This window comes from Oreochromis aureus, linkage group 17 (assembly GCF_013358895.1).
Source record: "Oreochromis aureus strain Israel breed Guangdong linkage group 17, ZZ_aureus, whole genome shotgun sequence".
NCBI lineage: Eukaryota > Metazoa > Chordata > Actinopteri > Cichliformes > Cichlidae > Oreochromis > Oreochromis aureus.
This window is the reverse complement of record NC_052958.1, coordinates 39,800,040-39,872,128: the sequence shown is the minus strand read 5'-3', so window position 1 is coordinate 39,872,128 and position 72,089 is coordinate 39,800,040. Positions and strand designations below refer to the sequence as shown.

Genomic DNA, 72,089 nt, shown 5'->3' with positions numbered 1-72,089 from the left:
CAGACTTAAGCAAACTATATAAGCTTTCTCCCTTTGCTTCTGTTTTTAAACAAAAACTTGGTCACTTCAACAAGCATTTGTTATTCTGTAACTGCTTTTTATGTAATAAGACTAATTTAGAGCTGCATGTGTTATCTCAATATTTTACATGCCACCCCATTTAGTCACAACCAAACTCCTATTCAGTTCCTCTTGTCTGTCACTTGTTACAGGGCCAGCTCAAATTCAGTTAAAAGTTAAAGGAATTTCAGGCCCTAGGCCTCAAACCAATACTGTCCTGTGTGTTGATGAACTCTATATGTCTGTAAGCTGTGTAATCCTTCAATAACTCAGGTCATTCTCACAGTAGATTGGCTAATCATAACGTTAACCAAAAGTTTGTGACCCTCAAAAAACGACTCTCTGAGCCACAACTCCGTCAAAGGCACAGAATGCAATGTGTATGAAAAAATCATTTCTACATATATAATCTCCAATATTATTCATTTGAGTCAGCGAGACTTTTAACATCCTCATAAAAGCTCTCCTCTACCCTAGAAATAAATCTATTTACTCTCTGTTTCTAAAGCCTACATTCTAACAACATTCTAACATTATGTCACTGTGACAACTTATCCTGAAAATCAAAAAGAAATCCCACATTTTCTACTCATCAAATGTTCACTATTTTCCCCAAGCATATCCTTTATTCCCACAATTTCCCTCTAAATTTCATATACCACTTCTTATTAACACCAGCAATTTATCTTCTAAACCTAATTCAGTTCATTTTAATCCTCTCTTTAAAGAATTTAAAGAATTTTCCCATCTCTAAATTATCAAACAAAACCCCAATCGTCATAAAATCATACTAAAACCCATTTTAAATTAAATCTTAAACCCCTCTCTTTTTTGACACATCTCATGTGGCAAAAAACTCAAAATGCTTCACCCACGCTTAGGAAATTAAAAGGAAAAAAGGTTAGTCATTTCATATCATTTCTCAGAACACTTCAGCAATTCTCCTCTCCGGTGTTTTGCTCCAGCCCTGAAAACCTGTGTTTAAGGAACAAAATCAATTTAATCATCATGTCAAATCTTCTCAAACTCGTTGCTCCATCGAACTCTGGATCCTTGGAACTTCCTGGAAACAAAACCTGTACTTAGCTCCCTTTATGATCCGGTCTGTGTCATGACAAAAATAAACTTAAACAGAACAGTTATTAATCATGAGTTACCTCAGTTAATGGTAACTTGAATCTCATCAAAATGTTTCCTTTAGCATTTTATAATGTAATAATATGGTCTAACCCAAATCAACAAAACAGAAATTCACCAAAGGAACATCAGCATCCCCAGATTTAAGTCTCCCACTTGTCCTGCTTATGGCAAAAGCAAAACAAAGCATCCCCTTTCTTTTCCTCACATGGTAACTTTGTCCACCTTTATTCATCCCCATCTTAGTCCAGTCACTCACATTCACTCATGCATTCACACATATTTTTGCTGATACTGCAGCCTTCATGCTAAATAATGAAATGCTCCACATCAGCAAAATGAGCTCAATCATTTGTTTTATTTCGTTCTCCTTTTTAGGAAAATAGTTCGCTATACTTTTGACTGGATTGAATCGATACAATCCGTTTTTAGACAGAGACTCGCCGCCAATCAGGTCTCCTCCTCAGCCAATTATAATTCTGTAAAGCCCACCTGATTTTCAGATTTGGTAATTTTGTCAGCGCCGCCGGTTCACTCTCTTCCAGGCCTGTGTTAAGGTTCAAAAGTTGGAGAAAAGGAGTACGGAGGGCTCACAAGCAACAACAACTCTGGTCCCGAAGATGTGGTCAAAGCAAAGATTTATTGATTACACGCTGTGGAGTCCAAGTTGGGCAAAGTCAGCAATCGAACTGAACTCACGATGATTAAACAAAGGTTTTATATGGGTACAATAACAAAGCCCCTCTTTGCAAAAATAGACAAGGTACAGCTTACGCCACCTAAACCACAAAATGTTCCGTGAACTTTAACATGGTTTAAAGAACATTACGTCTCTTGTCTCGACATCAGTTGCACTTCCTCTGAGTACTTCGGCACAATTCTGCATTTGCAGCAAAAAATACATCTCCACTTCTGCCCTACCAAAATAGATCTGTTATGGTGTGTATGTGTGTGTGTGAGTGTGTGTATGTGTGGGCGCCTGCTGTGTAGGCTATGTATGTGTCATGACCCGCTGCACCTTTGCCTCACACTGCTCGCCTTAGCCAGACATAGGCCTGTGCACATACACAGCTGAACTCTGTGTGATTTCTAGGCTAAATGTCTCACTCAAACCATGAAGGAAACTTACTCAAACTGAACTGAAACTTAAAACTTACTCAACAGATATAAGGTATAAATGATAAAACTTAAATCTTAACTTTAAAGAATATAAGTAATAAAAGATAAAAAATCACCCAAGCGTATGTAAGCAGGTGTGTTGCCATTCCTTTCAGAGCTCCTGTCCTCCTCACCGTGTATTGGCTGATCCTTAACGCCTGCCAAGAGTTTCTGACCTTCACTTGACCAGGAGCCACAGCTCTTTAATAAACTCAAATGCAATCATGTGTAAAAGATTAAAATCATTTTCATAACAAAAAGTTCTCTTCTCAGATGTACCAATATGTTTGCTCGTCTCTACTACAGTTCAATCATTGAAAATCACACTGATCAGCATGCTCTGTGGAAATTACAGATTACATCATGGCAAAAGCATTTGTCAGACCCCTCACTCCCTTTTGACCTCTGACTGACCAGAGGTCACCATACTTTCAGGTGCTTCACCCGTCCCACACAGCGACTCCCATGTCCATCAAAGGCATCATGGGTATGTGGGCTTTGCCCTGGATCCACTGCCTTCGTGATCACCTTTTCTAACAGAGCTCGGGCACAAGGAATGAGACAACAGCCACAGGTCACCAAAATACCCACCAACACAGCTAATGAAGCATAATGGGAAGTACAAACCCTTTCCACTGTCCCAAGACCGAGGTCATCCAGCCTCCAGCGGATTCTCAACCCCGAATGTTCGTGCATGGTCTTAGAGAGCTGCCAACCCCTCTAGTGCTCGAGTGACTGACCCGCCTGGAGCCGTGTTATTAGGAATAAAAGTACAGCACTGATCACCGAACATCGCACATACACCGCCTCGTTTCTGCTAACAGCATGTCTAAAGCCATTCTATTCTGCACCCCATCAACGAGGTCGGACCCACTTGCTCCACTAGCCCTTCCATCCCATCTCGAGTAAGGTTAGAGAGTCTCAGCAGATTATAGTGAACATAATTAATTCTATCCACATTCTTGTTAGGGGTCACAGGAAAGAGAGCAGCGATTATTGAATATTTTCAAACCCGGCGGTTATTTGATCCGCAAGCTTATACTCATTTGGAACTCCCTGGGCACCCCTATTGAGTCTATCCAGGTCGGCGAGTCCATCCTAGGATCATAAGCATGTGTTCCTCAGCCCTCTTTTTCCAAGAACGTGTCTCTTGCGCCTAGTTGTCAGTGTGCGTGTGTCGCGCTTTGGGAATGCCTTCACCCGTTTCCTATTAACATAAGTGGCGCACCTAGCCTCACCATTGCGCACGCCCCCACGCTTCCCAGAGGAACACGAGCCAAAAGAGTTTTATGTCCGCAATAATAATAAAGCCCACTTCTAGCCCAGGTCCCAATCAAAGTGTTTGCATGACTTACATTGTTTGTGGTTCTCCTGTTTTGGTAACCGAACACCAACTTGGGTCAATTTCTCCCACCTCATATTTCACGTGATCTGTGGAGAACTTAAAACACGATAATTATCTTTTTTCGCATAAATGGTCCCGCCTTTGTATGTTTATCGGTTGGGGAAATAAACTGACAACACCGCAGTTTCCAGTGCTCACCACTCCTCTGGTCAGTTGCAGACACAGTCATAGCCCCACTGATCCTCTGGATGTAGTGGTGCTGGTTCTGTGAACAAACGTGGTTCAGCCGACGCACAAGCCACACAATTTGACACCTGCTGTTCCTCGGCATTTAATGCCATCCAGTCCAGCCACAGGTTACTGTCACTGAACCCGTGGCGCTGCTCTATCAAATCCTTTGGTTTTAACCTCAGATAATCCACCGTGAGGACTCGCCTGGCTTTTTGGTTCCTGCTCCTCTGGTGCTGCGGTAGACTACACGCTTTCTACTGGCTTGGGTTTTGGGTTGACAAGATTTATCCTAATTACCCCTGTCGGGTCTGTTCCCACCATATCTATCCCGATTACCAGGTAAAACACACCTCCCGGACTTTCTGACCTAGGGAGAGCATTCCAAGGACCCAGGGAAAGAGTAATGGGGTTCTGAGAAGTGGAAAATCCTCTGTATTGCTATCCCTTTTAACCCTTCAGGCACCTCTGCGGCTGCCACCCCACTCCGTCCATCCTACCACATTCCCCAACCAGGAATACACCACTGCCCCCGCAGTATAAGACCCCAGGACAGCGTGACTTCCCGACTGGAGTGAGGGCTCCTCCCTGTGTGCATATGGCAGGGTGACTACAAATCCACACATCATATCCCTCCAGCTGCTATTTACCCCTTCGCAATCTATCACTCACATAAGTCAAACATATACGCACTTCAGGACCCTTTAACGTAGTCCAACTCTAGCCCCTTATATCTGCTGAGACACCCATCCTTTATACCCGAGATTTCACGCTGTGTTCTCACCCTTGGCCCCTGCTTTCGCGAACCATCCTCTTGTGGTGCTGGAGTGGCTGGCCTCCGGTCCGGACAGTTCGCTTGGGTTTTTCTGCAAAGTATAAACGAGCAAACATACGGCCATAATTAATATCATCACAGACATCAAACTCACAATAACAAGTAATATTTTAATTTGTGCCCTCTTCATGAGGGTCTAATTCACGGCGTGGCATTTTTCAACGGTATTTAATGATTAAAAATAAAAGAATACAAAGCGTGGTTTTTCTGTGTCTCTTTGCTGCTTGCTTTTTCTCTTTCTCAGCTTTTTCCGCCACCAGTTTGTGGTTGCTCCTTTCTGTAGGCGCGCGACCTCCTCCTCTGCGGTTCTTCTTGCTTCGCCTTCGGGTAGACTATCGATCGCCCGCTGCACGGGAGAGGATTTATTTTGCCTCTTAGATTCGTTGTCCCCGCGTGTCCGTGGCGCCGGGTCCTCGCCCACTAGGCTCGCCTGCTGCCGCACACACCGCGTCCAATGGAACCAGGTGTCGCTTTTCCTTTCAGCTGGACCGCTGTAGCCGCCCCGCCCTGTCACCTCGTGATGGACCTGTCCACCTGGGTTCCTTCCACTTATGCTTGATGACCTTAGCCACACCGCCTTGGGCCAGGGACCTCTCCTTTCTCTCTGGGGTTCTCACACGCCACCTGTTTTGTGAAACTGGACACAAGGGCTTTCAACTCGTTAAAATATTCAGCATGAGACCTGTTCCTTTTCTGGGGCTGCTCGCCGAGACCACTGTCCAAGGGGCTGGAAACTGTCTCCGGTCAGCAGCTCGAACGGGTAAAGCCTGTTGACTGATTCACAGAACATCGTATGGTCATCAAAGCAATGGGGAGTGCAGCTACCCAACTTAACCCTGTTTGTGCGCATATCTTAGCCATCTTATTTTTTAAGTTCAGATTCATTCTTTCTACTTTTCCCTGAGACTGGGATGATACACTGTCCCAAATTTATGCTGCACTCCCAACATTCTCTCTACTTCTTGCAGATCCTGGTTTTAAAGTGTGTGCCATTATCTGATCTAATCCTTCGGGAAACCCGTGTCGCTGGAATGTAATGGTTAATCAAACACTTTATTACACTCTTTATGCCTTCCTTCCGGGTTGGCAAGCTCGGGCCAGCCGGTCAAGGCATCAACACACACCAACAAATACCTCACACCACCGGGACCTGTCTCAATCATGTCAGTGAAATCAATAACAATCTCCTCTCTGGTCTTTCAGGGATCAAAACTTACCCGGCTCTGGTTTCACTGCTGGTTTGGGATTGTGTGCTCCACAGATTAGACATGTTCTGGCCTTCTCCTGTACCATGTTCCTTAATTCGGTGCCACCATCGACACAAGTTTTTCTCCATCTGTTTTATACCCACGTGGCCCAGTCCATGAGCTTCACTTACCTTCTGCTTTGCCATTTTAGTCGTTCAAAACTGACGCCCGTCCGGCTCCTCCACAGGTTTTCCTCCTGCCAGGCTCCTCTAGCCTGCCACACCCCTTTCCTCTGGGGATGCTTCCTTCTGAGCCTGTCTGACCTCCTCCAAGGTGTTGGTGCTCCCTCTTCTTCTGCCGCTACCTGCACCATTTGTCTCTGTCCTTTGTAGCTCTGCGGCCTTTTTTGCAGCTTCATCCGCTGTCCGGGTTTCCTCTTGCCACCGGATTGTCTCCCTGTGAATGTCCTTTGCATTTTACAATACTCACCTCATCTGGATCCTCAGGGCTTTCTCCAGTTCCTCCATTTCCTTCTTGTGGCAAATCGGTGCGTTGGTTGCAGTTCTGTATCCAGCTCTTCCACTGAGCCAGCTCCACCTGTGCGGCTCCAAACGCATATGCTGAGTCAGTGTAAATGTTCACTTTCAGGTTCTTGGCCAATCGCAGCGCCGGATCAGGGCTATCACTTCAGCTCTCTGGGCTGACTGCTGTCCCTCAATCCTTCCTGCCTCTATTACCTGATACTCCTGTCCTACTCTGCGAACCACAGCATACCCTGCTTTAAGTCCTTCTTCATCTCTATGGCAGCATCCATCTGTGAACCACCTCTGCTCCTGCTATGGGTTCCGCTTTTAGATCCTTTCTCACTTTCTCTTCAACCTGGGCTTTCTTCACTAATCATGTGGTTCCCTGACCCCATTAAATCTGCCATATTAATGCCTTCATGTGTGAATGTCAGGTTAGGTGCATCTAAAACTTTGCTCAACCTCTGTTGTTTCAGTGGGTCATTAGAACGCCTGTGAGTTCACATAAGCCACTACACTGTGCGTGGTGAGCACTTTCAGTGGATGTTCCTTACTATGTGTGCTGTTTTCGATGATTTTTATGCACCCCTGCCGCGTGTCGTGGTGCATGTTGGATGTCTTGCTTCTATTGGGCCCAGTTTTATGCTAACATACATGAGCACATCTCTATTCCCTTTTTCTGAAACAATACACCATTTACAATGTCATTTGTTTCAGAAACATCCAGGTAGAATGGTTCATCGTAATTTGGCGTGGCCAAATCAGTGGCCCTCGACAAATCCTGCTTCAATGAAATGAACGCGGACTCTGTGGTCGGTGTCCAAGACAACTCAGCCCCTCAGGTTTCGAAAGGCCGACTTTCTTAATCAGGTCCCTTAAAGGGGCGGTTTTACCCATGTAGTTTGGAATGAACTGTCTGCTGTAACCTGTCAACCCTAGAAAAGAAAGCAATTCTTTTCACCGTATGTGGTTTGGGATGTGTGAGAATTTGGTCTCTGTGTGTGCTCATTAACCCCACAGATTTGTGTGCAATCACCCGCCCAGAAAAGTTACCTCCGGTCGGACCAGCTGCAGTTTTTCTTTACTGACCTTGAAGCCGCATTCTGCCAGTCGATTCAACACTGCGAGCGAGGCTGCCGCACACGCCGCCACGGAAGGAGCTGCAATTAGAGGTCATCAACATACTGGATTAATGTGCAGCCCTCAGGCAATTGACATGGTGACAGGGCTTCTTTCAGCACCTGATTGAAAATGCCTGGGGACAGTGCAAAGCCCTGTGGCAACCGTGTGTATCTGAACTGTCTGCCTCTGTATGTAAATGAAAAATGTCTCTGAGTGACTCGTGCAGTGGAAGACAAAAGAAGGCATTAGCCAAATCAATACAAGTGAACCATTTCTGGTCCCATGTAATTGCAGTGAGAGCTGTGTATGGGTTAGGCACAGGAACAGTTTCAGTGCGTAGTATGGCATTAATAGCTCTCAAATCATGTGCCATTCTGTATTTCCCCGTGCCCTGTTTTTCAACTGGTAAAATAGGCGTATTCCAGTATGAGTGTGATGGTTCTAACACCCCTACCTGCAACAGCCCTTCAATGGTTTCTGCAATACCAAGGCCAGCCTCTGGTTTGTGCCTGTACTGTGGTTTATTGATGGGTGCATCCGACTTCAGCTCGAAAAGAACAGGTGAACAGGAAGCCAAACCCACATCAGTTGGCCCTCTGACCACAATGTGTCAGGCAGTTTGGGGAGTTCAGCCACCGCGTCCGGATGATCTGTTTCTCTGCCATGTGTTCTGAAATTTCTTTGTGTTCTAAAATCACAGCATCGTTAGACCAACAAACTATACGATAGATTTTACATTCAGGAGCATACCAAACATTTGGAATTTGGCGCATCTTGCCACCAAGAGTTGTCCAGCGCCCGCTTGACCATTGGCCCCAGTTCTCGTGCCTCATGACCAACATGGACCGCCAAAGTAATGTGAGGGGCTGAATCCTTCCCACATTGTACCAGGGCAATTGTTCATCCGTTAATTTGACAGCCGCAAGCGACACCTTCTGGTCCAATGTAAATATTGTGTGTTTTTACTGCTCCAAGTTTCTCCTCTAGATCACTCTCAAATTGTTCCCTATAGGTGTCGCCTTCTTCTTTCATCATAAAAAGGGTGACGTGGTAAGGATCTCTAGGCTCAGAGTAGACGGCCAAGCTCATTATCCAGGGTCTCCATTGCTGGTATATTCTCAGAATGCCTTCCTCCACCAGTCGTCCCCAGTATATTTCTGCTGTGGCCTGCTCAGGTCTCTGACCAGATATTGAGTCTTTGAAGGCGATCCCAGGCACGGGAATTCTTTTCCTCCTGGCAGAGAGACGGTCAGGCCGCCTGCCGAACACATAATAGTTGCTCCCAGTTTCACAAGCAGATCCCTGCCCATGAGATTTACAGGCACCTGTGGTGACACCACATATCGGTGTTTCAAAGTCTGTTTTCCCAGCTGCGCCAAAGCTGGATCAGTCAGTGGCAGAGTCATCGAATCCCGGAGAAACCCACAACACTGACTGTGCTATTTGAAAGCGCTGCACAGTCAGGTGTGTCTCTCAATGTGGAATAAGTTGCTCCAGTGTCCACCAGGAAGGGTAGTTCTGTACCTTCCACGGTCATCGACAGCATGGGTTCTGCCGCACCCACACTGTTCGGTCCCTCCGGGCGGCGCCAGTATTGCTCCCTCGCCCCAGCCCCAGTCAGCGACTGGATACTGGGCGACAGGCGCTGCACTGGGATTCGGAGCCTGGTGCGCCCCTGCACGCAGCTCCTCCTCTGATGTTTCCGCTGCCTGGCGTGAGTAGCCCCACTGGTAGTTATTAGCCCTCTGGGCAACTTCGAGCCCAGTGCCCCTCTGCTCCACAGATAAAGCAGCTGCCCCAGCTGGCATAGTTGTGTTGAGACCCCGCACTTGAGCTCTTAACCCACTCCTGCCGGATCCACCACGCCTTTTTGCGAACCACCGTCCCCCACCCCAGCGGGTCTACGCTGTTCTGGTGCATTGGCGGCCAGCGGTCATCAGGATAAAGATTCGGATCCAACCGCCAGTCAGGCACCGGATCAGCCCCGGCCTTGCCACCATGATTTTTTTTGCTCTGTTCTTTCATTTCCTTTTTCTTACTGTCAATTTTGTCGCTGGCTTCCCCAACTGTAACCTGACAAGTTGAGCCTGTGCTTCCTCGAGCTCTTTCTTTTGTTTATTCACCGAATCCTGTTCCTGCTGGAGGCGATGCACCACATGCCTCCCACTGCACAGAGTCTGCCACTGCAAAGTCTGGATTTTCTCTAAGTCTGTTGTGACCTGTTTTGGCAGTCCTGCTAGGACGGCGGAACGGAACCACGCCCCGACTTTCGCCCCTCCTTACCTGGATGAATGCCTGTCTCCATCAACCACTGCTCCTTAGCTTTAGCTAAGAACCCCTGGTGTGTCTTTAGGGTCCCAAATTATCTTAGGAATCGTGTCGGTGTTGCGTGTTGGATACTTTCACACTAACAGCATCAAACAGGGCACTTTGGACCTCAGCAAGAGCGAGGTCATTAGCATACGAGTGGTGCCAGCTACCCCCACATCAGCTAATCCTCCCCCAGGAGGCAGCGCCCAGCGACCCCGCTGAAATCACCGAGAGCAAGCTCTTCTGCTTCGGTCAGTGTGGTCAGTTTCTCAGCCAACTAGCCCTCCTCTGTAATGGGCGGAAGTTGTTTAACCAATGCTTCCAAATCTCTGATTTTATATGTTTCTATACACTGGTTCACCACATGAACCAGACATCAGAGGCATATTCAGTTGTCCCTCCTGTACTCCTCTATCAAAAATTACTCTTCTATTTTTCTTCACCTGTGTCTTCCCTTTGATGGCCCAAACATTGATCTTCTCCGACCTGAGGGGCCTGCTTCTGTTTTTCCGCCTTCATCTTTTTTTACTCATGTTTCTCAGCCTTATGCTTGGACCTGGGTCTGACTCAACTTCTCCTCTTCGGCTGCTTCCTCTTCATCGCCATCCTCCTCTTCATCACCCAGGAGACCCCATCCTCTATTATATCCTTTGACCAATCTTAACATTTTCCTCTTCGCCAGTTCCAATGCTTTGAACACCTTCAGCAATGCCTCCGGCCCTCATACATAGGACCATGCACTTCTCCTTCCCAGCTGCCCCGGTCGGGCATTTTTTCTGCTCCACCCGATCTCCTCATCTGGGCCTGTCCTTCCTTCTGCGGACCTGGCGATCCCTTGTGCTTGGGCCGGGCTCCCAGCTCCATCGTGGCCGCCCCTCCTCCTCGGGTGTGCATCCTCCTCCTGTCTGTCCTGTCTTAGCTGATCCAACAGGTGTTCCTCGGACGGCGCCAGCATATCACTCCCTAATTCCCCTTGGTGGCGAGGTTGGGCCTTCATCTGCAGCTGAGGCCTCCAGTCTCCCACCTTCACTAAAGGGCTGACGCCCCTGCTCTTACTTCTTCCTCTTGTCTCCTTATGTGTCCACCAGTGTATTCAACATTCACCACTCCTCCCAGGACTGTTCCTATTTGTCCCTTAGGCCCTCGCACCTGTCCTCCATCCAAAGTCATCACCGCATGGCGAGGGTGGGGTGGGGCACTTGGCATTAAATTAGCCCATGGGTATATTTTGGGTGTTGAGGGTCTAGCAGTTTCCTCTGTTTTTGTGGTCAAGTTCCTCATTTGCTCCTCCAACTTCTTATTTTCCTCTTTAGTTGTTTTACTGAAGCCATTATACTCACCATATCCCCTGCTCTGACCGTGTCATCCTCCTTCATCCAAGATTTTATGCATTCCACAAAACAACCACTTAGAGCACTTGTCGTGGCGCTTCTCTGAGGTCCTTCATTTCTGCCTTGGTCTTTCTATTCACTGAGTGACCCACAGACCTCTCTTCCAGTTGCTTCAGTTGTTCTTCACATCTTTTCCTTCAGCTTGAAACACCAAGCTCAGAGCTATTTCATCACCAATTTCTTTTGTTGAGATGTGATGAGCTTATTTTACCTCAAGCTCCATAACCTGACATTCTTTTTCAGCCGCTTTTAATGTTCCAGCATTAGCCAGTCGAACAGCTTTCTTCAGCTGTTCAAGCTGAGCCTTCAAGGGCTTATACCCTTTATTTCACCAGAGGTCGCCCTGTCACCCATTCTGCCACACACTCACTCACCTCCTCCTATGACGCTTTCTAGCTCCGCCTCCTCAGTTACTCTGTTGTACTTCACTCGGTTTCCACAACCCGCCTCGCCACTCTGACAGCCGCTTCCTCGCTCTTCTCCTGCTTGGTGACACACAGAGTTTAACCCAACTTATCATAAGCCATCCGTGACTTGACCACCCGCTCATCACAACACACTTCATCTGTTCTGACCCGGTTCCACCTTAACACGCCTCATCCAAGCATGTCAAACTCGGCACCCATCTCTGCCGCTTCCACCAGCGAGACAAGAAACTCCGCCGTTAGATGGCACCCACCCCGGTTATTTTCATTGTCCGCCAATTCCATTAATCCCGTAAACAATAGCAAACATTTATTTACATACTCATCCAAATCATCTAACTCAACTGTTGCGGATATGGACACTTCATACGGGCATTCTCCGCTTTCTCCATGGCAAACACAGTTAATTTCAAACACCCTTCCACGAGTGAAATATCCACTTTACAGAACGCTCCAACAGCATTTCGGGTTATTTTCCAGCTGATTGTTCCCTATATAAACCTCAAGTCCAGATTAACACCCTTCAATTTTAAACCTTATTATTTCAACCAATCAACCCGTTTTTATTTTATTTTATTTTTCGTTTCTTGCTTTTACTGGTAAATCAACACCAACTCCCCTCTATTGTATAGCTCTTCTATTCCTAATAAGTCCACTTTATTGCGTGCTCATTTCACTGCGATTTTTTTTTTTTTTTTTTTTTTTTTTTTTAACCTCAATCCTGTAATTTTATATCTATTAATCTGTCACGCTTATTAGTGGCTCATGATTGCTTAAGGCTTATGTCTGAACTTGACCACCGAGCCGGAGTATCATTCAATCCTAACAGGACGACCACTCCATTTTCTCTGGGTCAAGACAGCTCATTCGTCCTTAACAATTCTCTAGTGATATGTCAGCATGCTACAGCCCAACATTATTATATGGCCAGGTGCTTAACAAACTCAAATCATCCTATTAAACTTTGTGTACTTTATTTTATCTTCACAATTTAATCTCAAAAGGTCATCAAAATTTTTTTTTTTTTTTATAATCAGTCCTATCACTACAACATGGGCCGCAGTGAGTTATACTTAAATGCACCATGTGTTATTATGGACAGTAAAATTTGACCGGGTTTCTCAAAGGTACTTATTTGTTTATTTAAGCCTCAGGTAAAACACAAGAAAACTCAAACGTCAATATCACCCGCTATGTATTGCCTAAATTAAAACAGCTTTAACTTCAAATCATCCAGCTTTGCATCACAACAACATTCAAAACCCAGCTCATCAATAACATCATTGCAGCAATGAAACAAAACCCCATGTATATCCCCATACAAACAAAGCAACGTAATATTTACAGTCAGTTAACCATATGTATAAATCATGCTTATGACCTCAAAATACTTTTTTAAACCAAAACAGAGATCCTTGTGCGTTTACAGCGGCCAACTCATTTGCATATGTTCAGATTTTCACCGTCTGCTACCCGTCCAGTGGTACTCTATGTCAAAGGGACTAAAGGCATGTTGGCAGAACGATAAAACGCAGTGGCAGCTTCACCTGGATCTCTTTTCGTGTGTCTCAATGTATTTTTCCAAACACCGAATATCAGGAAACTACTTAAACAGAAAGTTAAATAACTGTAATTCTGACCGTGTTATATCATGGACACGGTAAAACCATAATGGTTCTGGCGGCATGCTTTCAGCCCAACAAATGCATCTCATATGAATAACACTCCCCGCACGTGAATATTCAATCTGACAAGATCCAGAAACAAACATCCTTTTTATCTTAAGAAAATCAAATCACAGTTCATATATTCTATCTCAAAACTCAGCAAAACAGTCATACACTCATGTCAAAAATTAAGACTTTACTCACAAAATGGTAATAAACAAAACCAGCATTTTAAATACACGCATTCAGCAATACATAACAATTTCTATAAACTCCCCAACACTCTAGGGATTTCGCAGCCACGCTCTTTATTAAACAACTGTTCAAACTCCTTCGTGCACTCACGTTAGCAGCCGTTTTCATTTACATAGACACAGGTTATCTGAAAATAACTCACAGAGCTGCAGCATTCTCTCCTCAGTCAAACTCATCACGCACTCACACACTTAAACGGTGACCCTTAAGCTCGGTCACTGATCACACATTCACCACATTTAATTCGACTCTATTTATCTTCTCATAATATGCAAAACCAACCTCTTAGTTACAGATATTTTAGCAAAATTTTTAAACAATAGTTACACATTCACTCCACTCGAAACCGAAAGCGATAGTCACTATGAGCGCCACTGCTCCTCATTTACATAGACACACACCATCTAAAAATAGAAGTCAGCAGGCTGATACAGAGACTCCCTTCAGTCAAGATTTCTTACCATTATATTATTATCTTACAGAGACGCCCTTACTTTTTACAACTGCACAGATTTTTAGGCCTCTTAGTTCCTATAAATTTCGATAAATTTACCCATAACGGTCCGATCGATAAAAGTCCCTGACTTTTTTTGCACCAATTTTAGCCAGTATTCCGCCCCTGACGGTGGCCCGATTGCTAATACCCCAACCAAATTTATCGTAGCTAAAAAAGCGCAAATAGGGATCTCGATCGATCCCCAGCAATTTCGGAGTTTCCCAACCTCTCCCCGCTGTCGACGGTACTATCCCTACTGTCCTAGTAGGCCTAAGGTCACGCCCCTGCCTTAGTGCAAGCTGCTACTAAGGAGAAAATGCGCTTTAACAGATGCCGCTGTCGTTCTAGAAAAATTTATAATGATTTAAAACAACAATCTACATCCAGAGCCGGATAAGATTGAGGCAGATCTCCGCTAGGACATAAGGGACTTGAACCCACTAACTGACCATCACACGAGATCAATGACCAACGGGCTTCACCCCACACAATAATCAAATTCCCTACCACACTAAAATTCTCTCAGTACTATCCTTTATTAGTCTTCATTATCCTTATTTCAACCGATATGCTCATGAGATTACAATCAGAATCAAATCAAAACAGACATTCATCAGTAACTTTCAGTGAGTAGACTTTCTAATTTTGTCGTGTTCAATCTGACACTTTTTGGAAATTCACTTCAACAGGTAGTGTCTTACCTTTTTTAGTTCGCCGCGAACGTCCCCTCACTTCCACCACTGATTTTGCCTGTCCGCCTGACCACCTCGGACCCTGTCCAGCGCCTCCCTGGCCTTCTCCTCTCCTCAACCACCGGAACGAGCCCCCAAAATGTTAAGGTTCAAAAGTTGGAGAAAAGGAGTACGGAGGGCTCACAAGCAACAACAACTCTGGTCCGGAAGATGTGGTCAAAGCAAAGATTTATTGATTACACGCTGTGGAGTCCTAAGTTGGGCAAAGTCAGCAATCGAACTGAACTCACGATGATTAAACAAAGGTTTTATATGGGTACAATAACAAAGCCCCTCTTTGCAAAAATAGACAAGGTACAGCTTACGCCACCTAAACCACAAATGTTCCGTGAACTTTAACATGGTTTAAAGAACATTACGCCTCTTGTCTCGACATCAGTTGCACTTCCTCTGAGTACTTCGCACACCCTGCATTTGCAGCAAAAATACATCTCCACTTCTGCCCTACCAAAATAGATCTGTTATGGTGTGTGTGTGTGTGTGTGTGTGTGTGTATGTGTGGGCGCCTGCTGTGTAGGCTATGTATGTGTCATGACCCCGTTGCACCTTTGCCTCACACTGCTCGTCTTAGCCAGACATAGGCTCTGTGCACATACACAGCTGAACTCTGTGTGATTTCTAGGCTAAATGTCTCACTCAAACCATGAAGGAAACTTACTCAAACTGAACTGAAACTTAAAACTTACTCAACAGATATAAGGTATAAATGATAAAACTTAAATCTTAACTTTAAAGAATATAAGTAATAAAAGATAAAAATCACCCAAGCGTATGTAAGCAGGTGTGTTGCCATTCCTTTCAGAGCTCCTGTCCTCCTCACCGTGTATTGGCTGATCCTTAACGCCTGCCAAGAGTTTCTGACCTTCACTTGACCAGGAGCCACAGCTCTTTAATAAACTCAAATGCAATCATGTGTAAAAGATTAAAATCATTTTCATAACAAAAGTTCTCTTCTCAGATGTACCAATATGTTTGCTCGTCTCTACTACAGTTCAATCATTGAAAATCACACTGATCAGCATGCTCTGTGGAAATTACAGATTACATCATGGCAAAAGCATTTGTCAGACCCTCACCTGCTTAGAACAAAATGAAAAAGAGAGCTGATTATTAGCTCATCAAAGTACAAAACAAAATCACCTGACAGGTTTTTTCCTAAGTGCACTGTTACAAAAACTATGGGCCCTTTTAGACATGTCCATGTTTATCAAAACTCCTCTATTAAAATGAAAACAACAGCCCCAAAAATCTTAAACCATCTTAAATTTCACCCATTCGACGCACTGAAAACCTCATCAAAAGATCAAAGACCGTTTGCACAATGTCTCCTTCCTCACTTTGCCATGTGTTCATTCAGCATAAGATCTAAACCGATTTCAACAACGTATCATCACTAAATTATAAATTTCCTGTCCAAATCTGCCCTCTGAACAGACCTGACCACCGTAATCAAATATCCTGATACTTTACCATTATATATTTCGCCAAATAATCTTCAACAGCCACCGCCTCTCTTGAACTGAAAGCCTCCGAGACACAGACACACAGGACGTGTCTTTGTCACTTTACCCCAGTTAATTTGCATAGTGGCTCACAGCTCAACAGCCAACTTGACAAGAGAAATACATGTTTGAACCTTATCACATTATTGAATTATTTTCATTTTCTTTCTATACTAATCACTTGCTTTGATCACTCAGTACGAGAGCACTCCTAAGTCACTCTTATAAAAACTGCTTTAATCACTTTTCTTTTGTTTTTTCCATCTATTATATTAAACATTCACACCATTCTCTCACTCATACAAGCAGCAAGCTGATCTTCATTGCATATGCTTATGTTCTTAGCCAGGTTTTCAATCAATGTCTCTATGCATTAAGCTTTGATTAGACAAGCTTCATGAGCCTGTCTTTGTAAGGTTAATGCATTTTCTGTTTGTGTGTGGTATTTTGCATCTATGGCTTCGCAGTCTCCCAGACACTTCCCAATTCTCCAGTTAAGCAGTCAGTTTTCTTTTCCCCGAATTACTAACCCACATTTTTGATTTCCCACCTTGAATAAAAGCACTCCTGGTCTTCAGCCAGGTGTTAGGGCTTGCTTTTCAGGTTCCTGGACGCATCATGCTGTGAACAATTCAACCAGAAACTTGCCTTAACTTATCCATTGATGTTAACCTCTAACTTTCTTCCGACTGCTGGATCTGGAGAGTTGGTCCGGGTCTGCTTTACTCCTGAAAATAACAAAACTAAGACATTTTCATTATTATCATCATTGCTTAAACGACCCACTTCTCTCTCTTCCCTGCCACAAATATCAGTTATGTCATGTTTGTGTCATGAATATGAATGTGTTGCCATCATCGTTGCATTTCATGTTAATTGAGTGTAAGCTGCTTTCTTCATTGCAGGGCAGGTGATCATCTTAATTAAGTGTAAGCTGCATCTTCATTGCATCCTATATTGTGCTAATCATTGCATTTTTATGTATTCATATTTAATTTATGCATCTTTTCACTGAGCTTTAAATTCAAACTATCTCACTTCTGCTCCATTTCAAAAATAATCTCACATGTAACAATTTGTATATGTGTGTTTTCTATTCGTGTTTACCTCTTTTAAACGTGATATGGTGGACATCACTAAACACTTATGAGTTCCCGCTTCAATTTTCATTCCAATTATATCCTATATTCTCGCAGTCCAACTCGTCCAGGTTCATCTCTCACTGGTCCTCTTTCATTCACAGTGTCCTGTTCGAGCTTCAAAGCTCCAGCAAACACAGTCTCAACTCAGCTGTTGTCTTCTTCTCTGTTTCTTTACAGTCTTTTCTTTTAAGTTAAGTCCCACCATGGCAAAATATCACATTCAGTGCCTTCAGTCTTATTTTCATTTGTTCTGTTTTCTTCTCCATTCATCCTTTCAGTCTTCTCTTCCAAGATTGCTCCAAGCATAGCAAATATGACACTCAATGTCCAGTGCTCTTCCACAATTCTTTATCCGACTGTTCAACTGCCCAGCCTGTATTTTCACAGTACATGTTGCATTAGTCTTACATGCTGCTGCTGGTCATCAGTCGTCATCAGTGTTAATGGATCAGTGGCACTGCCGCTTGCCTGCTGTATTAAAGTCCACGATGTTCTGTCGGTCTTCATCAGGCGATTGACTGGCCTTTAAGCTTCTTCTCAGGGTCAAGGACAAAGTGAGAGATCAAGTTGCACAATTTCGAGCCAAAGCCTGGCTTATTTTCTCCCAATTCTATTAATCTATTGTTCTACTAAGGTTCAATGTTGAGAGAAGTCCACCTGTATTGGCACACTAAAGCATATAATTAGTATCATATTCATTTCTTCTTCTTAACGGCTTCATTTGCTTCATGTGCCTAGAAGTAACTCATCTGTCTCTCTGTGTTCTTTCTTTACACACTCAGTTCCTTTTATGGGCATGCAAAGTTCCTGTCCCAGACACACACACATACTTCCTGTTTCTGCAGGCAACAGTCAGACTCTGTCTCCCTTTAAATTTCACAGTCTACAAACAATCAGTAATTCTACTAAATCTTGATCCAAAACAATACACTTTCATTTCATTCACACACATTAAACTAGAGCTCTTTCAAACATCAGGACAATTAACACCTTCACACACAGGACCATTCTTTAGGTCAGTTTTATAGCATCAGTCACCCAATAATCTCTTAACTGGGTTTACCAAGTGTATATACTTATGTGTTTTCAATCGAAAATAAACTCAACCTGTCATAACATCACTCATCTGTCTCTCACACCGCTTCTCCCCACACACACATAGCTAAAAAAATAAAACACACCACCATTTATTACTCAAGATATATACATCTATCAAAATTCAGTCACTTACTATACATCCACACTAGTATATTCGAACTGTATTTATACAATTCTAATGAGCAAAACCAGCATCTTACTTACAGGCATTTAGCAATATTGGCAAACAATAGTTATAAAGCTCAATACTCTCAAAACTGAAACCACCCTCTCTGCTGGCCACCGCCTCCTCATTTGCATTTACACTCACCGCCTAAAATAGAAGTCAGCAGGCAGTGCTTCTGACACAGAGACTCCCTTCAGCCGAGGATTTCTTATTATTATATTATTATATTACACAGACGCCCTTATTTTTACAACTGCACAGATTCTAGGCTCTTAAATCCTACGGAGTTTCGGATAAATTTATCCATAACGGTCCAACCGATAAAAGTCCCTGACTTTTTTGCACCAATTTTAGCCAGTATTCCGCCCCTGACGGTGGTCCGATTGCTAATACCCTAACCAAATTTATCGTAGCCAAAAAGCGCAAATAGGAGACTCTAACTCCTAGCAATTTCGGAGGTTCCCAAGTTCTCCCCGCTGTCGATGGTACTATCCCTACTCGCCGGTAGGTCAAGGGTCAGCGCCCTGCCCAGGCGCAAGCTGCTACCAAGGAGAAAAGTGCGCTCTTAAGGGTCCCAGACTCGCCCTAAAGTAATTTAGAGTAATTTGAAACAACAATCTACACCCAAAACAGGATTAAGATTGAGGCAGATCTCCGCTAGGGACATAGGGGACTCTAACCCACAAAATGACCATCACACGAGACCAGATGACCAACGGACTCTAACCCACACAATGACCAAATTCTATCATTCTAAGAGTTCACTTAGCAGTCCAACTGCTTTCTTTTCATTCCTTTATTCTCATTACTCAGTACTGTCACTTATACTTCATTATCATTACTTCAACCGTAAACTTCATGAAAACTTCACCAAAATTAAAAACAGACATTCACGAGTAATTACAGTGACCAGGCTTTTAATTTGACATGCCCAATGTGACACCTTTTGGAAATATATTTCAACAGGCAGTGTCTTACCTTTAAATGCCCCGGGAATGCCTGCTCACTTTCACCACTGATTACCGCCTGCCCGTCCAATTACCACGGACCCCGGATCTCTCCGCTCACCCCAACATTCCTCTCTCTCACCGAACGAGCCCCCAAATGTTAAGGGTTCAATGTTGAGAGAGGAATCCAAAATAACCACAGATCCGGTCCGTGTGCAATTTGACGGCATTTTAATGAACACATGTGTGAGTTCAACAACCCAATCAGTATTGAACTGCTTTTACCATATTCAAACAACGGTTTTATAGGGTTAAGCTAGTACAGCCCCTTTTCTGTTGCTAGGCAGATTTAATACAGCATACGCCAGCCTAAACCACAAATGTTCTGTCAACAACCTTAACATAGTTTTAAAGAACATAGTCTTCGGTCGGTGCCTCCCTCAGCTCTGCTCGCTGTCGCTATCTCCTGGGACATCTGTTGCACTTCCTCTAAGCACGCCGGCACACACCCTGCACTTGCAGCAAAAATACATCTTCACTTCTCTGCCCTACCAAAATAGATCTATTATGGTGTGCATGTGTGTGTGTGTCTGCAGTGTATGCTATGTATGTGTCATGACCTCTCCTGCACTCCGGCTCACCTCACACCCCTCGCCCCTAGCTAGACATAAGGCCTGTGCTCAGCACAGTTGAACTATGTGTGACTTCTAAATGTCACACTCAAATGATGATACTCAAAACATGAAGGAAACTTACTCAAACTGAACATAAATGAAACTTAAGACTTACTCAAAAGGATATAAGTGATAAATGATACAAACTTAACTCTTAGCTCTAAAGAATATAAGGATATAAGGATATAACTCCAGGCATATGTCATGTAAGCAGGTGTGTTGCAATTCCTTTCAGAGCTCCTGTCCTCCTCACCGTGTATTGGCAGATCATAACGCCCGCCAAGAGTTTCTGACCTTCACTTGACCAGGAGCCACAGCTCTTTAATAAGCTCAAATGCAATCATGTATAAAAGATTAAAACCATTTTCATAACACAGGTTTTCCTTCTCAGATCTGCCAATATGTTTGCTCCTCCTAATATAGTCTAACAGCAACCCCAAGCAAGCACTCTGACCCTCTCTAGAAATGCCAGCTCCCCCTAAGAACACTCCATGGGTAAAGTCAGGTTCTTCCTTGGTCCCTCTCTCGTGGAAATCTTCTCCTGTAAAGGATAGAAAACACTTTCTCCCTACTACGGCTCTAACTTACTCTGTTCCTCAAGTGCTCTCTTTATTCAAACCTGATTCAACCTAATATTACTCAAAACATGAACCTAATTATGTATTCGTATTCGTAACATTACTCAACCTTTGTAAAACTCTTAAAGCACTGCTTGCACGCCTCTGCAGGCTTCCTGTTGGTTCCTTATCTGATCACCAACATCCTATGCACAAAACTGTCGCTGCTGCTGCAGGTGCCTCTCATCTAAAGTCACCTATCACAAGAAAGTGTATCAAGAAAATCATTATAACGGCTAATTCTACTAAAGGATCAAAGAAAAAGAGATCATCTGGTTCTGAGATCAGAAAACTCGTGTCCACTGTCAGCTCCTTTATTGTGAAGGAATGGTTGTTTTATTGTTTGTATTGAAACACAGGAACAACAAGAACACACACACTTACATACACACACCGCTGGTTTCACGTCAATACAAAAACATCTAAAACCTCAGTACTAGGAGGATCAATAAAACGATCAGGGATCAATCAAAGCAGAAATCAAAACAGATCATTAACCGGTTCCTCTGATATGGATCTGTGGGACGTGGATCAGCTGCCTTGGCTCTGGAGCCTGGATGGAGTTTCTTCAGGGGGTCAAAGGTCAGCAGGGCGGAGATAAAAGATCTCCTCCTCGTCTGCATCACAACCGTAATCTGGATGACACAAATCAATCAATCAATGAAATCAATCAATCAAGGTTACTGTAATGATTTCCAGAATGAAAGTCTGAACCAACTTCCCACCAGCTGCAGAGCTAACACACTCCTCCTCTTCCTCCTCCACAGGAGATGGAGCAGTTGGGGAGCGGGGCTTGTTTCTGCTGCAGAGCCAGGGGCGGGTTGGACTCGGTCTCTGCTGGTGCTTGTGCTTCTGTAACCACTGAGACTGTGCTCTCTACCTGAAAGTTTAACATCAGGCAAACCGGTAAGGAGGGAGTAATACGTAAGAGAGGTGAGGAAGGACACAGGTAAAACAGGCAAGGACGATGCGCACCTGATGAGCTGTTTTCTTCTTCTTTTGTGTGGAGGAAATGAAGTGGCGGAACCTGAAAGAGCAGAAGAGAGAACGTCAGGATTACGTGGAGGACAGGTTAAGGGATAGTCGATACTGATGCCAGGTTATTGATCACAGATCAGCTCAGATACCTCTTGCCCATGATGCTGGTGTTGGCTGCAAGGTCTTGGTTACCGCCACTGGTCTTCTGGTGGCGGTTGAGTCGCTTTTTGTGCTGCGGTGGTATCGGGGTGTGGTCGGGGAGCTGCTCAGACTTCCTGTCCCTCGGTTCAGGTCTCTGAGGACGCCATAGTTGATCTTACTGGAGATCTTCTTCTTCTCCAACATTCTCTTGATCGCCTCACCTGCTGTCAATGTCTCGATCTGGTCCCGCTTCTAGACTTCTTCTTCTGACAAAACATACACCCCACGGGTCACAGATCAGGTGGGTGGAGCTTCAGGCGAGGCTCTAGATTGAATGCTGGTTTCACTCACCTTCTCCTTGTAGGTGCCCTCCTCCTTCTCTTTGTTTATCTGCTCCTGTTTCTCTGGAAACACAAACGCAAATCAATCAGAATCAGTAATCAGTAACACCCATCAATGATTGCTGATGAGCACCTTCCTGCTCCTTCAGGTATTCAGGGTTCTGCTTGATCCACAGCTCCATCTTCACCTGAACCTCCTTCTCATTTAGGATGTACTGCAACACACAGAATGGGCCAGTCCAAAAACAGCACGTATAGATGGGTCCTTTCACACTAAAAGTTGCTCAGGTGCCTTTGTACCTGTGGAAACATTAACTGACCTTATCGATTTTTTGATCGTCGATATCTTTCAGGTCCAGCTCCTCGCTCTGCGGGTAGTCACCTGAAAGCAAACGCAGAGCTTGATTCTCACGAACCATCTCTGACTCCCCTATGATGTAATGGTGATGTCACCATTCTGTTACAGTGGTTATCCTCACCGAGCACTCTCCCGCCACTCTCTGATGTGTCCGAGGTCTGGAAAGTCTGCTGGAGGCTCAGGCTAGCGGCGCTCGGCAGTTTTCCTGGAATGGAGGTCAGATAGGCAGCCTGACGGTGGGGTCCCATCGACTCTTCTCTGGCACCGCCTCCTGATCTCCGGGTCACGCCCGTCCCCCTCCTCCTCCTGGATCACCTGACACAGGAAGTCCTCGGTCAGGTGGTGGTGGCGACTTGAATTCCACGCCCGCCTTCTCGACCTCCTCAGGCTTGGATGGCAGGGACAAACGTCGCCGTTGTCCTCGGGTCTGAAAACAGACAAGATGGAGACAGCTATGACTGTGTGGGCGGGGAGATGGTGAGGTGACCCAGCATCAGAACTGACCGACTTCTTTGGTGTAAGTGGTGTAGATTCCTCTGAGTTTGGGCCGACTCTTCTCCAGCTCGGTTTCGATCTCGTCCTTGTAGCAGCTGATCTCTCCTGATGATGACAGGAAACGCATCGTGATTCAAAGATTCCAAGCCCTCCCCACACACACACCTGAGGCAGCCCACCCAGGTAAAAAAGGACAAACTGACCTTCAACCTCATCCAGTTTCTTAGCCAGCTCCTGCTCTAACTGCAAGAAACCAGGAAGCACAGACTGGTTAGCCAATCGGAGACCTAGCTGCTGCAGCCAATCAGAGACAAAGATGTACCTGCTGCATTTTGGCTTCTTGCTGTGCAGCGGTGAAGGATGGGGGGTCACACTCCTGCTCCAGATCTACTTTCATGAACTCATCGATGGTCAGCTGACTGGTGGGCATGTCCTCAAACTCAGTTAACCTGCAGGGAGGGAAAGGCGCTGAGATCTACTTCCTGTTTTGGTGGGAGTCAGGTGTACTCAGGTGTTTGTGTGGCTCACCTCTTCCTCAGTATGGCCTGGTAGATGATCTTCACCACGCCGATCACGTCCTTCACCGAACGCTGAAACATATGCATCCGAGCTGCTATCAGGAGTGCTGAGGAGGAGGAAGAGGAGGAGCGTTAATGTCTGCTTTGTGCACGTTGCCGCTGACGTTTGTTGCTATAGTGAAAACTTCCACGTTTCACCTGCTCCACAGAGTCCGGAGGGTCGGCGTCCCGTGTGCATCCAGTCCCTCTTCATCCTCTGTACGAGACGAAGAGCTGTCATGGAAACCTCATGAGTCTTCGCCCCGAACTCCAACATGTGAGCAAAGCGAGGAATATACAGGCAGGGGTCTGAGGAGAAGGAGGAGTGCTTCACTGTTAATGGTGTATCAGGACTCTATAAGTTAGCTGTGAGTTACACTGACCACACATCACATTGGAGACTGCAGACACTCTGTGGCAGTTTCCCTTCATGACTGCAAACCCTCACTGATCACCACGGTCACTGAAACTACACCGCACCTGAAGAGTGTTCATACTGTCCCAGTGTTCAGCGTCCACTGAGCCGCTTCTGCACTCAGAAGCTGCATTTCTGTGTGTGTCTGCTTGTTAACATGCATAGTATTTTTATTTCTTTATAATAGTGGCTTGGACACGGACATCACCATGGAAACAAACACACTCATCTGTATGTGTCTGTAGCAAACATAAATATACGGACACACACACACCGTATTCAGTGTCCATGGAAACACTTGCGGCTGTGCGTTTGCTATGTTCTTTTCCCGCGCTCTGACACCCTCTTGCGGTGTGGAGCCGTGATGAAGGCAGCGATATGGTATAAGATGGCGTCCGGAGGCAGGCTGCAGCGTTCTGCTCGTTTTAAACGTTAACAGCGGAAGGACGCGGGCACAGTGGACGTCACACAGGTAACCCGCACACCAAAGCTCCGTGACACGCACCACGGGTTCAACGCTGAGAAGCTGGGACGTGATTGGGACTCAGAGCTGCAATTATTGATGATCAAGTGTTACCAGGCAGTGACCCGATCTCCTGTTCACTCGCTATACTGAAGCAGATGTGGTGGCCATGACCTTCTCGGCCACACTGATGATGTTAATAATATCAGCGGTCTGCTGTCTCCAGACCTCTGCCAGTTAGATACTGTTCACTGACTGGATCCATGTTAGTGATCAGAGCTCAATGACCACAGTGCAGACAGGTGAAGCATTACAGACTGCAGCCGAGCTGTTCTCCTCCAGTCTCCCTCAAGGCGAGGAGGTGGAGGTTCTGGAGGCGAAGAAGAGCTTCATCCAGGTGAGCGACCTATGGCTAACTGCTGAGGACATCTATGGAGACAGCGGCAGATGCTGCCACCCCACCTGTACCTGGTGCAATTCCCTTCCATTACACTGCAGGAGTTTACAGATGGGGCAGCGCAGTCGGATCTGTTGTTCACCGCTACCAACAAACCCAGGCTGGAATTCCCCACTGTGAAGCGGGCAGGGCTACTGCCATAGAGGTGCCACTGCTTCCAATCCTCGGCCACCGCAGCAACCAGTGGCGCCACAGGGGCACTGTGACAGCATCCAGTTTGCCGTGGACCGCAGGATTTTTGTAGCTGGGCAGTGGCGGGAAGGCCGAGTAGGTTGTGAGGATTGAATTGAAGAGGCAGGAAATCGTTCTAGCCCAGAAGTTTCTGTCAGATGGGTCAAGCAGCACCTTGTTGTTCAAGCCCCCATGCAGGTAGAGCAGGACACCTTCTACATGGTCAGTGCCGTCTTAGATGGAAATGAGCTGAGTTACTTTGGCCAGGAGGGCATGACTGAAGTGCAGTGTGGGAAAATGACCTTCCAGTTTCAGTGCTCATCAGAAAGTACAGATGGCACCGGGGTGCAGATCCCAGAGGTCATCCTCTACTGTTGAACTGGAACCCGGAGCCAAGGACTCAAGCCAACAGGCAGGAAATCAGAACCTGGAGCTCAGATTCAATCAACGGACCTGGCGATGGGGAGTTGGCAGCTGACTGAACCATGCCGTGGGCGTGAGAGCTGATTGGCTGTTAGCTTTGTTCAAAGTGTTTAGAGCCTCCTGATTCTTTGAGAAAACAAATTAAGAAAGTTGTAGTTTCCTGCTGCTGCCACTAGATGTGGCTCTCACACCGAGGGTGAATTTCAGCTTTTTCTGTGTGTTGTGGACAATGAGTTGTACTTGTTGTGTTCAAGGTTACATCATTATGTGTAAAATGAAAATAAAAATGTGAATGTGACGAGAAATTACTTCAAGCCTGTATTCGGTAGAAAAGAATTGCAGAGAGAAAGTAAAAAGTTGAAACTGATAAATGTGATTGCTGTTGTTTTTTTCAGTTTCATTTTTTCTGGATGTCGGCACATGTTGCTGTTTATCACACTTTACATGACCTGTAAGACTGCATTCTTTGTTTTTCCAGTGTTAAGTGCTTTAAATAAATAAAACAAGTAAATGGCTCACCAATGGCAGGAGCATTGATGCAGAGCTCACAAGCCAGCAGCAGGAAGGTCTTTCTCAGGATGTAGACATCCACCTGGACACACAGCATAGAGGTCACACCTCAATGACTCCACTCAGAGTCCGCTGAAAGCAGCTGAGGCTCGGTCTTACCTGCAGCAGATCGCTGAGGTCCAGCAGCATGTCTGAGGCTCATCTAAGGAAAACCCACTGAAGGTTTGGAGGTGAAAAGTCAGAATGAAGCCTGTAACCTGTAACTGTGTTTTGACTGAGTTTGTGTTTGATTTCAAACCTCAGGTTTGTTTCATCGTTGGTGGTGTTTTTAATGACTTCACACTTCAGAACAGAAACTTATCAAACGTGAATGAAAACCCGTCAGTGTCAGATGTAACGCTGTTACCTGTTCCAGATGTTGCAGATTATCTTAAACAGCACAACATCTGCGGCACGTTCAGGTGATGGAGGCCTGAATGTGCCGCAGATGGATCAGCTCCTGTGACAAACCTGCATCCACCTGCAGCTGATGAAAGTCTGACGTCCGTCTCCTCTCAGGGTTTTAAAAGAGGAGATGAGCTGCACACCTGAGCTACAGGTGAGGAAACCAGGTCAGCGGTTCACCTGGCTGCATGTAAACAGACTCCAGGCTGTCGTGCTTTCAGATTTCTGGGTTGTCTCTGCGATTTGCACATGCTCAGTGGGTCAGAGTGGTCGCTAGGATACGTGGGGTGCCCTCAGTGCAACACACAAGGTAGAGGCAGGCGGCGATGACGTGCTCTGTCTTGTGGCCCCAGGTCAGGTGTTTGCTAACGACCAGCTTGAAGAAGTTGAAGGCGGTGTCGAGGTGGTGCTGGTTGAGCTGCAGCTGACTGCCCATTTGCTGGATCTGACGCTTACCTGCATACACAAAGGCTTGTTACGCCTGTGGCTCACCGGGACATCCCGCTTCCAAACAGCCACAGGACTCACCGTTCTGAAGCATCTGGGCTCGCAACTCTTTACCGCTGCTCTTGTGTGAAACAGAACCAAGGAGGACTTTGATCTTTGACCCTATCACTGTAGTTGCTGCAGAGCATTTTGGGTAAAGACGGGTTAGTGTTATTCTGCTAAAGAGTAAAAACAGAAAGATCCAAGCAGCAGTTCAGGTAAGGAGGGTGTCACACTCGGCTTCCTGCACCTATGTCAGAGTCCACAGGTGTCCTGCACGCTGAGCGCAACCCTGCTGAGCACCTCGCTTCAGCTTGGGTTCAGGATCTGGTTTTATTCAGCAGACTTTCAGCTGCTGAATCATTCAGTCTGGATTTTTTCCTAATCAGACCCACCTCCGCTGTGTTTCTCCTGTACTCCCATACAGATGTGCTCAGAGGTTTACAGACACTCATCACAGGCATGAAGTCCGAAGCTGCTCCAGGGTGGAATGATTGTACAACATGTTTACTGACTTAAAAATTCAGTTCAGTTCAGTGTTATTTATACAGCGCCAAATCACAACAACAGTCACCTCAGGCGCTTTTATATTGTAAGGCAGACCCTACAATAATACACACAGAGAAAACCCAACAATCACATGACCCCTATGAGCAAGCACTTTTACGCCAGTGGGAAGGAAAACTCCCTTTAACAGGAAGAAACCTCCGCAGAACCAGGCTCAGGGAGGGCGGGCCATCTGCTGCGACCGGTTGGGGTGAGAGAAGGAAGACAGGATAAAGACATGCTGTGGAAGAGAGACAGAGATTAATAACAAGGATGATTCAGTGCAGAGAGGTCTATTAACACATAGTGAGTGAAAAAGAAACACCCAGTGCATCATGGGTATCCCCCAGCAGCCTACACCTATTGCAGCATAAAACAAGTTTCTGTGTATTTTGGTTTAGTATCTTTATGTCTTTCTGCTAGGACCTGCTAGGACACACACACCATTAGTTAATGGTGTGTGTGTGTGTGCGCGGATGGCTGGGACATGGCCCTGCTCCCTGCTGGATGCTTAGTGCCCTCCCTGGGATGCTGGTGCTTGATGTTTTAGTGTGGTCGTTGGCCCATGCCCTTGGTGGCTCGTAGTGGCCTGTATGTATCTGTGTATTTTCTAATTTTTCTGTTCTACATGCTGTATGTTTGTCTTGTTTACTTTTTTTTTTTTTTATCTCTTACAGGTGCAGCAGTTGGCTTATACATTGTGCATTTCTGTTTCTTTCTGTTTGGTCTGTGGTTCCAGTGAAACATTTTAAGAGGAAGAACGAGCAGACTTCCACTCTTGTATGATGGACATCAGTTAAGGCCCACGAGGGGAACGCTCAGGCGGACACGTTTCTGATTCTGGATTCGGAACGAGAAGCTTCGAGACACGTTTCTTGTGATGTTTTCTTCTGAAACATGGCACTAATTAAAGTACCTGAACTGGTCAGAAGCCTGCTTCTGTGAAACTTGGATGGACTTCAGCAGACTCACATGGTCTTCCTTATAATCAGCCCTTCCTGTTTCACCCTAACCCGCCAGCCCCCTGTTGGCGTCTCACCATCAGCAGACACAAACTGTCCCACGGCGGACGACACGCCCCGCTTCCCTCCACAAACTGGACCTCGGACACGATGATGTTGTCCTCCAGAACCGAACCGCAGCCGGTGCACACGGTGCTGCCACAGGCCTGGTCCACGTCGATGTCGGACCCCCCGCAGGTCCTGCACACCCGGGAGCTCATGGTGGAGGTCAGAGGTCAGCAGTCCCTGAGGTGAAGAGACCGTTTAGATATCAAGCTTTCACATGACGATAAGTATGAAGGTCACTCTCACTTCCTGTTTCTGATGATGATGTATATGTGTTTAGGATAGCTCCACTGTGCAGTAACTGATGAAGACTCATACAACATTTTAGCCAATTATCTGTCTCCATCTCCTCTGTCACACCAACCCTCTGCAGCTGTGTTCAAAAACCTAGGCTGCATCCTCCTGAGGCCGCATTTGTAGGCCGATTATGTCACAGCGACGCAGCGAAGGCTGTCCCAATTCGTAGACTCCTCCAGATGCGGCCGACAAATGCGTCCTCCTTTTCCCCGAATTTGAAGGATGGGTCGGTGTATCCTTCGTGGCCCAACCTATCCCAGAATTCATAGCATGGCCCAGCCAGTTCCAGTTTCCAACAATGGCGGGCGCTGCTAAGTTTTAATATTACTCTTTCTGGGTCACAAAATAAACTTTTAACATATTTTCAGGCGAGAATGTAGCTGGTTTATCAAGATATCACATATTTGCAAAAGTGTTCGACATTTTCGGAGACGCCTGTTACCCACCAGCTCGATAGCTAGCCAGGGTTTCAGGGTCACTAGAGCCGGCGAGGACATTGAACTCCGCACATCATTTTCAGACCCCCGCGGTCTTTGGCTACTCAGGTTAAACATGATATATAAGTCACTTAGATAACCTAAAAATGTTATTGTTTGGCTTTTTTCAGTGTTTTATTTGTTCCTGAGTAAATCGGTTTGGCTGAGATTAAGTTATAGTTTTCACACATCTGTATAAACGTCAAACAGAAAACTGATTAAACAGAAGTGTGAGATGGTCGAGAGTTTACTCCAGTGTCCTGTTATATCTTAGATAGCAAGGAGCAGACGGCTGAGTTTATTAAACTCCACCAAGACAGCGGTGACGCAAATCAGAAGGCTAGACCGTCCACCCCTCACAGCCTTGCACTTCCGGGTCTTCTCGGCCTTCAAAGGACCCGCCCACGAGACCGCCAAGGCCAGGTCCTCCCAAGGATGCGGTCTAGGTTTTGGGACACAGTGTGCATGTCCTCCTTGACCATGTGCACGACCCTCCTCTGAGCTCTTCCTCTTTTCCTCCTGCCTTACAGCTCCAACTTCATCCTCCACCCTCCCTCCTCTGCACATGCTCAACCCACCTCAGCCTCTCTGACTCTGAGCTGTGCCTTTATGGACCCATTTCCATCCTGCTCACTGAACATGTCCATCACAGCAGGTCTCACCTTCCCTTTCAGTTTTGTTTGTACTCTTCTTCACCTCTCTGTGGATTGTTGACCCTCATGCACCTTCACTACCTCTGCTCCTCCATGTTCACCTTCCTACTTGTCTCCTCTCATTCACACTCGTGTATTCTGTCTTGCTTTTATTCTTTCATACCTCCACCTCTCCAGGTTCTCCTCCATCTGCTCCCAAAACTTGATTGGTTGCAGCTGATGTATGAAACAGTCTGATTGGCTCAGCTATTCAATACTCTGAGAGAAAAGAACAAATCTGATCACTTTTAGTTAAAATGACAAGTATTAAACCCTTTCCAACTTCACTATACCACCACACATCACATCCTGTTCTCTGTCTATCTGTTGGACATGCCCAGGAGTCTGTTTAGCTCCACCCCTTTGCTTTTGTGCCTCCTTGTGCCACACTGAGAACATGGAAGCTGTGGGTTAAGAAGACTCTGCTTAACTTTTAAAAGATTACCATAAATGTAAAGGATATTTCCTCACTTGAATTTATGGTTGTGTTCCACTAGATCCCTTTATTGTTAAATTTGAAGAAATCGAAATACTAAGATGGTAAGTTGATGTTATCCTGACGTTAAAATCAAAATGGCTGTTCTCTCTAGGTAATTTTTTTCATGGGTTTCATCGACAACCCAACCGAGATTCTGTTTGAAGGCACAGCAGTGCTCTCAGTGATTTGGCAGAGAGACACAAGTGCGACAAGTGTGACTGTGCACCCCCCGCCTCGTCTATAAACCTAGTGAACGTCCGGTCACTGTAGCCCCGGGAGTTTGCCTGCAGGGCAAACGGGTCAGCCAAGGATGCAGTCAATATGGGTCTTCACTACATCCTGCATCACCTCGACCAACCTGAGACACACGCCAAGATACTATTCATGGGCTTCAGTTTGGCCTTCAACATCGTCATCCCAGACATGCTCTGCTAGAAGCTCACCCAGCTCACTGTGCCCATCTCCACCTGTCAGTGGATCACCAGCTTCCTGATGCCCAGACCAGCACCGGCCTGCTCCGGGGGTGAGCTCTCTCCCTGCTGCTTCTCCCTCTACATTAATGACTGCACCTTGGGAAGTTCGCAGATGACACCACCGCCATTGTTCTGATCTAGAATGATTACGAGTCTGGGTAGAGACAGCAGGTGGGCCAGCTGGTCCACTGGTGCAGTCAGAACTACGTGGAGCTGAACCCACTCAAGACTGCGGATATTGTACTTCCTACCGTAACTCGGGAAGTACAACCATCATCCAGTCTGTCCTGTGCACACTGATCACTCTCTGGTCCTAGTTCTAGTTTTTTCCTGGTTACATCAGGTACGAACCATCTTTCGCTGTTCTATGACTACATTGTGATATTAAACCTCTGACTGAATCCTCTGTTTAAACACCTGTACCAAACTGGAAACCTGAGAGCGAGACCCAGGTCGGTATTCCAGATGCTGCATCTGCAGATTCATCTGTTTCTGCGAGTTTAAGAGCGAGTAAAATAATTTACCAACAGCAAGACAACAGCAACACAAGGCAAACATAGAAGCATGCAAAAATGATAATCAACTAGCTTAAATCAAGGCCAAAGTAAAAAGATGAGTCTTTAAGCAAGATTTAAAAGCCTGAATAGTATCAGAAGTACAAATGGCAATAGGGAGATTATTCCATAGTCTAGGTGCTGCGATAGCAAAGGTACGATCCCCTCTGGTTTTCAGCCTAGACCTAGGTTGCATTAAGAGCATCTGATTAGAGGATCTTAGTGCTTTTGGGGGGTTATACAAATGGAGAAGTTCTGTTAAATAGCTAGGCGCCATATTGTTTAAAATTTTATAAGTGAGTAGAAGAATTTTAAAATCAATACGAAATTTCACAGGAAGCCAGTGTAAGTTAGCTAAAACCGGAGTGATATGATCATGCATTCTGGCACCTGATAAAGACAATTAAACAATGTATGCAATGTATCTGTGACATTCAAGGTCAGAGGAAAAGATATTTGAATGTCATCGGCATAGCAATGGAAAGAAATATTATACTTTTTGAAAATAGATCCCAAGGGCAACAAGTACAGAGAGAATAACATAGGGCTCAAAACAGACCACTGAGGCACCCCACAGTGAAAGGGGGCAGAAGAGGAGGAATATTGCCTCATAGCAATGGAGAATGACCTCTCTGGGAGATAAGATTTAAACCAAGACAAAGCTGTGCCCTTAAGACCAACTACTTGATCTAATCTTGATAAAAAGATCTTATGAGCTACGGTGTCAAAAGCAGAGGTCAGACCCAGTAATACTAAAACCACAGAGCAACCTGAAACAGCAGTTAAAAGGAGATCATTAAAAACTCTTAGCAAAGCAGTCTCAGTACTATGTTGACGCTTAAAGCCAGACTGGAACTTTTCACTAATACCATTGGTATCTAAGAAGGTCTGAAGTTGTTTACAGACTACTTTTTCCAGGATTTTTGACATCAAGGAAAGTTTAGAAATCGGCCTATAATTGGAAAGAACACTGGAGTCAAGATTAGTCTTCTTAATAACAGGTTGTACAACAGCAGGCTTGAAGGCAGACGGTACACAGCCTGAAGACATTGATGCATTCAATATGAATAAAATACAAGGTCCAATAGTGTTCAGCGCTTCCTTGAAAATGCGGGCTGGAAGAATATCATGTGGGGAGTTGGAGATTGTTAAGTGATCAATTATTTCCTTTACATCCAAACACAGGCTCAAACTGCTGGAAAACAGCAGAGTATGGAGGCATGGGACACATGACTCAGGAGCCGTAGTTTTACACTCCAACTTTATTCACCTCCAAACATGAACTGAGCATATTCCGCCCAAACACAACAGAACCCTTCTTCCAAGCTTGGGTGTGAGTGGAGCCCTCTAGTGGGTCGCCACAGGAGCATTTAAAAGCTGGAGCTGGATGTGAGACTACCGGTGAAAACGGGGCCCTTAACGTTGTAACTTTATCAATAAAATGCCTTAAGAAATGTTCACAAAGGGACGAGGAGGCCTCCTTATATGTGGTAGCACAAGGATCAATTAGAGTTAAAAATGTTAAAAGGGCGCGAGGTTTGTGGCAATTGGTCAAAATAAGACCTGACAGAAAGGCAGATTTAGCAGCTTTCACGGTCTTCTGATATTTTGCTAAACAATTACGAAGAATTTCCAGGACATTTGAAGTTTGTCCTTTTTCCACTTCCTCTCAGCGCGACGGCATTCACGCCTGAGAGCATGGGTAGTTTCATTCAGCCAGGGCTGATATAACAACTTAGTACGCTTTGTCTTTGTAGGAGCCACAGTGTCCAAAATAGAAGAGCATGTGGAATTAAAAAGATTGGTAAGCTCATTAACCGATAAATCCAAAAGACGTCTGGAGTCGTAAAGGGCAGAGTTGGTAAAAAAAAGAGCAGAGAAATTAGCAGTAGTAACAGAATTAATCGAGCGCATCTGACGCTAGGAGCCGTCACCGTTCAGCTCCATATGTCTTAGCAACATGAAACATAACCGAAAAATGTCATATAAACAACGGTCCAAGTCCAGTCAAAGGGTTTTTCCCTTTAACTATATTTAAATATTTATAATCAGCATCGGATGCAGCATCTGGAACATGTAAACAAATCTAACCGGCTATCCATTAAAGATAGATAAAGATTAAAGAAGTCCAGACGCTTTCTTTCCAAGCTCCTTACTACGATGACCTGGATGACTGAGAATCTTAACAGACATCTAATCGGCTATCCTGAAACACCGGGACCGGATCCACTCACCGGGAAAACTTCAGAGTCTGGTCCCTTAGAAACTGTGTTCCGTCCCAGAACCCATCCGGTCTCCTTATCGGCTGCTAATAACGGTTATTGATCAGTTATTGATCACTGACTGCTTCCAGATCGCAGTTTTCGCGCTGGAGTGACGTCAACTCACTGGGCAGGGGCGATTTTAGCCCATTTTTAACCAGTAAGATTTCTTACTTGTTTTTGACAATATTTGCTGTTTGTGTGACACACTACTAAAAAATATAAAAGCATACAGTACTTGGTTGAGACGTAACATTTTAACAACAAAAGTATAGATATCCCCCCCTCCCAAAATGGTTTGTTCCAGCTCGGTTTCCGCTGCTCTGGCTCCGTTGCTGCCAGAGCGATGGTGGCTGAGACGCAGCGGAGCGGAGCTGTAAGTGCCTGGCTTAAAACAGGGCATGTTAGCTGCATTTACCTTCCGTTACTCTTTATATAGTTAGGTAGGAGTCAGACCATGTTTCTTTTAAGCTGAAAACCTTACACCAGGTAACCTGCAGTGTGGGAAACGTGTTTTCCTACGATGTTTGCTACCGTACAATCCCTCCTGCTCTGTAGTAAAATCAGCAACATTTGACCGTCCTGTTGCTCCCATTGAAATTTATACAGCCTATTTAAAATCTGAAACTGAACATTTTCCGTAGCCTGCTGTTTTTACCACTGTCCTGTTTGAAATGGATACTAACTAGCTAACTGACTGAATGCCCATTAACCTTATAACTCTTGTGTGTGTGTGTGTGTGTGTGTGTGTGTACAGAGAGACAGCCAGGTTCATAATGGAAGTTTTTTCAAAAAAAGGAGCCACATTCAGGTAAAAGTGTAAAATCAAATAATCCGTTAATCAAGAATAATGTTGGATCAGTGTTTCAATATTTATATCTTTTATTAGATGTTCTTGTGGTTTGGTTATTTGCCTTTTGGTTGAAAGTACACTGAGAGAGGACTTTTTGTTAGTGATCTTAATAGTATTTTTTCATATTAATGTAATTTTTTTTTATCTAATTGAATACAATCTATTTGTGTATGATTGTCAGTCCAAAGAGGGAGAGAGGAAAGAGGGGAACATGAGGAGAAAGTACAAGGTCAGGAAGAACCAGGTAAGAAAACGGACAGGGAATAGTGACAGGCACAACAGAAACTATTAACCTGACAAAGAGAAAAAACCTGATTTTACTCACACAATCTGGAAGTTTTGTCCTCGCTATATTAAAGCTGCTATACAGAATCTGCAAAACAAACTGGGTTGAAACATTTTTGACCCTCTTTAACAACATTCCAACATAACGTGATAATTTATTGGGGAGATTAAAATTAATGATATATTTTTATGTGGTTCAGCCACAACTCTACTAAAACCTCAGCCAGTAATAGGTAGGCCAACTTTTGGACCATCTAGTTGTCTGTGTGAATGCCGCAGTACATACATCACATTTGCGCACTATCAGAAAGTGCCAAACAGCCCTGGTGGAGTGAGGAGCTGTAAAGAAAAGCAGAGTGCTCTGTTTATATTCTAAAAATGTTTAAGCTAGCTTGTTTCAAAGATTCTGTACTGCAGCTTTAAATGTTTTCCAAAAGCACACACACACTTCTCCAAAAGTTGATTCTGTTCATCTGGATGTAGCGTTTTGTGGGAGAAACGTTTCATCACTCATCCAAGTGACTTTTTCAGTCTCAGCTGATTGCAGGTTTCCCCAATCTTATAAACAGTACATTTGCATAGTGACTGAAACCAGCCCACTGAAGGAACAATGGGCTGGGAGGTCAGTTCCTTAATCTTAATCACACATACACTTATCAGTTATTCTCAAACTTTTTACAGTGTGTACCACCTGATAAAAATGTCAAGCTCTCCCAAGTACCACTATGAAAGCATGAAACTCATAAATCTTACAACACAAAATTAGTATTAGTAAATTAGTAAAATTAGTATCTGCAGTAACGATTTTACCACAGGTAAAGTTGCCTCCATTTTTATATTTTTTTTTTATCAATATTTTGTAATAATTTGCACAGAGATGGTAAAATTATGATGACTGATAACGAAGAAGAAGACAACAGATGACGAGGACAGGGAGGAACATGGGTTTAAATGCACAAAGGAGACAGTCAGAAAGAACTCAGGACAACTGGAGACATTTAAGGATGCAGGGACTGACAGAGACAGGGAAGAAGTCTGATTGTGACGAGTAAAGTTTATCTTGCCTGGCTGGGCAACTCTGTGGGTGCTCAGCACCCCCAAAGCTCTGATCCTAGAATCGCCCCTGTATTTTTCTTTTCTTACATTTCTCCATACTTGGCCTACCCGGGGTTGAAAGTCTCGATACATGCACGGCATTTTGGCGGGTGCACCAGCTTCCACGTTATGCAACGGTTATTTTGAACAATGAAAATAATAAAATCTAATTTTATTTTAATATTTCAAGATCACAATAATCTTCCAATTTAGTTCTACAATTTAAAAAGTAGCCAAGAAAAAAAATACACTTCAAATAAATACTTATCATTTATTGTCCCAAGCCACGTGGAGCCGCAGAGTATAAGGATGAAAGAGCCACATGCGACCCCTGGTCTATACAGACAGTAATCCCCTCACATATGTGATGAGTACTGCAACGCTGAATGCAGTAGGCCACCGCTGGGTAGGTGAGCTGGCAGATTTCAGGTTTGATGTCAAATAAAGGCCGGGGAAGGTGAACACTGATGCAGACTCATTCTCTTGGTTTCCACCTGACATTGACACCTCCCTCACAAAGTGTACTGAAGAGCTGACGAGAGAGGCCATTCAGGCTACATGGGAGGGTTGTGAGTCTGCAAAGAGACAAGATGCTGCATATGTCGCTGCCCTGTGCCTAACATGCCCAGCCAGAGACACCTGTGAACATGTCACCATTGCAGCCTGTCACAGTGACCTGGTAAAATCCCAAAGGAAGGATGCAACTATCAGTTAACTTATCAAATTGAAAGAAACAAAATCAGTAATAACTAATGATGGCAGAAGGAGAGCCAGTGGCTCTGTGAGAAAGCTTATGCACGAGTGGGGAAAGCTTTATATGGAAAATCAGCTGCAACATCGTACAGCAGCTCAGAGAAAGCAGCTTGTGCTGCCAGCACAATATCATCTCCTAGTGCTTAAACATCTCCATGATGGGTCACGAGGGCAGAGAGGGTCATTCACTTGGCACGGGACCGTTTTACTGGCCTCTTATGAACAGGGACATTGAGGCATATGTGACCAGAAAACGCCCCTGCATTAAGCAAAAGAAACCAGTCAAACACATCAGAGCCCCAATGGGATGATGCCTCCACATCTGCACCACTCGAACTTGTGTCCATAGACTATATGCACCTGGAGGCCAGCAAGGGGGGCTACGACTACATTTTGGTAGTCATTGACCACTTCACCAGGTTTGCTCAGGCGTACCCTACAAAAAACAAGTCTGGCAGAACAGCTGCAGAAAAGATTTTTAATGACTTCATCCCCCAGTTTGGATTTCCAAGATGGCTACACCACGACCAAGGGCGGGAATTTGAAAATGACTTATTTACAACCCTACGACACCTGGCTGCAGCTGCTCACTCAAGGACAACACCATACCATCCAAATGGCAACCCAGCTGAGTGATTTCATTGGACATTTCTTCAAATGCTAAGGACACTGGAGGAGAAGGCAAAGAGCAGCTGGAAAGAGCATCTGCCTCAGATAGTACATGCATACAACTGCACCAGGCACGAGGCAACAGGCTTTTCACCCCACTGCCTCATGTTGGGTCGACACCCCCATCTCCTAGTAGACTTAATTTTTGGCCTGTTAGCCAGAGATCGGACTGAAACACCTCAGAGCAATGCTAAAAAGTGGGCTTTGTGGATGGAGGAGGCCACCAGACAGAAGCTGAGAACAGCCAGCACTCTAGTGCAAGGCGTAAGAAGAACTATGATCATCAGACACAGAACACAGTCACTCTCCAACCTGGTGAGACAGTGTCCTGGTCTGTAACATGAGTGAGAGGGGAGGACCTGGAAAACTGAGACCTTGCTGGGAGTCAAACAACAAGTGAGTGACAGTCCCATTTACAAAATGTGTTCAGAGACGTAATGTGTTTACTTCATAGAAATCTCCTACACCTCGTGAATGACCTACCTGTTGACCACTGGGGGACCACTTCCACGTAGAGGGAACCAAAAGAAAAGAAGTCATCATGTTGGGAGACGTGACTGGATGGAGACACCTGAAAGCAGTGACTGTGAAAACTCTGAAACAGCCAGAGTACAGTAGTGGCTTAGAGTATCACCACAAGCTCAGCATCTAACAGTGAATCTGGACCAACATATCACACAAGTAGTTTGGTGTTTAAGTGACTCAGAGGATCAAGGACAGGAGCAGTGAGAAAGGTTATCCTCTCATCACGGTGAATTGTGTGCGCCTTATACAACAGGACAGCAGGAGAGAGCTGGACCATTTTTTGTGCCCAGGTATTTTGTGCAGGTGAAGCAATGAAAAACTCACAACTGCATTTCTTAGTATGACAGAACAGGATGATGACACTGAGGCGCTTAAGAGAAGAAATCCAGACCCTTTCACTTTCAAGGAAATTGTGACGCATTAGTACAAAAAAATAATCATTAATAAATCAATATCAGTGACATAAACACACAGGAGATGCAGGATGAGTTATCCAGATTCATTTAATAATCAACCAATAAATTTAGATTGTCCAATTAATGTTGCTACTAATTCCCTGATTGATACATTTCTTTACATTTGCCCATTTGTTTGTTAAATTGATTCATAAATAATTAATTGATCAAATTAAACTCCAATTCCTGCTAGCTTTGGCAAAGCTGAGCATGTTCGGTTCTGTTGTGTATACAGTTGTGGCTCTAACACAGACTGAAGTGGCAAAGTGCGCAAAAGCAAACTTTGTACCACTGACAAAACATTAGGCCACAACTGTACTCATAACTCAGGCTGATAGTAGCAACAGTTTTAACCCAGCACAAGCTCTCTAAGAAGACGAGGAAAACTCCTCAAAACTTGAGAAGAAACCTCGGGAAAGGCAATTCAGAGAGATCCCCTTCCACGGATTGCTGGGGTGGGTGGGAAATGTATGGAAAATACAATGGCAACAAGACTAAAGACTGGTGGAAGTTCCACTGCGATCTCATGGTCCACTTGCTCTTGTGGGTGCTTCCAGAGGGCGGGCCCTGTAAAATGATAGAAATGATAAAACATGGACAGCTATGTGCCATAGCTTTTGAATGTGACCGAATACTTGTTTGTTAGAGCTCCTGCTCTGTAACCCTGTTTTACTTGGCATCAGTACGTCATTTGAGCCAGGGATGATTCTGAACTTCCTCTAGGGTGAGACGGTCTTCATGGCTCTGACAGTAACAACCCAACAGAAAACACTTGCAATCTGTTCAGAAATACAAAAGTGGGGTTCGAGTTTATCACGTTGGTGTTTATATAAGTGTGCATTAGCGATACAGATAAAGACAGATAACACAGAAAACAGAATTTTCAAGCCTTGTAATGCGACAGGTTAAAGAATTAACATTCAGCTTACCCTCTGAAATGTCAGTGCGCATCTCAGATGTGTTGTTGTCATCAGGATGATGTGACGCACCAGCCAATCCATCACCGCACTCCAGCTGCAAAACTGTGACGCAGTCTGCTGTGGTGGCATTAAAGTCCTGCCAGTTTGGAGCAGGTGATTTGGTCCCTAAAATCCAGAGAGAAATTATTCATGGTAAGGAATTCATGTGGGCACTAAGCGTGTGGGCACTAAGCTGTGGGCACTAAGCTGTGGGCACTAAGCTGGCATTAAGCTGTGGGCATTAAGCGTGTGGGCACTAAGCTGTGGGCACTAAGCTGCTGGGGACTAAGCATGTGGGCAGGCAAGGACATTTAAACGGTGAGGCTGACGACCCACCATTTCTTCGTGTGATTGCTTCTGGTGTAAAAGTGACTCCAATGCCAAAATCGATGAATCTGACACATTGAAATGCTGGATGATCAGGCGATGTGTCACACACAATATTGTCTGGCTTAATGTCTCGATGGAAGACACCCTTGATTGCATTTCAGCGGCTGCATGTACCAGCTGTCTCATTATGACCTGACAGACAAATGAAAAATACGCTCAAATAATCAGATTTACATTATCCATTAAGGACTGCCATATATGTTATCTTGCCACCGCTGACCTTAACCTCCCTCTCGTGCACAAAGGTTCTTCTGTTTGCCAGGTAGGCTTCCAAGTCTATGTTTTCTTTTGGCCTTCAAAGACCATAATGAGTTCGTCTTCCAAGTCATACCAGTCGATTAAAATGGGGGTCACATTGCTGCTTGTAGCCTCTGGTCCTGCCCCCACTTTTATTAGCAATGCCACCTCCTTGGGAATCTTGGTCATTTCACCATTAAGAAGCTTGAGAAACAGAACATCAAGGTCAGTGTTCAAACATTAGGCTGTTTGAGGTACATGTTGGGGAAAACAACAGAAAAAGACAAACATTTCTTACCACTGGTTGGTAGCTGACTAAAACATGAGCAACATGCTTAATCACCACCTGCATTACAAAGAAAATGTGTTTTAGAAAAAGAGAACAGGAGGAACTCAAGAATTGTAAAGTGCACACATAAGAAGCCATACTGGGAAATTGTCTCTCATGCTTTTCCAAAGAAGACAGTCCCAAAGCCTCCTTCACCCAGCTTATCCTGCTTTTTGTATTTTTCTTCAAAGTCCTCTACAGAGAGACAAAACAAACACAGGGGTTGTGATTAGTTTTATGTAGGAAAGCTGTCATTGCCTCAATTTACACATTCACACAGGCTTTGTTAGAAGCTTCCTGGTGATTAGCAGATGGATACCAGCTAAACTCTGAGAGCTTGGGAAAGACGCCTATCACTGCAGGTGTGGTGTGTACTTCTTACCTATACTGTGACTTTTGTATGTGCTGGGCAAAGGTGTATCTGCCTCAAAGACGGAGCAGCTGGCCTCCTCCTGTGAGCTTGATGTCTTGCTCTTTTACTGCGTGGTTGTTTTGTTCCATCGCTGCTTGACTTTCGCTTGCTGCTCTTCTTTCTGAAAGCAGCTGGAAAACCAAAACCAATTAGACCTCTGAACTCCACACAGGCCTCACAGATGATCAATAACTAGAAAACAAAACATAATCTCTGAATGTCTCACTTACACTTCTCCAAGACAAGATGGCTGAGGCCTGGGGTTGGACTTTTGCTGTCCTTGCTTCTTTTGGAAGCTTTTTCCAGTCTTTCTGTGGCACAATCTTTTCGTTTGAGTTTTGATTCGCCCATCTGACGCCCTGTCCTCTATCCTGAGGAACCAGGGCTCAGTGTGGCGGTCTGCAGTTTGTACAAAGATCACTTGGTTACTACTGAATCAAAACACCTGAAGGAAAAGCCCCAAATTAAGATGAATTTAACAGGTAAAGGAGACTTTACTCACCTAGATATTTACGCACACCCACAGCACGTGGTGTGGTAAAGGTCAGCCAAGATTTTGACGACATGTCAGGAACTGGTTCAAAATTGTACTCTTTGTACTAAACTCACTTGAACTCTGACTTTGTATGCAGTTAGAACTATCACAAGACATTAAAACAAAACATGGGCATCGATGACATCACAGGAATCTAACATTCTAATCTATGCAAACTGTCTCCAAGGCTACAGAATATCAGATTAAATCATAACTAAGGAGTAAAAAGCAGCATCAGTCTTAGGGTGTACGTTACATGTTTGCCACTTTGGATGAGTGAGTGCAATACTTCATCGGCCTGTGTTGTAGCAACCTGTTGAACCTGCTGAGAAACTTTTCTTTGTCCACTCTGCCCCAAACTTCACATGCTCCATAAAAGTCGAGGCCTAGAGACCTCTGCATAGTTATTGCAATTAGCATTAGGTTATCAGTGTCATCTGATATCCATGACATTTACAGTACAGTACTCACACATGACATAGGAGGGAATAAAATTTAGATTTTTTGACATAAATTTGATCATATGAAATTGGATTTTTTTAAAATATGAAATAATGTAACTTTTTCCTTCCGTCATACTTCAGAAATATAATATCCTAAGTTTTGAACATTTTAAAACATTGAAGTTTGCTCGTTGTATTTATAAGATCCATCATGGACGTGCAATCATTGATCAGTCATGTTAAAATCCATTATCAGTGGAAAACAAACCTGATCCTCTACTAGAGGTGATTGTGCAATACCTTTTAGACATAACACTCAGCAAACAGTTATTATCAGTTACAGGTAGTGAGATTTGGAGTGATATTCCAGCTGTAATAAGAGAATGTACTACCTTCAACACATTTAAAACTCTTCTCAAACAATGGCTAAAGAGGAATTTGATTAGTGATTATTAATTTTATATTAATCTGTGTTATCTTTATTGTTGTATGTTTTATATTTATTGTTTTATTGTACTATGACATTTCATGTTGTAATTTTATGTTTTTGTGGTCTGACTAGATCGTTTCTACATTGTCTGATGGTGTGTTAAATTTCGTGTTTATAGATTTTGTCTGACCTGCCAGGGGCGACAGATGAAGGGTAGCCTTTTGGCTAACTGGCATATTTACACTGATGTATTCATTAACATGCACTGTCACCTTTAAAGAAATAAGGAAATTGATTCAATGTAAATTTAAACACACACTGACTTATTGCTGAAAATACTCAATCGCGGAAATGTGAATCTGTGGCTAAAGATTACTGCTGTTGTACCATTAAACCAGTCCCAAATCAAATACGCAGATCCGTCTGCTGAGGCAACACCTTGCAGACCTTTTTTTTTTAACTAACATTTGTGTTTGTGTTTTTGGTCATGTAGTCTAAATTATTTTTTCTAGTCTTTCTGTGGCACAATCTTTTTGTTTGCAGCTCACAATGGAGCGGTTCACAACCAAGTGTGACGCATCAGGAATTAGAATCAGCACCTCCAAGTCTTAGACCATGGTGCTCAGTCAGAAAATGCAGGAGTGTCACGGTCTGGCTGGCAGACCGTGGGGGGTGTGAGGAAGGAGGACCCAGGCGCGGTGCTCTGTGAGCGAACAGTGCGTTTATTTACAGTGATGGAAACAACAACAATAAATCCCCGTGCTTTCCCCAGACTCCCGTGTCGTGTCTTCTCCCAGTGTTTGTGCTCTCCGCTCCCGTGTCTCAGCACTCCCCGTGCTGGCTGCTGTCTGGCTCTCACACACCTCCTGGGGATACAATAGAAGCAGCCGTCAGGACACATATAACCGCGGGCATACACACACTAACTTGGCTCAACAGGAAGACTAACGTGGAGCCTCATGGAATGATCCCGCGCCGGTGGGAGCTTCAAGACTCTCCTATGTAGCTCCCCCGACGAGCCTTGATCAGCTGCAGGTGTGTCAAGGTCTTCAGGTGTGGCCAATCACCTGCCAGGGCCACACACACACACCTACATGCACATAAGTCTACAAGCAGGGAGAACAGGGACAGCAATACAAAATACATACAATATAATATTAGACCATACCTGCTCAGGGTCCCTGGGTCGCTCAGACCCAGGACCCTGACAGTACCCCCCCTCTAAGGGTCGGCACCCTCTAGTGCAATGATGGCAACGTTGCAGCCCGCGGACGGCCATGGGTCCGGCAGCAGCAGCAAAACAGTTCTGGGGGCCTGCCACTGATCCAGTGGCGGTGAAGCCGCAGCTCAGGTGGCCTGCCACAGGTCCGGTAGCAGCGGCGAAACGGTTCCGGTGGCCTGCCCCGGGTCCAGTGACGGCGGCGGCGGCGCTGCTGCTCCTCCGGAGGCTTGCCCCGGGTCCAGTGATGGCGGCGGCGCTGCTGCTCCTCCGGAGGCTTGCCCCGGGTCCAGTGACGGTGGCGGCGGCGCTGCTGCTCCTCCGGCGGCTTGCCCCGGGCCCAGTGACGGCGGCGGCGGCGCTGCTGCTCCTCCGGAGGCTTGCCCCGGTCCAGTGACGGCGGGCGGCGGCGCTGCAAGCTCCGGAGGCTTGCCCCGGGTCCAGTGGCGACGACGACATTGCTCCGATGAGCAACAGCGAGGAGTGTCACAAGGCCTATGAAGCGCTGGTCGCCGACGTGGACGCGCTGGACGTGGATGGCGTGGAGGGCGCGCTAGACGTGGATGGCGTGGAGGGCGCGCTAGACGTGGATGGCGTGGAGGGCGCGCTAGACGTGGAGGTCCCTCCGGCTTCCTGAGGTCTTCCGCTGGCATCACGGGCTCCTCCCGCTGGCCGAGCTCCCCTGCTTGCAACACCGGTCCCTCCGCTCGCCGAGCTCCTCTGCTGGCAACGCGAGCCCCTCCCGCCGCCGAGCTCCTCTGCTGGCGACGCGAGCCCTCCCGCCGCCGAGCTCCTCAGCTGGCGACGCCGAGCCCTCCGAGGCTCGCCGAGCTCCTCTGCTGGCGACGCGAGCCCCTCCGCTCGCCGAGCCCTCAGCTGGTGACGCGAGCTCCTCCGCCCTTGGCTGGCAGCACAGGCTCCTCCGCTCGCCGAGCTCCTCTGCTGGCAACGCGAGCCCTCCGCTCGCCGAGCTCCTGCCCGCCCTGGCTGGCAGCGCAGGCTCCTCCGCTCGCCGAGCTGCTCCTCCGCTCGCCGAGCTGCTCCTCCGCCGCGTGTGGCTACAGACGGTTGATCCGGAGGCGAAGATGGTGATGCGGTAGCTGCAGGTGGAGTATAAGGTGGCGGTGCTGGCTCCCCAGCTGGCGGCGCGAGCTCCTCCGGCTCGCTGAGCTCCTGCTCGGGCAGCGCGAGCTCCTCCGGCTCGCCGAGCCCCTCTGCTGGCAATGCCGGTCCCTCCGGCTCGTCGAGGTCCTCCAGCAGCGGCGCTGGCGGTGCGGGCTCCTCCCGCTCTCCGAGCCCCTGCTCGGGCAGGGCAGGTCCGGGTGGCGACGTAGCAGCAGGTGGTGGAGAAGATGGCAGAATGGTGGCTGCAGGCAGATGAGACGACGGCGGTGCTACAGCTGCAGATGGTGAAGCAGCGAGTGGTGTGGAGACCCCTGACCGAGGTGATGTTACCCGCGCCCGCCGGCTGGCTTACGGCAGCGCCAGCGGCGCCATCGCTCTACTGCAGACACAAAAACAGATGGTGAGGGAAATGAAAAAGTGTCCGAATTACTCACCACAGCCGGCTCTTGAGACGTCCGGAAATTTGGCTGCGGTGAGGAACGCCGGCGGCGCGAACGTCGTGTCCATGTAGACGTCGGGGTCGGCGTCTCAGGCTGAGAATCCACCAGCTGTCCGAGCCGGTGAGCAGCCTGAGTAGGAGAGTGGAGGTGGAGGGTTGAGAGCAGGAAATCCAGGACGACTGCATTGAGGGAGTCCATCAGCCAGGGAAACTTAAAAAGCGTCTCCTGCAGCCGTCTCTCCACGGCGCGACGCAACTCTTCCGCGGGCTTCTCCCACCATAGCTCACAAAGTCTATAAACTCTGTCCATAACCTCCCTCCTGAGCCTCTCCTCAGAGACCGCTGGGTCCATGTCTGGCGGGATCATTCTGTCACGGTCTGGCTGGCAGACCGTGGGGGGTGTGAGGAAGGAGGACCCAGGCGCGGTGCTCTGTGTGCGAACAGTGCGTTTATTTACAGTGATGGAAACAACAACAATAAATCCCCGTGCTTTCCCCAGACTCCCGTGTCGTGTCTTCTCCCAGTGTTTGTGCTCTCCGCTCCCGTGTCTCAGCACTCCCCGTGCTGGGTGCTGTCTGGCTCTCCACACCTCTCCTGGGGATACAATAGAAGCAGCCGTCAGGACACATATAACCGCGGGCATACACACACTAACTTGGCTCAACAGGAAGACTAACGTGGAGCCTCATGGAATGATCCCGCGCCGGTGGGAGCTTCAAGACTCTCCTATGTAGCTCCCCCGACGAGCCTTGATCAGCTGCAGGTGTGTCAAGGTCTTCAGGTGTGGCCAATCACCTGCCAGGGCCACACACACACACCTACATGCACATAAGTCTACAAGCAGGGAGAACAGGGACAGCAATACAAAATACATACAATATAATATTAGACCATAACTGCTCAGGGTCCCTGGGTCGCTCAGACCCAGGACCCTGACAAGGAGTGCCCACTCTGGTTCTGGGACGAGTTTCTGCCCCATGTTAAGGAGTTTAAGTATCTTGGGGTCTTGTTCACGAGTGAGGGGAGAGGGGAGCAGGAGATGGACAGATGGATTGGTGCTGTGGCTCCAGTGATGCGGCTCCAGTGATAGGCTTAGACTGTGTGCATATTTGATATAAGGTCAAAAAGTACATATAGGTGTCCATTTAAGGATCATATGTTAATGTTTAAATAACAAAATAATTTTAAAAATCACAGCCAACAGGGGAAAAAAAATATCAAAAATGGGTTTGTTTTAGAATCTTTGTTTCTTTTTTTGATGCTCATCAGGGAAAGCCAAAAGATCCCTCAGAGGGAAGTTCCACGAATGGTGGCACTATTTTCTGGACAACTGATTAGTTAGTACGTAGTGATTTTATAACTGCTGGTCTCTAATCTGTATTATGAACTTTCTTTGCTCACGTAAATATGTGTGTTTTCTGGGCCAAGTAACTCTTATTTGGCACAAAATGATCCCTATGAGTATCAGCTCCTTCAAAAGGGTAGTTATTAGAGGATGGTGATAAATTGGTCATTAAAAGCTATAAAGAACATATAAATATAACAGTAAAATGCAACATTTTTACAAACCAAGAGATTAATGCTGCAGAAAATAGTTAATCTTGGGGCATTTGTAGTGGACATTTGTAGTTATTTCCTCTATTTTGTTCCATTTTTTTCAAATGACCAGAAAGGGAGTCTTTTTCTGAAGCAGAAAGAATTTTATTACGAATTGTTGAGGGAAACTCAGATCTTGAGTTGTCTGATGAAGAAGATCAAGATGCATTGTTTGAGCCAGAAGCAGAGGAAGATGATTCAGGGAGCTCTGAGGATGAAATTCAGGCAGGGCAAGCAGATACCGAGGAGTCAGATCAAGCTGAACAGTGCAGTCGGCGTCCACTGTGGAGCAGGAATTCAAAGTACACCTTGAGTTTATATTTTAAAACAATACCAAATTTTATTTAACAATTGAGACTCATTTAAGTGTTTTCTTCCCTTTTTCAAGATTCAAATTCCAAGTTGATGATCCTGCCATTGTTGAGAACAATGATGCCATGACACGCGAAAACTGGGCCCCAATGGATTACTTCAAGCAGTACATCGATGACTCAGTGTTTGAAAGAATGGCCTTGTGCACAAATCAGCGTGCAATCCTTGAGTCTGGAGCAACACTAAATACCACTCCTGAAGAACTGAAGACATTCTTTGGGATTTATTTACATGGGTTGTCTAGGATATCCAAACATTCAAATGTATTGGGCCTCAAACACCAGAGTTCAAGTTGTGGCAGAATCCATGACTAGAAATCGTTTCTACAGGTTTCAGAAATTCCATCAAGATCATCAATGACCTTGATGTTTCAGATGATGAAAAAAGAAGTGATCTCTTGTGGAAAATCAGGCCCCTTTTGGCCAAAGTGAGGCAAGGATGTCTGAGTCTACCTAGGACAGAAAAATTGTGCATTGACGAGCAATGATCCCATTTACTGGTCGCTGCCCAGTGCGCCAGTACGTACCAGGCAAGCCATACCCAACTGGATTGAAGGTGTTTGTCTTAGCCGCACCAACTGGTTTGGTCTTAGACTTTGTGGTCTACCAAGGCAAGACTACCTTCGGGGATACAGGAGGAATGGGTATTGGAGAGAAAGCTGTTCTTCATTTGGCAGAGTCTGTTCCCCAAGGAACCCACCTGTTCTTTGACAGGTTCTTCACAACTATCAAACTCCTTGACACCCTAAAGATGAAAGGGCTGACTGGAACTGGAACCCTCATGAGTAACAGGATTCCAAAGGAGTGCAAGATCATAGGGGATAAGCCCTTCAAGAAGAAAGAAAGAGGGGCATCAGAGATGGTAGTCAGACGAAGTCCTCCTGAACTTGCTGTCATTAAGTGGTTGGACAACAAGCCAGTTGTCATGGCATCCTCTGCCTATGGCATTGAACCTCAGGACACACGCACAAGATGGTCCAAGAAAGACAAACGATTTGTCCAGGTGCCAAGGCCACTGGCAATTGCTGAGTACAATACCAACATGGGTGGCGTGGACCTTGTTGACCGAATGTTGAGTTTCTACAGGATGGCCTCTCGTACTCGGAAATGGACAGTACGTGCAGTTCTCCACTTTTTTGATCTGGCAATCACCAACTCGTGGCTTCAGTATAGGAGTGACTTGCAGTTTCGGGGAAAGAAACCACTGAAGCTCCTTGACTTCAAGCTGCTGCTTGGTGAAGAGTTGATTACTCAGGCTCAAGGAGGAAGTGCAAATGACAGTGTAGATGACTATACTCCCCCACGCCAAAAGTGGAAACCTCAGCCAAATGAAGCTCTGAGACACTATGGTGCCATCCATCTTCCAGAGATGGTGGATGAAACACATGCATCAAGATGTCGCAGATCCAACTGCACGAGCAGAACATACGTGATGTGCACAAAGTGCAAGGTATTCCTCTGTGTTTCCAAGAAGGGGAATTGCTTTTTGAAGTATCACTCCAAATAAACACAACAGAATTAATCAAAAGTGATGCTGGTCTGTGGACGTTAACCTTGTTCTTAGGTTTACCTCTTTTTTGTGGGGAAGCAACTGTTTGCCATCAAAGTTCCGTTTTACATGTTTGGCCTTCCAATGTCCTCTGCAGTGGACATGTGATATCTAAAAAATAAAAACTTTTTTTTCCTGGTAGTCAGGAGGATATCAGAGTAATTTCATTGGAACATTTTTAGTTTACCTCAACTTTTTTTTTCTAGTTAGTTCCTGTTTAAAAAGTTTTAAAGTTGCTTATGGCATTTAACATCAATAGCAGTAACGGCATCATATGACTTGTTGTATCGGCCCATAACATTACAGGGAGTGCAGAATTATTAGGCAAGTTGTATTTTGAGGAATAATTTTATTATTGAACAACAACCATGTTCTCAATGAACCCAAAAACTCATTAATATCAAAGCTGAATGTTTTTGGAAGTAGTTTTAGTTTGTTTTAGTTTTAGCTATTTTAGGGGATATCTGTGTGTGCAGGTGACTATTACTGTGCATAATTATTAGGCAACTTAACAAAAACAAATATATACCCATTTCAATGATTTATTTTTACCAGTGAAACCAATATAACATCTCCACATTCACAAATATACATTTCTGACATTCAAAAACAAAACAAAACAAATCAGCGACCAATATAGCCACCTTTCTTTGCAAGGACACTCAAAAGCCTGCCATCCATGGATCCTGTCAGTGTTTTGATCTGTTCACCATCAACATTGCGTGCAGCAGCAACCACAGCCTCCCAGACACTGTTCAGAGAGGTGTACTGTTTTCCTCCTTGTAAATCTCACATTTGATGATGGACCACAGGTTCTCAATGGGGTTCAGATCAGGTGAACAAGGAGGCCATGTCATTAGTTTTTCTTTTTTATACCCTTTCTTGCCAGCCACGCTGTGGAGTACTTGGACGCTGTGATGGAGCATTGTCCTGCATGAAAATCATGTTTTTCTTGAAGGATGCAGACTTCTTCCTGTACCACTGCTTGAAGAAGGTGTCTTCCAGAAACTGGCAGTAGGACTGGGAGTTGAGCTTGACTCCATCCTCAACCCGAAAAGGCCCCACAAGCTCATCTTTGATGATACCAGCCCAAACCAGTACTCCACCTCCACCTTGCTGGCGCCTGAGTCGGACTGGAGCGCTCTGCCCTTTACCAATCCAGCCACGGGCCCATCCATCTGGCCCATCAAGACTCACTCTCATTTCATCAGTCCATAAAACCTTAGAAAAATCAGTCTTGAGATATTTCTTGGCCCAGTCTTGACGTTTCAGCTTGTGTGTCTTGTTCAGTGGTGGTCGCCTTTCAGCCTTTCTTACCTCGGCCATGTCTCTGAGTATTGCACACCTTGTGCTTTTGGGCACCCAGTGATGTTGCAGCTCTGAAATATGGCCAAACTGGTGGCAAGTGGCATCTTGGCAGCTGCACGCTTGACTTTTCTCAGTTCATGGGCAGTTATTTTGCGCCTTGGTTTTTCCACACGCTTCTTATGCACCCTGTTGACTATTTTGAATGAAACGCTTGATTGTTCGATGATCACGCTTCAGAAGCTTTGCAATTTTAAGACTGCTGCATCCCTCTGCAAGATATCTCACTATTTTTGACTTTTCTGAGCCTGTCAAGTCCTTCTTTTGACCCATTTTGCCAAAGGAAAGGAGGTTGCCTAATAATTATGCACACCTGATATAGGGTGTTGATGTCATTAGACCACACCCCTTCTCATTACAGAGATGCACATCACTTAATATGCTTAATTGGTAGTAGGCTTTCGAGCCTATACAGCTTGGAGTAAGACAACATGCATGAAGAGGATGATGTGGACAAAATACTCATTTGCCTAATAATTCTGCACTCCCTGTATAAGATAAAATTCTGGTTATTGTGTCTGGCAATTATGTCATATAAAAATATTGGGATAAATATGATGATAAATATGAATGATGGGTGAGAGCCATTATTCATAAATGAAAACAAATGGAACACCTGTGAAGCTTCTCAGGAGTGGCCAGCCTACCAAAATTACACCAAGAGAGCCTCGACATACTTTTTTGTACCCAAAGCTAATACTGGGATGTCTGGTATGCACTGCTTCACTTTCTTGGCTGTGGGAAGTTGCTCCCATCACGTTTGTCTGACTAAAACTTTGTTCTTTGCTGTCTGTAAAGAGCAAACACTTCCATTTATGGACAGAGAGCTTTGAGTCAGTAGTTTTAATCTCGGCAGTGTTACCCTCAGGCAGTAAGAAGATTACTTATTTTGTCCGCTTCTTTTTCAGGCATTATTAAGTGTTTAGGAATAGCAACAGTGAAAGTAATATAAATAATTATATGTTACTAACCTGAGCCTTTACTGTGATTTAAGCTCAGTGCCAAAATTGGTGACCTGGATAAGGGCATTTGGAGTATCAAAATCAGGACACTTTATTAATCCCTAAGAAAATTATGCACTTACAGTTTCTCCAAGACAAAAACAGTAACAAACTAAAGTAAAATAAATAATACAATATGTTACAAAGTTTACATTTATAAGAAATAGCTTTAATAAATACAAATATCTCACTTATAAATATCCAGAATATTAGATAATATTAGTAGAAAACTGGGATACCAGTTTCATGATAGCGGTGCCTACCTACCTTACCTATGCAGCACAAGCTGACATTGATTAGCCAGATTAAAAGAGACAACTTTGTGACATAGTAAAGTTTAACCAAAGATGTAGCCATGAAACAGAAATGGAACAATTATGATGAATTTAAATGTTGGTAGTGTAAGCCATTACTTATACATAAACACCTGTGTCATTAATGCATGTCAGTGTGGGTCAGGGGTGAAAGGTAAGTGTATCGCAAAGCCAAACATATGACCATCTTGTCAGTGATGAGAGACATGCCAAGTAAAGACTCAGCTTAGATGAGAATGTTTTCTGCTGCTAAGCCATCTGAAAGAAATACTATATAAGGGCTCTATGGTATTTTCTGAGGATAAAAGGAAGCCTTCTGTCACCCGGAAATTTCAGGACACACAAACACACACTAATCCCCTATAGTCAGCCACCCATTGCATTCCATAGAGCTCTTTTGTCTCCTATTAGGGGCTGAGGGTGGCAGCTCTGCCTGTCTGTAGTTCAAGAAGGTGACAGGTGCTTAGTGGGATGGAGAGATGCACTAATGAACGGCAGTGCCCTAGCAAGATTTGTCTCCTTCCTTACAATAAGGCTTATAGTAGCAAAAAATGGTCAGATGGTGCTTTCTATGTGAAATCGGAAGTTGGAATTTCCTGAATTTTTTCCCGTCCCCTCAGGTCAGATTTCCAACTCTGAACATCGCATCAGCCAACAGCCTTAATCAGCCCAACTTAACCATCCAAGATGGAACCACTGTATATAAACATTACTAAAACTGTAAAAGCTGTCATCTGTGCTGCTACAGCTGTTTATTTATGATAGCACTGGGCAGGTTCTGTCTGCGAATGTGCTGCAGTGCTTTTAAGTACAAAAACAAGCATTGCACTGTGCTGTTAGTGATGCATTAATAGCTCTACCTTGCTAAGGTAGAACAACACAATTTTTTTGTGGTTTTGCATTGTTTTGCAACGCCTTCCCTGACAGAAATCTGGATGGAAGCATATGCTCTTGTAAAAACTGAACATACGTTTCAGCATTGATTTGGCCTTTCCAAATCCACAGGCACTATTGTAACTGAGTGCTAATCGGAAGTTGAATGGTCCATTTCCTCTGTAGTCTGGAGGATGCGTCATCCAAAAAGAATTTAAAATATGTATTTGTCCAACCACAGAAGATGTTTTATACTTTCCCTCGGTCCCTGGTTTAAATGAGCTTTGGTCCGGAGAAGGTAGACAGCAGCGTTTCTAGATCATATTCACATATGGCTTCTTAGTAATCTGCAGAGTTGAGGGCAACAATGATTTTTCAAAATGTTACTGGACCTCTACAGTGACTAGAATCATGCCTGTTTTTACTGCAAAGAGTCTTACAGATGTCATGTCTTCTGATGTTTCAGAAACGCTGCAGAAAAATTAGTGTGTTCAAACTGCTGTGACAGTCATGATTCTGCCCATTAAAAACCCAATGCAAAAGATTTGACCTCTGTTACCCCTATACCCCCCTTCCTGTGTATCTCTCTCTGTTCCCAGTGTTACATGTTCCACATGTATGTGGGAGTGCGAGCAGGTGGAGGAATTGGTGACCAGATTGAGGATCCAGCTGGTGATGAGTATGAGATCTACCGGATCATCTTCGACATCACGTTCTTCTTCTTTGTCATTGTAATCCTCCTGGCTATCATCCAGGGTGAGGCATCCTACACATACATGCACACAAACAGTTAATGGACTCCAAACACAAGCAGGAGTCCTTCTGTTTGGACTCCTGTTGTGTTTTGGCCAATTGTTAATTAGGTAACAATTAGCCAAAATGAATACATTCTAATATTGTAAAGTAGAGTAAACACCACAGGAAGTGTTTGTTTTTATTCTATAATACAGAGTGCTGATTCAAATGTATAATTATTTTGAGAGCAATCATTTCTGGTTCTGTCTGTGAAGGTTCTCAGTCATCCAGGTCATCGTAGTCAAAGGAGTTTGCAAAGAAAAGCGTCTGGACTTCTTTAAGTTGCTTGAAGACGTTTCACCTCTCATCCGAGAAGCTTCTTCAGTTCTAAGGTCAAATGGTGGAGAGTCCCAGATTTAAACCCAGTGGGAGTATCCCCCCAAGGAGGGACAAAGGACCCCCTGGTGATCCTCTAATCACATGCGCCAAGGTGTGAAAGCGGGTGTGGGACCTAATCAGCCAGGGTTTCGGGTGAGCTCATTGTGAAACCTGGCCCCACCCTATCATGTGATTTCCTGAGGTCAGATGGCCCAGGATGTGAGTGGGCGTTAAGGCGTCTGGGGAGGGAACTCAAAACTGGATTATAGATGGCAGACAGTTGGTGTCGTAAACCACCGCCTCTGTTCAAAGATGGTCGCTCACAGTGGACATAGATGGCCTCTTTCACTCCTCTTTCAAACCATCTGTCCTCTCTGTCCAAAATGTGAACATTGGCATCCTCGAAAGAGTGACCTTTATCCTTTAGATGCAGATGGACTGCTGAGTCTTGTCCTGTGGAGGTGGCTCTTCTATGTTGTGCCATGCGCTTGTGAAGTGGCTGTTTGGTCTCTCCGATGTAGAGGTCTGGGCATTCCTCGCTGCACTGTACAGCATACACCACGTTGTTCAGTCTGTGTTTTGGAGTTTTGTCTTTCGGGTGAACCAGTTTGTGTCTGAGTGTGTTGCTGGGTCTGAAGTACACTGGGATGTCGTGTTTGGAGAAAACTCTCCTGAGTTTCTCTGATACACCGGCTACATGTTTTTTCTACAGACAAAAACATGGCTGTGCCATGGGCTCCCCCGTGTCACCTATTGTAGCCAACCTTTACATGGAGGAAGTGGAAAGAAAGGCTCTTGGCTCTTTTAAAGGGAGAGCACCCAGCCACTGGTACAGATATGTAGACGACACCTGGGTCAAAATCAAGACACAAGAAGTGGAATCCTTCACTGCGCACATTAACGCTGTGGATAAAAACATCAAGTTCACCAGGGAAGACACAAAGGATAACTGCTTGCCTTTCCTGGACTGCGCCGTGCACATTGAAGAGAATGGCAACCTCAACATTGAAGTTTACCGGAAGCCCACACACACAGACCAGTACCTCCTCTTTGACTCCCATCACCCTCTGGAACACAAACTTGGAGTAATTAGGACCCTACACCACCGGGCAGAACTTGTTCCCTCTAAGCCTGAGGGAAAAAAGAAGGAACACACACACATGTAAAGGAAGCACTGAAAACGTGTGGTTATCCTAACTGGGCGTTCATAAAGTCAGCAAAGAGGCACAGAAAAGACAATCAGACACCAGCGAGGGAGGATAAGAAAGACAGACGCAACAACGTTGTCATCCCCTATGTAGCCGGTGTATCAGAGAAACTCAGGAGAGTTTTCTCCAAGCACGACATCCCAGTGTACTTCAGACCCAGCAACACACTCAGACAGAAACTGGTTCACCCGAAAGACAAAACTCCAAAACACAGACTGAACAACGTGGTGTATGCTGTACAGTGCAGTGAGGAATGCCCAGACCTCTACATCGGAGAGACCAAACAGCCACTTCACAAGCACATGGCACAACATAGAAGAGCCACCTCCACAGGACAAGACTCAGCAGTCCATCTGCATCTTAAGGATAAAGGTCACTCTTTCGAGGATGCCAATGTTCACATATTGGACAGAGAGGACAGATGGTTTGAAAGAGGAGTGAAAGAGGCCATCTATGTCCACTGTGAGCGACCATCTTTGAACAGAGGTGGTGGTTTACGACACCAACTGTCTGCCATCTATAATCCAGTTTTGAGTCCCCTCCCCAGACGCCTTAACGCCCACTCACATCCTGGGCCATCTGACCTCAGGAAATCGCGTGATAAGGTGGGGCCAGGTTTCACAATGAGCTCACCCGAAACCCTGGCTGATTAGGACCCACACCCGCTTTCACACCTTGGCGCATGTGATTAGAGGATCACCAGGGGGTCCTTTGTCCCTCCTTGGGGGGATACTCCCACTGGGTTTAAATCTGGGACTCTCGGCCATTTGACCTTAGAACTGAAGAAGCTTCTCGGATGAGAGGTGAAACGTCTTCAAGCAACTCAAAGAAGTCCAGACGCTTTTCTTTGCAAACTCCTTTGACCATTTCTGGTTCTGTTTGGTTTTCAATATTTTGATTGTTCTGTTTATTTCAAATTGACTAGACAAAATAATCACGACACCTCTCCAAGTGGAGTACACTTGAACACCACCGTAAAGAATTTCCTGCTTGTAAATTCAGATAAAACTGAGCTTATTGTACTTGGCCTTAAAAATTCCACGAAGCATAGTGCCTAACCAGATACTAACTCTGGGGTAAGGATATATGCATATTAAAGAAAAATATAGGACTGCTTTCTTTGCACAACATCTCTAAAATTATAAAATATTCTGTCACAGATTGATGCTGAAAAACTATTTTGTGCATTTATTACTCCCAGGCTGGACTACTGCAATTCATTATTATCAGGATGTCCTAAAAACTCCCTGAAAAGCCTTCAGTTAACCCACAACGCTGCAGCAAGAGTACTGACAGGGACTAGATATAGTATATTTCTCCCATATTAACGTCTCTTCAGTGGCTCCCTGTTAAATTCAGAACTGATTTTAAAATCCTCCTCTTCCCATAAAAAAACTTAATCATTACTTATTATTAAACTCTGTCTATCTTCCACAGTGTGCCTTTTATCTACAATAATACAAAAAACAAGCACAAACCCCAACAATCATATGACCCTCCTATGAGGAACCGCTCTGGGAAGGAAAAACTCCCTTTTAACAGAAGGACACCTCCAGCAGAACCAGGCTCAGGGAGGGCAGCCATCTGCCACGACCGGTTGGGCTGAGGGAAGGAAGACAGGACAAAGACAGAGAGCCAGAGATTAAAAATAACTAATAATTAAATGCAGAGCGGTGTATAAACACAAAGTGAGAGAAAAAGGTGACTAAAGAGGCGAAACAGTGCAACACGGTAACTAGGGAGGATTCATGGTCACCTGATCCAGCACTAACTATATGCTTTATCAAAAGGAAAGTTTGAAGCCTAACCTTAAAAGTAGAGATAGTGTCTGTCTCCTGAATCCCAACTGGAAGCTGGTTCCCAAAAGAAGGTGTACTGTACTGTAAACTCTCAATCAGAACACCTAAGATGGGTTTAGATGGGTCTTCTTGCATGAAAGTGAACTAAAATATACCACCAAGGCAACGAAGCAGTGGCGGAAGAAGAAGCAGCACATTAGTTGTGCTGCCTACCATGGAGTGGCCTAGCCAGTCTGCAGAGCTCAGTCCAATAGAAAATCTGTGGAGGGAGCTAAAGCTTTGAACTGCCAAGAAGGAGCCAAGTAATCTGAAGAATTTCTGTAAAGAGGGTGGGCCAAAATCTCTCGTAAGATGTGCAAACCCGTTGATCGCTTAAAAGAAATGCCTTATCACTGTGTGTGCCAACAAGGGTTTCTTCACCAAGCGCAAAGTCATATTTTGGTTGGGGATTAACTATCTGTTTCACTCAGTGATATGCAAATCAATTCATAACTTCAATGAAATTTTAGATTTTAGGTTGATATTCTTTCTCTCTCCATTAAAATGTAACTACCATAAAAATTAGAGACTGTTCGTTTCTTTTCAAGTGAGAAACTTCAGTGGTAGTAGAAATTGAGTAGGGACCAAATAATTATTTCCTCTGCCATACATATTGACAATGATGATAACTAAGCTTGTCAAAAACAAAAGTTTGGGGCCTAATCTTAAAAGTAGGGTGTCTGTCTCAAGAACCCAGACTGGAAGCTGGTTTCATTGGAGAAGAGTTGGTTAGAGCTGAGGGCTCTTCCTCCCATTCTACTTTTGGAAACAAACCAAATGTTAGCTTACATTCTGACACTGAAGTGCTCAGTTGGATTAATATGATATTATGAGGCTTTTTAAAATACAGGGAGTGCAGAATTATTAGGCAAGTTGTATTTTTGAGGAATAATTTTATTATTGAACAACAACCATGTTCTCAATGAACCCAAAAACTCATTAATATCAAAGCTGAATGTTTTTGGAAGTAGTTTGTAGTTTGTTTTAGTTTGAGCTATTTTAGGGGATATCTGTGTGTGCAGGTGACTATTACTGTGCATAATTATTAGGCAACTTAACAAAAACAAATATATACCCATTTCAATGATTTATTTTTACCAGTGAAACCAATATAACATCTCCACATTCACAAATATACATTTCTGACATTCAAAAACAAAACAAAAACAAATCAGCGACCAATATAGCCACCTTTCTTTGCAAGGACACTCAAAAGCCTGCCATCCATGGATTCTGTCAGTGTTTTGATCTGTTCACCATCAACATTGCGTGCAGCAGCAACCACAGCCTCCCAGACACTGTTCAGAGAGGTGTACTGTTTTCCCTCCTTGTAAATCTCACATTTGATGATGGACCACAGGTTCTCAATGGGGTTCAGATCAGGTGAACAAGGAGGCCATGTCATTAGTTTTTCTTCTTTTATACCCTTTCTTGCCAGCCACGCTGTGGAGTACTTGGACGCGTGTGATGGAGCATTGTCCTGCATGAAAATCATGTTTTTCTTGAAGGATGCAGACTTCTTCCTGTACCACTGCTTGAAGAAGGTGTCTTCCAGAAACTGGCAGTAGGACTGGGAGTTGAGCTTGACTCCATCCTCAACCCGAAAAGGCCCCACAAGCTCATCTTTGATGATACCAGCCCAAACCAGTACTCCACCTTGCTGGCGTCTGAGTGGGACTGGAGCTCTCTGCCCTTTACCAATCCAGCCACGGGCCCATCCATCTGGCCCATCAAGACTCACTCTCATTTCATCAGTCCATAAAACCTTAGAAAAATCAGTCTTGAGATATTTCTTGGCCCAGTCTTGACGTTTCAGCTTGTGTGTCTTGTTCAGTGGTGGTCGTCTTTCAGCCTTTCTTACCTTGGCCATGTCTCTGAGTATTGCACACCTTGTGCTTTTGGGCACTCCAGTGATGTTGCAGCTCTGAAATATGGCCAAACTGGTGGCAAGTGGCATCTTGGCAGCTGCACGCTTGACTTTTCTCAGTTCATGGGCAGTTATTTTGCGCCTTGGTTTTTCCACACGCTTCTTGCGACCCTGTTGACTATTTTGAATGAAACGCTTGATTGTTCGATGATCACGCTTCAGAAGCTTTGCAATTTTAAGACTGCTGCATCCCTCTGCAAGATATCTCACTATTTTTGACTTTTCTGAGCCTGTCAAGTCCTTCTTTTGACCCATTTTGCCAAAGGAAAGGAAGTTGCCTAATAATTATGCACACCTGATATAGGGTGTTGATGTCATTAGACCACACCCCTTCTCATTACAGAGATGCACATCACCTAATATGCTTAATTGGTAGTAGGCTTTCGAGCCTATACAGCTTGGAGTAAGACAACATGCATGAAGAGGATGATGTGGACAAAATACTCAGAATTTTGCATCTGTCTAGGCTTTGTTTTTAGTATTTATAGCCTTCTCTATAGGGACATACGCACTTTGGATGTAATATAGAGAATGTAACTGAATAGCAAAAAATACTCCTTTAGAAGTATTATAGTAGATAAAGCAGATAGCCTGCGGTTTTCATATCTATTGTTGTATTCAGTGTAATAATGTGGACCAGCGTGTTTAAGCTCCACCCTCTGAGAAATTCTAGGGTTAATCATTGATGCCTTTGGAGATCTGAGGGATCAGCAGGAACAAGTGAAAGAAGACATGGAGGTGAAAACACACACAACACTTCAATGCAGTTTTTTACAACTGAGGCATATGAACATGTAAAAATATACATTTTGTAGTTGTTTTGTTTTGTATAGCTGTATCTCCAACAGGGGCATAGATGAAGATTGCCAATAGGTTACAATAAATGACAACCACTTAACTATCCCGTGTTTCTCTTGCAGACCAAATGTTTTATCTGTGGAATAGGTAATGACTACTTTGACACCGTGCCACACGGCTTTGAAACGCACACTCTACAGGAGCACAACTTAGCCAACTACCTGTAAGTACATCTGGAGAGTGTCTGCATTTCTCTGTGTCTTATTGTACCTTTTAACACCTACATCATCATAGATCATCACACCTACATAGTACACAGTCTTTCAGGTCAGTTAATGAAAGATAGGTGCCCAATCTTGGGGTACTTGGGGCTTGGTCCCCAATCTCAGGTAGATGTGATGATATCTATGATATTTGTCTTGGCTTGTTTTGTACCACAGCATTTGTGTTACACCGAGGTGCATTTCCACATTATTATCCCCAGTGTTTGGACACTTCTTATCCAGTTACATAAATTTCAGTGTGGCATTACTCAACTGTAACCACAGTTGCTACCATGATACTACTTGGATACTTTGGTAACTGAGTAGTAATAACTTGGAAATGGCCACATTACGTTCTTGAGCTGTAATAGAAAATACAACCAAAATTTCAAATGTCTGTTGACTTTAACCCTAAATACAGTACTGTGTCTCGAGCCAGCCCTCATTTTTAGGTATACTGCTTTATGTAGAAGTTTCTTAAAATTGTTGTACAGTCCAAGCTGTCATTAGGAGAGAGGTGTGGCAAACCCTGGACAGGTTGTTAGTCTCTCAGAAGACAACAATTCACATGCACATTCACACCTATGGCCAGAATCACCAATTAATCTAACAAACATGTCCTTTGAATGTGGCAGGAAGCCTCAGAGAACCCACACAGGCAAGAATACACAACTGCCTCCAGCCAGCAAGTGCTACTGTAACATCTGGCACTGATGCTGTGTGACTGATATATGCAATGATAATACTGTTTGTGTTTTCTAACAAGTAAGTGTGTGTGTGTGTGCTTCAGATTCTTTCTGATGTATCTCATCAACAAAGATGAAACAGAGCACACAGGCCAGGTAAAACACCTTTCCACTCTCTCTGCCAGTAACAGTTTTTTAATGGCTGCTTACATTGTTAAAGCCTCAGTATGGAACATTGAAAATCACCTCTGGTCATATTTGTATGTTTGATCAAATACAAAGGATAACATTTCCTGTAATGTTTAACTAATTCCTAAACAAGGGCCTCAAAACAAACTTGTAATCAGTTTGTATCTTATGTGATTAAAGCAGAATACTTTATAGAAGTTTTTCATAAATGTCTTTGTAGTAATGAGGTTTGTTTAAAACTAAAAACTGGCCAGTCTCCCATTCAAGATCATTTTGTTGGATATATACTGATGATATTCCATCATGGGTGCTATTTCTGGATCACGTTCCAGAAGTCCTGTTTTGACCACTTGCTCTGTGAACCCTGAGATTACACTGTGGACATTGACAGAAAACTTTTACTTTCATAATGACCCGAAGTCCGTGTGGCGTATCGTCACTGGGAATGAGTGCTACAACAGGGCAGTTTCAGCAGTTTTCAGTTAAGGAATCCAAAGTCTCCAAGCTAAACAACAACGTGTAAGGTGTGGTGAATGTTGAAGGCTTGCCTTTTTCATACACTGAAGGAGACCCAGGCCCAATCATATAAGCACAACTCAAGCGCTTTCACACTATTGACATGTTAGTTTATGCCTCTCAGTCTGATTTACCTTTAATGCCTGTTGTGAATGCATAAAATGCAGGGCTTTATGCAGGGGCTGATTGGCTGGTCACTGATCAGGGTGGAGAACATTGGAGATCAACCAATTCCAGTCCATGGCTGGTCAGTGGGTGCATCTGTAGTGATCGTCTACTCTCCCTTTTGCTGGATTCCTTCTTTTGGTCACTCTGGTTTTCTTTTAAATTGTTTTAAGTTTTTCCGCTACTTCAAGTGCAGTTTTTAAAGTATAACTGGAAGCTTAAAAAATATTCTTAGTTAGCTTCTAGCATTCACTTCTGTGGTATGAGCTCAGGAGCTCAGGAGCTCTTAAACCCCAGCATATCAAATGATCAAATAATGTGTGATTCAGACAAAAACGGCTTGTAGTAAGGGATGAGAATTTATACAAATTTAGCAAATTCAATACCACTGTTGATGTCACTTATCAATTCTCTTATTGATTCTCATTGGGTTCTGATTGGCTCTGCTTGGAGAGTCACCATCTCTAAGCAGCATATCAAAGACATTACATCTGTGCATATTAATTGCATGTTTTGTGGTCAAATGTTTGTGCATGTTGTTAGGGTTCAATGTTGAGAGAAGAATCCATAAAAACCACAGATCCAGGCGTGTGCAATTTAGACGGCATTTTAATGAACACATGTGTGAGTTCAACAACCCAATCAGTGTTGAACTGAACTTACAATCATGAGACAAGGTTTTATATGGGTACAATAACAAAGCCCCCCTCTTTTACAAAAATAGACAATAGTACAGCTTACGTCAATCCAAACCACAAAATGTTCCATGACCTTTAACATTGCTCTAAAAACATTGTCTTCGGTCGGTAAGCTTCCCTCTTCGCTGTCGCTTGTCGGGTGCACTTCCTCTAAGTACTTGGCACACTTCTGCATTTCTGCCCTACCAAAATAGATCTGTTATGGTGTGTGTGTGAGTGCGCACACGTGCAAAGGGCGTGCATGTTGTGTACTGCGCGACGTGTCATGACCTCTCACTATTTGTCTGTCTGTACTGCATCTGCTTTTCTGAACCTTAGTTGACCTTAACTTAAGCAACTTGAACTTTCCCCTATCAGTGATCCCTATAGGTGTACTCTACTGAATTAATGTTTTGATCAAAAGCCTCTACTAAAAGCTTAAATCAAAGATAAATGCATACTAACTCTTTGGCTCTTTGGCTTGCACTCGCTCTGCTTTCGGTTTCACTTCTGCAAAACATGCTCTGCAGACGCTGCTTTCGTTTCCTGTCTCATTTTGGCACAGAGAGTATTTTCCTGTCTCTGCCCTCTACACAGAGATCCTAAAAGCATTAATAACTTTTAAATTATAGATTTAACTCAACCCTTTAAAATGGTTCTTCTTTGGACCTGTAATAAAGACTAATATAATACCAATATATTTGAACATCTGAATGCATCTGAATGCAACATCACATGAAATGTTAATGATGATTATAAAATAGCAGCAAATAATAGCAATAAAATATTTCTATTCCCACACTCCACTCTCGACCTCTGGACCACCAGAGGTCGTAATACATTTATGTTGGGTCACTCCTTGGCCCATTCAACTGTTTCCCTGTCCACCCCTGACGTCATGGACATTTAGGATCACTGTTCTTAGCTCTGACCCTCTCTTGGCATCCTGTGACTTAACAAATCAGACAACCTCATGTCATCTAGGTGGTCTTAGTTATAAAATGCCCGCTCCCACTTGAGAACACTTCATGCTTAAGTGGTCTCTGCTCCTCTTCTGGGTCCCTCTCTAGTGGAAATCTGGCCACCTGCAAAGGAAACAGAACACTTCCTCCCTAGTACGGCTTCCCTGCCTTATGTCCCTCAATTGTCTTCTTTATTCAAACCTAATGTTACTCAAAACATGAACCTAATTACGTATTTGGTTTTTCGACATTTATTTTCATATCTCATTCAACATTACTCAGTATTTGTGAACCTCTGAAAGCGTTGTCTTTAAGAGGATCAAAGGAAGCATGTCTCTGCATGTGCTTCCTCTCTGCTCCTTATCTGATCATCAACATCCTGTGCACAAACTGTCACTGCTGCAAGGGCCTACCTCTCATCTAAAGTCACCTCTCACAAGCAAAATCATCATAAAATCATTATAAGGGCTTATTCTACTAAAAGGATCAAAGAAAAAACGACCACTTTAATCACTAAGTGTAAGCACCTAGTTAATTGCTCCTAGATAAACTTCATCATAGCTAAAAGCTGAACTCTAACAGTATTTTGAACTCCCATTTTCTGGGTGATAACCTGTTTGAATATATCATTTTATTTCATTTTGCTGCTTTTAATGTAATGACTCCTTCTAACTTAAACTTTATCAGACTTAACCAACATATATAAGCTTTCTCCCTTTGCTTCTGTTTTCTGTATTTCTGTATTCTGTAACTGCTTTTTATATAAGAGGACTAAGTTAGAGCTGCATCTGTTATCTCAATATTTTATATGTCACTCAGTTTAGTTACAAGCAAAACTCCTATTCAGTTCCTCTTTCTGTCATTTGTTATTGGGCCAACTCAAATTCAGTTAAAAGCTAAAGGAATTTCAGGCCCTAGGCCTCACCTATGTTTAAACCATATGTGTTTGTAAGCGTGAATGCTGTTTATCCTTCTGTTGCTCCAAGTCCCCTACAATATATCGACTGAGACATAACGCTCATCGAAGCTTGTGACCTTCAACTGGACCGAACCATCAACTCTGTTAATGAGCACGATTGCAATGTGTAAGAAAAAATCATTTCTACATATATAATCTCCAATATTATTCATTTGAGTCCATAACACTTTTAACATCCTCATAAAAAGCTCTCCTCTACCCTAGAAATAAATCTATTTACTATCTGTTTCTAAAGCCTACATTATAACAACCTTCTAGCATTATGTCACTGTTACAACTTATCCTAAAAATCAAAAAGAAATCCCACATTTTCTACTCATAAAATGTTCACTATTTTCCCCAAAGCATATCCTTTATTCCCACAGTTTCCCCCCTAAGTTTGATGTACAACTTCTTATTAACACCAGCAATTTATCTTCTAAACAGAATTCAGTTCATTTTACTCCTTTCTTTTAACAAGTCCTCAGTTTTACTATATCTAGATTATCAAACAACCCCAATCATTATAAAATCCTAGTAAAACCCCTTTCACATTAAACAAATTAAATCTTAAATCCCTCTCTTTTTTGACACATCTCATGTGGCAAAAAACTCAACATGCTCCACCCAAGCTTAACAAATTAAAAGGAAAAAAGGTTAGTCATTTCATTTCCCAGAACAGCTCAGCAATTCTCCTCTCCGGTGTTTTGCTCCAGCCCTGAAAACCTGTGTTTAAAGAACAAAATCAATTTAATCATCATGTCAAATCTCCTTCAACTCGTTGCTCCATGCAAAGTCTGGATCCTTGGAACTTCCTGGAAACAAAACCTGTACTTTACATTTCATACTCTCCCTCTATGATCCAGTCTGTGTCATGACAAAAACAAACTTAAACAGAACAGTTATTAATCATGTGTCACCTCAGTTCATGGTAACTTAAGTTACACCAAACAATGTTTCCCTTTTAGCATTTAGCATTCTATAATGTAATAACATGGTCTAACCCAAATCAACAAAGCAGAAATTCACCCAAAGGAACATCAGCATCCCCAAATTTAAGTCTTCCACTTCTCCTGTTTGTCAACCTTTATTTATTTCCCCTTGGTCCAACCACTCACATTCACTCCCATGCATTCACACATGATATTTTTTGCTGATCTGCAGCCTTCAAGACGCGTCATCAGATGCTCCACATCAGCAAAATGAGCTCAATCATTCGTTTTATTTCGTTTTCCTGTTTAGGAAAATAGTTCGCTATACTTTTGACTGGATTGAATCGATACAATCCATTTTTAGACAGAGACTTGCCGCCAATCAGTCTCTGATTGTAATCAATTATAATTCTGTAAAGCCCACCTGATTTTCGTACTTGGTAATTTTGTCAGCGCCGTCCGTTCACTCTCTTCCAGGCCTGCTTAGAACAAAAATGAAAAAAGAGAGCTGATTATTAGCTCATCAAAGTACAAAACAAAATCACCTGACAGGTTTTTTCCTGAGTGCACTACTACAAAAAATTTTTGGGGCCCCTCTCAGACCTATCCAGGTCTAATCAAACTCCCTCTCTGGAAATAAAACAACAGCCTCAAAAATCTGAAACAATCTTAAATTTCACCCGTTCAACACACCGAAAACCTCGTCAAAAGATCAAAGACCGTTTGCACAATGTCACCCTTCCTCACTTTGCCATGTGTTCATTCAGCACAAGATAAAAACCAATTTCAACCACATATCATCCTTAAATTATAAATTTCCTGTCCAAATCTGCCCCTCTGAACAGACCTGACCACCGTAATCAAATATCCTGATACTTTACCATTATATATTTCTCCCAATACTCTTCACCAGCCCCGATCTCTCTTGAACTGAAAGCCTCCGACACACACACACACAGGAAGTGTCTTTGTCACTCACTCACTCCAGCTAATTTGCATAAACCCACAGCTCAACAGCCAACTTAACAAGAGGAATACATGTGTAAACCTTATCACATTATTGAATTATTTTCATTTTCTTTCTATACTAATCACTTACTTTGATAAATCAGTGCAAGAGCACTCCTAAGTAATCACTCCTCTTTTGTTTTTTGTTTTTTTTCCATAACTCACTCCCTTGTCATACAGCTTCGTTTGAGTTATTCCACAACAACTCTATTTTATCCAAGTGTGTTTTAAGTGTATTTTCTTCAACATTCACACCATTTTAACCCTCATGAAATTACCAGGCTGATTTAATTACATATGTTTGTGTTCTTAGCCAAGTTTTAAATCATTATCTGTTCATTAATCTTCATGAGCTTATCTCTGTAAGGTTAGTGCATTTTCTGTTTGTATGTGTGATTTTTATAAATGTTTCTTTATGATCTTTGTGATCTTGTAAATGTTTCTTTTGCAGTGTTTCAAACTCCTTTGACAGGGTGTGTTTTCTCTCCCTGTTTCCTCACTGGTCATTGTTAATGACATTTCCCCTTCGTCTGTGCCCAGTGGCCTTACCTGTTAAATCCTGCCTCCTCCAGTGACTCCAAGGTCACTCCGGGACTTAGGTTCGAGCAATCGTGACTGCGCCTTGCCTTAGGTTGTCCCAGGGTTTCGAGGTGGGATCTTACCCGTCATGGGCTGTCCAGCCTTCCATGCCCGCCTACTACAGGAGCCAACTGGGCAAGGGTGTTATCAGATCTAGGGGACACACTGGTTCTGGAAATTAAAGGAGTGTAAACTGCTTTCTTTATTAAACTTTCCAACAATAATTTCACATGTAACAGTTTGTGTACGTGCGTTTTCAATTCATTAATGTAATTGTTAGTTCCTGTATTTATTTCTCTCAGTCTGTCTCTTTTCTAAAACCTGTAATTAATATAATTTTATTACTTTATTACTTTTTCTTAAAACATGCATTCGCTTCATCTTCTTAGAATTTAACTCTGTCTATTTCTCTGGGTGCTCCCCTGACATCATCAGTCACACACACACACACACACCTCTCACACACACTTTTAAATATTCTAACCTCTTTCAGACGCCATGACTCGTCTCACACACACTGCCTTCTCTCTCTCAAACTTCCATTTTCCACTCACTCAGACAAATCATGCAGAGTCACTCAAATCAAATACTGACAGCCTTCACACAGTTAAAATCACACAAAATACGCTTTCATACGAGTATTTTGGACATGCCTTCCATGATCAGAAAGAGCAAGTCAAAAGAAAAAAGAAAAAGAAAACTGAAACCTCTCATCGTCTCACAGCTTCTCCCCACACACACATAACTGAAAATGAACACACCAACATTTATGGCTCACGAAATATACATCTATCAAAATTCAGTCATTTACTATACATCCACACTAATATATTCACACTGTATTTACACTCTCATAATAAGCAAAACCAACCTCTTATATACAGGCATTTAGCAAAGCGCTCAGTCCTCTCGAAATCGAAACCACCCTCTCTGCGCGTCACTGCTGCTCATTTGCATTTACACACACCATCAGTGCACATCCGGCTGTGCATTACTGACACAGAGACTGATCCTACTCATAGATCTCATATTCTATATTACAGACGTCTTATTAATTACAACTGCACAGATTTTTTAGGCCTTTTCAACTCCTATGTAATTTCGATAATAGAACATAACGGCTCCAACCGATCAGTCCCAGACTTTTTGTGCTCAATTCACCAGGGCGGTCCCAGACTGTCCTGTCCAGATCTCTAAACCTAACTTAATTTGCCAGCATACCCAATAAGCGCAAAAATAGGAGACTCTAACTCCTAGCAATTTCAGAGGTTCCCAAGTTCTCTCCCGCTGTCGACGGTACTATCCCTACTCTTCAGGGTAGGCCAAGGGTCAGCGTCCTGCCCAGGTGCAAGCGCTACCAAGGAGAAAATGCGCTTCTTAACAGACGCCGCTGTCGCCCTAGAAAAATTTATAATAATTTGAAACAACAATCTACACCGGATCAGGATTAAGATTGAGGCAGATCTCCGTTGTGGACATAAGGGACTTGAACCCACGAACTGACCATCACACGTAGATCAATGACCAACGGGCTTCACCCCACACAATGACCAAATTCCCTATCATTCTAAGTTCACTTAGCAGTCCAACTGCTTGGCAGTCCAACTGCCTTAACTCTCTTCATTCCTTTATTCTCATTAACTCAGTACTGTCACTTATAAACTTCCATTTCATTATCATTACTTCAACCGGTAAACTTCATGAAAACTTCACCAAAATTAAAAACAGACATTCACCAGTAATTTTCAGTGAGTAGACTTTAATTTGACATGTCCAATCTAGCACATTTTGGAAAATTCAACAGGTAGGTGCCTTACCTTTGTTTAAGCCGGCTTATGTCCACTCACTTCAGACCACTGACTCCTATCTGCCCATCCAATCACCACAGACCCTGGATCTCTCCATCTACACCAAAATTAATTCCCTCTCTTCACCGGAACGAGCCCCCAAATGTTAGGGTTCAATGTTGAGAGAAGAATCCATAAAAAACCACAGATCCAGGCGTGTGCAATTTAGACGGCATTTTAATGAACACATGTGTGAGTTCAACAACCCAATCAGTGTTGAACTGAACTTACAATCATGAGACAAGGTTTTATATGGGTACAATAACAAAGCCCCCCTCTTTTACAAAAATAGACAATAGTACAGCTTACGTCAATCCAAACCACAAAATGTTCCCTGACCTTTAACATTGCTCTAAAAACATTGTCTTCGGTCGGTGCTTCCCTCTTCGCTGTCGCCGTCGGGTGCACTTCCTCTAAGTACTTGGCACACTTCTGCATTTCTGCCCTACCAAAATAGATCTGTTATGGTGTGTGTGTGAGTGCGTGCACACGTGCAAGGGCGCGTGCATGTTGTGTACTGCGTACGTGTCATGACCTCTCACTATTTGTCTGTCTGTACTGCATCTGCTTTTCTGAACCTTAGTTGACCTTAACTTAAGCAACTTGAACTTTCCCCTATCAGTGATCCCTATAGGTGTACTCTACTGAATTAATGTTTTGATCAAAAGCCTCTACTAAAAGCTTAAATCAAAGATAAATGCATACTAACTCTTTGGCTCTTTGGCTTGCACTCGCTCTGCTTTCGGTTTCACTTCTGCAAAACATGCTCTGCAGACGCGTTTCGTTTCCTGTCTCATTTTGGCACAGAGAGTATTTTCCTGTCTCTGCCCTCTACACAGAGATCCTAAAAGCATTAATAACTTTTAAATTATAGATTTAACTCAACCCTTTAAAATGGTTCTTCTTTGGACCTGTAATAAAGACTAATATAATACCAATATATTTGAACATCTGAATGCATCTGAATGCAACATCACATGAAATGGTAATGATGATTATAAAATAGCAGCAAATAATAGCAATAAAATATTTCTATTCCCCACAATGTTTAAAGCATTTCCCTGTTGTGATCATATCTGGGATCATTTTTCAAAATAAGTAACAGATTACAAATATTACCCAGAACACTTTTCTTAAAAGTAATATAGTATGTTATTTAATTACTCACCAGAGAAATTCATTTGTTGCACTACTTGTTATGTTACTTTTCTGTTTCTCCGTATAATGACCTGAAACACATTGTCTTATAATTACCATTTAACAATATAAACCTGAGGCTACAGTCCCACACACCAACACAAATCACTATCCCAATGAGCACACACATATGAGCTTTCTTGTAGTATTTAGGCATGAGCACAAAGCCGACAGCACAATGCAAAAATGAAAACCAGCACAAAGATACTTTAAAGTGATCACCACAGGGATTCTGCTTTAGAAACATGAACACATAGAAACGGACGCTGCACCCTGACTGCACATCACTGCCTTTGTTAGCTGTTGAAGATCAGGTCTGACTGCTGGGCTGGGGTCGGCCTTAATGTCACTCTGGGTTCTAGGCTAGCTTTGTTCATTTCAGTAGGTACCTAGAGGTCACAATGCTAGTACTAATTTCCATAATGAACAAAGCTGATGTGATAATTACACTTTAAATGTAACACACATGAAGCAAACCCTCCTTACCTCTTGCTCTCTGTCTTTAAGGAGTCTTACGTATGGAAAATGTACCAGGAACGTTGTTGGGAGTTTTTCCCCGCTGGTGACTGTTTCCGGAAACAGTATGAGGATCAGCTCAACTGAGTCAACCTTGGAGTGACAGACTCTTAACTCTGAAAGGCCGACTGCAGCCATCTGGCCTCTGCTTGTCCCTCAAACGTTTATTACTTTTCTGAGGAGGCTGTACCAAATGATGGGTTCCTCTCTATGTGTCATCTCTCCTCAAGTGGCCAGGCTCTTCAACGGGATGCACCCTGCCATTGTCATCCAGACAGTCAGCTCCACCCCCCGACCTTTAGCACACTCTGCTTTTGAGACCTTGTACATAGAAAACTTCAGAAAATATGATGTACAATACATGACAGGTAGCAGGTCTAGAATTTTTTCACTCTGATGACTTCCTTGCTTCCTCTTATTCTATATTCAAAGTAACTTGCAAAAAATACAAAGGATTAATGGATTGAGGGTAAAAGAAGAAACCTGAAGAATGTTTTACTTTTAATATGACCATGTCTACGCCCTTTCATGTTTATAATGCACGATTCATATAGGTACAGGTGGTGGATACAATAATCAAACAAGTTGACGACTTATTCTGGCAAGAAGAACTCTGCAGCAAATCTACACTTCAATAAGCTTAAAGTCGTGCTGACCTGAATACGATGGACAATGAAAATCGAACACAGCACCAAAGTGGAGACTTCAGAACAATCAGAAAGCTGAATGAAGCCCCTGTGCAAAGAGGAACATTTTCACAAACAGAGCTGCTGTGTTGAGTTGAATTACAGTTTGGTCCAAGAGTTTGAACAATAACACATGTTCTTCTCACTTTACTTACTTATACCACCATCACAGTGGATCTCAAGTCAAACAATGTAGATCACTAAATACTTGATTTGCCTTCAGCTACTGCTTGTTTGTGTTCTTCAGCCTTCACTTTTTTGTTCGGTAAATGAAAATGCTCCTTCGGGTTGAGATCAAGTGAGAGACTTGGTCATTGAAGAATATCACATTTCTTTGGCTTTAGAAAACCTTGAGGATAAACATATTTTCAAAAGCTAGCCACGTAGTAAACACCCTTTATCATTGTCAATTTATCATTGTCAGTAAAATCAAATAAAGTGCACACCACTGGTTACACTCAAGAAGAGGAAGGCAAGAATACATTTTGACAGAAAACATCGTCCACCCGGTTCTGTATTAAGTTCTTTAAACAGATGAAACCTAGGCTGACTTGTACCAGAATGATGGGAAGAGAAAAGTATGGAGAACAAAAGGAACGGCTCATGATCCAAAACACACCATCCATCAAATGTGATACAGTGCACTGGCATGTGGGGCTGCCAGTGGGACTGGGTAGAAACAGCAGAATTAATTGTGAAGTGTACAGGGCTGTACTCTGCTCAAATTCAGCCAAATACTGCAAAACTGGTTGGAAAGCATTTGTCAGAGCAAATTGATAATGACCTCACCACAAAAGAAACTGTCACGGGGTGCCGAGGCAGGCCGTGTGTAAATATAAATGGACCCAAGATGCAGACTGCTTAAGTGGTGAGCGAGCTTTATTAACCAAAGAGTGACACAAACGGAGATAAGGTGGACAAAAAACCAAAACCTAAGAGTAGTGATGGGTCCAGCAACACTGACGCACCAACGCATGTATCAAGCTCACCTAGCGAAGCCTGTATCGGTGCGTGCGTCGCTTTAAGAAAAAGTCACGTGATCAATACAGCTGCTGTATCGCTCATTGCCAACGCGCCAAGCTGTGTTTAAAAGGTACCGCGTCCGCATCTGCCAACGGAACGAGTCGCCACAAAGAAACACGAAATTACTGTCGCAAAGATTAAAAACAAACAAACAAACACATCTCTCCATAACAAAATGGAGCCCGAAAGAAAAAGAAATGTTTCTGCTGTGTGGGATCATTTTGATCTTTTAACTGCAAATAAGGTAATAGTTTGACTGTCTTTGTTTCAGTGTAATTTATCAGAATAGGAAAAACAGCAATGTGACTCGCAGTGTAAATTATTTATTTCATTTTATGCAGGTTAAATGTCGCATCTGTTCTGCGGCGCTTTCTTACACAAACAAAAGCACCTCCTCAGTGTTTAGGCATTACAGAGCCAAACATGAAAATGAGGAGACAAACACAGTGAGAATGAACACACTTCAGCCTATATTGACACTGAACAGCTTTATCATCATTTTTTTTAATTAATATGTGTTTTATTATTTTGAAATCAAGCATCTAGGAAGACTGTTTTTGACCAGGCAGTCCTGAATTTTATTATAAAGGACTGCCAACCCCTTAGTATTGTGGAGAGTGTCGGAGAGAAACATTCCAAGATCAGAGGATCCTTTAACG

General features: G+C 44.0%; 2 protein-coding genes and 1 long non-coding RNA gene across 3 annotated transcripts; 1 reads left to right on the top strand and 2 right to left on the bottom strand.

Annotated features, from left to right (window-relative positions):
• Positions 1-21,837: 21,837 nt before the first annotated feature.
• Positions 21,838-22,253, bottom strand: LOC120433971. The gene is made up of 3 exons (XR_005608870.1): positions 22,166-22,253; positions 22,014-22,065; positions 21,838-21,918 (listed from the first exon to the last, which is right to left on the bottom strand). It is a non-coding gene; the product is annotated as an uncharacterized LOC120433971 (long non-coding RNA).
• Positions 22,254-22,290: 37 nt separating this feature from the next.
• On the bottom strand, positions 22,291-30,230 carry LOC120433859 (transcription factor IIIB 90 kDa subunit-like). The gene is made up of 17 exons (XM_039600813.1): positions 30,024-30,230; positions 28,863-29,070; positions 27,320-27,415; positions 27,074-27,247; positions 26,507-26,538; positions 26,357-26,429; positions 24,068-24,217; positions 23,880-23,976; positions 23,674-23,800; positions 23,555-23,594; positions 23,365-23,456; positions 23,210-23,283; positions 22,978-23,162; positions 22,819-22,880; positions 22,632-22,713; positions 22,509-22,561; positions 22,291-22,423 (listed from the first exon to the last, which is right to left on the bottom strand). The coding sequence occupies exons 1-17, from the start codon at positions 30,228-30,230 to the stop codon at positions 22,385-22,387; spliced, it is 1,791 nt and encodes a 596-aa protein (XP_039456747.1). The 3' UTR covers positions 22,291-22,384.
• Positions 30,231-35,184: 4,954 nt separating this feature from the next.
• On the top strand, positions 35,185-71,336 carry LOC120433970 (ryanodine receptor 2-like). The gene is made up of 6 exons (XM_039601207.1): positions 35,185-35,218; positions 52,942-53,098; positions 59,102-59,166; positions 59,349-59,449; positions 60,280-60,331; positions 69,713-71,336. Exons 1-6 carry the CDS (start codon positions 35,186-35,188, stop codon positions 69,806-69,808), a joined length of 504 nt encoding a protein of 167 aa, XP_039457141.1. The 5' UTR covers position 35,185; the 3' UTR covers positions 69,809-71,336.
• Positions 71,337-72,089: the final 753 nt, after the last annotated feature.

What these genes read in the sequence shown, in the direction of transcription:
- LOC120433970 (XM_039601207.1), top strand. Translation starts at nt 35,186, where the DNA reads ATGAGGAGAAAGTACAAGGTCAGGAAGAACCAG. An exon ending in AAGTGAAAGAAGACATGGAG is followed by an intron (nt 59,167 to 59,348) that starts GTGAAAACACAC and finishes TTTCTCTTGCAG; the next exon opens with ACCAAATGTTTTATCTGTGG. An exon ending in CACAACTTAGCCAACTACCT is followed by an intron (nt 59,450 to 60,279) that starts GTAAGTACATCT and finishes TGTGTGCTTCAG; the next exon opens with ATTCTTTCTGATGTATCTCA.
- LOC120433859 (XM_039600813.1), bottom strand. Translation starts at nt 30,230, where the DNA reads ATGTGCAGAGGAGGGAGGGTGGAGGATGAAGTTGGAGCTGTAAGGCAG. An exon ending in CAGGCCATACTGAGGAAGAG is followed by an intron (nt 23,801 to 23,879) that starts GTGAGCCACACA and finishes CCCTCCCTGCAG; the next exon opens with GTTAACTGAGTTTGAGGACA. An exon ending in AGGGCACCTACAAGGAGAAG is followed by an intron (nt 22,424 to 22,508) that starts GTGAGTGAAACC and finishes ATGTTTTGTCAG; the next exon opens with AAGAAGAAGTCTAGAAGCGG.